The sequence below is a fragment of the Sodiomyces alcalophilus genome (assembly GCF_042370955.1).
Source record: "Sodiomyces alcalophilus JCM 7366 unplaced genomic scaffold ACRALscaffold_9, whole genome shotgun sequence".
In the NCBI taxonomy this organism is placed as follows: domain Eukaryota; kingdom Fungi; phylum Ascomycota; class Sordariomycetes; order Glomerellales; family Plectosphaerellaceae; genus Sodiomyces; species Sodiomyces alcalophilus.
This window is the reverse complement of record NW_027263540.1, coordinates 941,798-1,013,886: the sequence shown is the minus strand read 5'-3', so window position 1 is coordinate 1,013,886 and position 72,089 is coordinate 941,798. Positions and strand designations below refer to the sequence as shown.

The following is a 72,089-nucleotide window of genomic DNA, read 5'->3' as shown; positions in this document are numbered from 1 at the left end:
TTCCGGATATGCTTATTTATACCTAGCCAGAAAACAATTAGGCTATTATAATAATTATATTCTGGTCATCCGGTCAGCCGCTAATAATAAAGTCGGGGATCGCTTATACTAAGCGTCCTCTTAGCGGCGTGTTATCTTTATAGCCCGGGACCTTAAGGCGGTCATGGAAGGTTATATATCCTGCTAGGTTTAGAGAATACTCCGCGATCTATAACTTTAGTCTAAGAGACGGGTCGAAGCTATAAGCTCTTATAGTGATTATAGTAAGGACCCCTTAATACTAAGGGTTAATCGCTATAGTCTTATCCTAGAGTCGTTAAAGGTTTTTATTAGCTTTAAACACACGCTTAACGGATACTCTCTGTATAGCCTGCTTAAGGATAGTTATAGGTTTTGATAAATTAGGCTATAAATAGTAGGCTGTACGCGCGGAAGAGAGGAAAATCAAGCAAAAAGCTGTTGAATTCGTAGATCCGTAGGATTACTGCTTGTTGCGCGAGCGTATGATATGATGTGTGTAAAGAGCTGACTTCTGGGATTCCTTCCTGGATCCGGGGTTGGCAAAAGACCCTGCAGGATTGGGCGGCGACTGTTATGTTAATAGTCTATCCGACGGTTATCACGCCACGTTATTAGCTTAGGTAATAACCAAGATATCGTATTTACAATACCTAGTATATTTATATAATATCTATCTTGAGTCAAGTATACATATACGCATAATACGTATAGTATTATAGTATAGGTTGAGGTAGTTATAAAGCAGACGTCTAGTTCTATAGCTATAACTATATACTGTTTATTTTAACTTAGATATTATACTTATGATTATTATAATTATTACTTATGATAACTATAATATTAACGTATAATATTAATAATAGGGATCGCGGAGTCGGGGATTAGTTACATTATATATCCTTACTCCCGATTATCCGAATTATCCTTCGGGGCATTCTATTCGTGATAGGATAACATATCTATTACGAAGTTGTTAGTACCTCGCCGGTACTCTTATATAAAGTTAAACTAAGCTAATTCGCTAGCCTAGCGACTTTATCTTGTAGTAAAGGACTATTTAGTTACAAAGTACTTAAGTACTTTATGGTCCGATAATATCGTGAATTATTCGTAGCTGGTTAGTTCCGCCTTTTAGGCGAGTATATAACTTATAATAGCTAATATCTCCTTATTATAAATAGGGTAGCTATACTCTACTAGGGTAGGCTTACGCGAGTGGTACGCGACTACGTATTAACGTTCCTTTTTGTTTACCTAGGATAAGATACTACCTAACGCGTAGTCTAAGCAGTTAGTCTCTAGTATAGTCTTACGGTCTAGGTACGATAATTAAAGAACGGGTTCTATCTAGAAGAGTCGTTTTAGCTCCTTAAAGGCAGCAGTTTCTTCGGCCCCCCACCTAAAAAGTCGGTCCTTTTTTATTAGTACAAAGAGGGGCGCCGTGATACCTATAAAGTTATAGATAAATATTCGGTAATAATTCGCGAACCCTAAGAAACTTCGCACCCCCTTTATAAAGGTAGGAGCTTTCTAGTCGAGGATAGCCTTTAACTTCTTAGGGTTATAAGATACTCCCTTATTTATAGTAATAATAAATCCTAGATACTTTATTATTATTATACTAAACTCGTAATTAGCCGGGTCTAAGTTAAAGCTAGTATCCGCGAGTCTATATAGTATCAGCCGGACATTCGTTTCGTGGTCCGTATATAATCCACTTAAATATTTTAGGATATTATCTATATATACTATAATAAAGTCGTTAAGGAACCTTCATAACATTTAGTTAATATAATACTAGAAGGTAGCGGGTATGTCGCTTAGTCCGAAGGGGTATACTAGCTACTCGAAGAGTCCGAAGCGCGTCGTAAAGGCTATTTTACTCTTATATCCGGGAGCTATACGAATCTGATAAAAGGCTACGATTACGTTAAGCTTTATAAACCACTTTATACTAGCTAGGTTATATAGGGTCTTAGTGACTACAGGGAGTACGTAGCGATTTTGCTAGGTAATTGTATTTAAGGCTTTATAATTATAGTAGAAGCGTAGTCCGCCCCCTGGCTTTTTTACGAATAAGACTAGCGCGGCGGCCGCTAAGCTATTAGCTTATATAAGTCCCTTATCTATTAGGTTATTAAGCGTCTTCCGGAGTACTAATAACTCTTCTCTTAATATACCGTAGAGGGGCCCTTATAGCAGAGTCGGCCTAAGTCCGTCGGGACCTCGCTTTAAGGTGATTTTATAGTTAATACCTAGTTAGTAAAGGGGTATGCTATTAGCCTTATTAAGCGCGAAAAGGTCGCGAACTCTTATAGTATACTCGCGGGGATATAGTCTTAAGGATCCACTAGCTCCTTCTTATAAAGGGCCTTATTAATATCCCGTATACTAATAGTGCGGATAAAGATATTAAACTCGTCTCTGATATTCCCCTTTAACCCCCTTCTTATTCATTATATTATAGCCATAAACATAGATTCCGAGACTAGCCTTACCTTACGGATAGCTCGTATATCGGCTAGTTCTTCTTCGCATACTAGTTATAGGTTAATATTAGCGACTCTATAGTATAACCCATAATTCTTCGCGTAGTATATAATATCGTTATATTCTAACCACGGCTTTCCTATGAACATATCCTAGTCTAGTTCTTCTACTATATAGACAAATACTCGTTATATATAGCCGCTAATCTTAAGCTTAAACATGGCAATCCCGGGGCTAATAGCAGGCTTAGATATATCTAAGAATCCTTTTAGTAATTGTTTTCTCTTATAGACTAATAGTAACTAAAGTCTTTAGGTGAAACGTTTACTTATAGTAGCATAGTACTTATAACCTTTATCCATAAGAGTATATATATATATCTTTTATTACTCGGGTTAATATTAGGGCTAAGTCGGCGCTAGCTAGGTATTTGAACGCCTCCTACTCCTGCTATACGGCGCCTATCGGCTCTAATACTCGCTTTCGCGCTAAAACTATTCTTTTTCCGACTCTTTATTATCTAAGCTATCTAAGCTCGCGGCGATATCGCTATCCTTAGCCTATACCTGTATTACGCGGGTGCCCTTAGCCTTTAAGCCCGTAACCCGGGACTTATAATTTATACGCATTAATCCCTTCTTCCTATATTCCTAGCACTCTCGGTTATAACGAGGTTAGTCTATAATCGCCTCGGGTCGGATCTAATTAATCCCGCCTAGTATAACGTCTCCGTCGGTATTAGTCTCTTAGTTCCGGGTTCGATTCGGTATATAAGTATTCCAGTTAGTTAGGCGTAGTCCTTTTAGTCTTTAGGCGAGACCCTATACCTTAATAACCTAGCTTAAATAGTTATAGGGTAGCTTTATAATAACTAAGGCACTATACGGCTTCTGGCTTAGGGCTCCCTTAAGGAATATAATTCTCGCTAAGTCGGCCTACTCGTTACCGCTTACTTATATAATCTACTTTTCGAATTTCAGTAAGAACTACGCGAAGGTTTATTCCTTACACTATCTAAAGGAACGTAATACATAGGCCGCGCCGGGTTACTCGTTCTAGTCCTTATATATACGGCCTAGGTAAGCGAGGAACTATTCCGGGTCGCGGGTACCTCCTAGTCCTTTAGCGGCATAATAGACTAACATCACTTATTAAGGACTTCCTTCTAGGCATAAATTAATATAATACTATATATTGGCTTAGTTATCAAATAGGTCTTTATCTAAAAGGAGCTTATCGCGTATTTATTATAACTAAATAGCATATTCCGCTTATCTTTTACTAAACTTCGCGGGGTATAGCAGGGGCTTAGTATATAGCGGACGTAATTCTTATAGGACTTCGATTTAGGGGGGAGTAGGAGTCGCCGGGGTAAAACGACCTGCTACTAACTCCGCGGGTATATTCGTAGGGGCTCCTTTGAAGAGTAGCGCGAGATTAGGGGAGGGTCGCTATAAGGACTAGACGTTTATAAAACTATTCGCTACTTATTAAAGCAGCTCTTATTAATAAGCTATCTACTCCTATAAGGGACTAAGCGTTATATTAATAGCTTCGGTGATGCTTCTATTCGTCTACTTAGCTAGTTTAGCGGGTTTATAGGACCGCCGCCACCTAATAGCGTATTCGTATCTAAGGCTATACTAATATAACGCGTAGGGTTCGCTAAATTCTAGCTATATAAGGGGCTAGTTATAGGTTAATTATACTAAGTAAGGCCGAATAATTATATTAGCTAGAAGTAAGGAAAGGAAAGGGAAAGATCTATATAGAAGTGCAGGATTTACTAGGTTTATACGAATCCGCGGTGAGAGCAGCGCGAGGTCCGAGCATCGGATCTACGCGCTAATTAGCGGTTCCGGCCTTATACTAAAACCATATATTCGAGGGGTTAGCCCGTAATAGTCAGGACCGGTAACAAGCTAGCTATTATAGCTACTCTGGTTACTAAGTCGACTAACCCTCTCCTTTTAGGGCGTAATAAATCGCCGTAGGGTGCTCTAAAGCCCCGCGGTAACCTAGAGAGCGTCCTTAACCACTATTATAGTCATTATTATAAACGGTGGTTTCGATAAAGCCACCGTTTTTAACGATAAGCAAGCTAACTCCAATAGGTTGTTATTATCATAGTTTGCTCTATCTATAAACGGGTTTAGGGATAGACTCTTAGCCTTTAGCGATAGCGGCGGTATCGAAATACTAGTATATCCTATTATTTTAGTTAGGTCGGGCCTAAAGCTTTGTACTCCTTATAGGCGGTGCGACTATATACTAGGTTCCTTAGTACTATATAGCGATAGCGCCACCGGTCCTATCACTATACCGCCCTACCACGGTAATAAGGTATCTAATAAATACTATTACTACTATCATAGTAATAGCCGCGACTAGGAGTTAATATATTTATATAGCTATAGTCCCTTTTATTTGAACCGCTGCTAAGGTTACTAACTAGATAGATAGCTTTTAATATAGGCAGAGTAGGCGGCTAAAGAGCTATAGAAGATATTAATAATAGCCGTATTGGGCGGTAATAGTCTACACGACTAGGCGTTTATAAGTTAGCCTAATATCCTTATAAACAACACCGCTAATATATATAAGCGCCGGGCCTTCCGGACCTAAATGAAGTTATATTAGGCCCTTAAGGCTATAAAGAAGTATACCCCGGATAATAGGAGCTTCGACCCCGTAACGCGTTATCGTTAGGAGGAGAAGGAGGAGGCAGAGAACAAGCGGCGCGATACTCTTATTAAAATAAAGCACCACCTAGCTATTAGTACCCGTTATATAGGCTACTTAGGTAGATAAAATTCGAAGTTAGCCGGTCCTTATAAAAAAGCCGGCTTTAAAAATCAAATACGGATTCCTTATAGTGGTCGTTAGGCCTAGGCTAGGAGGGGTTAGGGGGGGCGGCGTTAGCGTTTTCTTGTTAATTAATTCTTTTTTATTTTATGTTATTTTATTTTCCTTCCCTAGACCTAAATAAAAACAGTCCCTACGGGGCACCGATGACACTATTAACTAGTTTTAATCTTCTAATTATAATCCTCCTCGATAAGCGTGTCGGGGAGGTGTCTTCGCGGCTCCTATATATTATATTTATATCCATAGTCGGTCTACTTAATAAGGTATTTAGGCCGGTTCCTATTATAACGATAGGCCAGGACTTCCTTTACCTTATATCCCTTAGACTCTTATAGCTCGACCTCTATATCCGCGGATATAGGCGACCTGTCGTCCCTAGACTTTTATAGTTCGAGGAGCGAGATTAGGAAAACGTTATGAATCTTTATCGACTCTAGGAGCTATAGCTTATAGGCAAGCCTATACTATCCTATTATAGAAGTGATCATATAGGGGCCAAGGAACTTATCTAATAGTTTCTTATTAGGTCGACGCCACTTAATATTCTTCAAGGATAATAGTATAGAGTCGCTAATCTTAAAGCGCTAAGCCGCCTGGCCGGCGTTATAGTACCGTTTATCCATAGTTTAGGCTTTTATAATAATAAAGAAAGGCGAAGCCGTCACTATGCAGAACGGCTCCGCTAGGGCCAAAACAAACAAAGAAACAACCAACCAATAATAGGCTAGCCGAAGGGATAGTCAGGCTCGTCACGGGTCCGTATCTAGAGCTAAAGAGTCCCGAGGAGACGGTCGCCGGGCCTCTAGAAGGGGCGGCAGTGGTCCGATCAGGGGGGCGAATAGCTAGATAGGTAAGCGGGCCTACGGTCGGCTCTTCTGGATCGTCTAGATAACTAAAAAGGGAAGGATAATATAAATTATAATTATAATAGGTGATAGGTGACGATTATAAAAGATCGTATAAAAAGGCTAGCTAGATATTGTGGGTTTACTCCGAAGAATAGCCGTATATAAGACCAGATCCCTAGGACCGCGTATATAGTCACGTAATATCCATAACGTCCAGACCCGGAACACGGGTCTGCCCCTCTATAATCAGCCCCAAATTATTAAGCCACGCCTTATAGGCTTAATAATTTTAATACAAACATAAACAGCAACCGTCCTAAATATATCTCTATTACCCTAATCAGGGTATCCATAAGTAACCTATCTAGTAACAGCTTCCTTTATTCCTTGCGTATATAGTCCTAAAGACGTCTCTCGAAGACGCGGGCCCGAAGGATAGTGACCCTAAAGATAGAGGTGACCTTATAGGTCCTTCGTATATAAGCTAGGCGGCGGCGGCGGCTTCTTCCTTAGTTCCGTATAAGGAATAAGTAACGCGGCGGCGGTAATAAATAGGCGGCGGCCCTAGCGTATTCTTTAAGAAGACCGTAACGTACCAGACGTGATAACGTAGCGGTGAACGTATATATAGGGCGACGGTAAATAGGCGGCGGCCCTAGTAAAAGATTAACGATATAAAACGCAGAACCAGATAGAAATAGCCGTGAAGATTATGGCAGGAGAGTTAACGGCGTAGCTCGTAAAAGCAGGCGATAGAGTCTCGAGGTCTATAGACTAGTCAGGATTTCGGAACCATATATTCTCGGAGTCTATAGGAAGATTATAAGCGACGGGCCTATACGAAAGTCGGTATCCCACGTCTCTCGCAGAGTATATCTATCTCTTTCTACTACCTGGATTAAGGCAGTCTATTTCGGTTCGTAAGTATAAAGCACGCAGGTCGGATCTTTTTGTGGCGTGGCACGGTATATAGAAAGTAGGTTGATTCGTCGAAGTCAGGAAGGTATCGCGGGCGGCAGGACTCTTCGAGGTAGCAGAATTCGCGGCCGGGCTTAAAGGAACAGGAAGAATAAAAGCAGCAGGATCGACGGGATCAACAGGATTAATCGGATTAACTATAGGTAGGCGGATCAGGCTTAGGCTAATTAGAGGAATAAAGATATCGGGAAAAGAAGAGTAGTAAAAAAGGTAGGAAAAAGAGGAAAAGAGGAAAAGCTTATAGTAACTCTGCTAGCAGAAAATAGCAGGCAGGATGGAAAAGGGTAAGCGGGATTAGTAGTATATAGTCTGCTTCGAATATAATAAAGATATCCAACGCGTACCACTAACTAACTAATAACTTAATAACCAGCGATCTAAATTAATTAAAATCAGAGCCATTTAATTCGGCTTATCCTGATTAGGCTAACGTGGTTATAACTAAAAGAAATAGAGGAGAACTATAAATAATATAGTCTAAGGAAGAGGTAAAAGAAAAGCTAATATGCAGGCGGTTCCTATAGACTTATAGGCTAGGCCCCGGGCCTAGTTATTTATCGGCCCTAAAGCTACACAAAGAAGCTCCTGCGTGTATAGCTTTCTATGTAAAGAATGGGCTAGATTAGGGTATTCGTGTAGAAAAGAAAAGAGGCGGACAGGGTAAAATCGGGGGAAGGGCAGGACTCTATATCCATTGGCCCTAAAGCTATATGAAAAGGTCCCCCTTAAGGGCAGCTTTTAAATAACCCAATAATAATAAACAAAAACAAAAGGTCCTAATCAGGTTAACGGAGCAGCTTCGGGAAAAGAAAAATCCGGCTCCAGGGCGTAATTAAAAGACACGGCCCTAGATATAAGTCTATAAACACGGCCCCCGTTAGGAAATAGAAAAGCAGCTCCTATAGACCCTATAAACGACTTCTATTTCCGAAAACGATTCTATTACCCTAATCAGGTAAAGGAATAGAGGTAAAAGGAAAAAGAGGAAAAGGAAAAAGGGAAAAATAGAAAAGAGGTAGGAGGAGGGAGGAAGATAGTAAGGAAAAATCCCTCGGCCCTAGAGGTAAATCCACTAAAAAAAAGACGTTAACGCCTATTATAAAGACTCTAACTTCGTGCCTTTTTAATCGCCTCTGCTATCTTTTTATTAATCTACGAATACACCTCTTTAAGCGTAGCTTGAAGGGAGTCTCTAAAGATCTCTTTAATCTTTTCCTGGAAGTGCGGATTAAGGTAATACGTATATTATACTGGATAACTAATTCCGAAGTCGGTAGGCAGAAGGCAGAGCAGGTAGGCCTAATCGGTAAGAACAGGAATAGGGGCAGGGCGGTCGGTAGGCGGATTAGGCTAATCGGTAGGAATAGATTTAACTACCTAATATGCTGTTATAAAGCCGATAATGCCGATAGTCCGATCGGCGGGCGGGTTCTTCGGGACCATAGAGCTAATAGGGCTCTCCTTTACCACGAAGTCCACGGGCACGGTAAAGCTAGCACGGGAGCTCTGCGCCGGAATAGCGGGAATAGTGGGGTCCACGGGAGGACTCTAAACCTAAGGAATAGGAGGGGTAGTAGGCTCCTTTATTATAGAGTCTACGGGAGGACTCTTCGGTACCGGTGCCACGGAATCGGCGGAGGCAGGGGGGCTAGCACGGGAGCTCTTCCGGATCATAAAGCTAACGGGGCTCTTCATTTTTAGGTATATACGCCGACGGTAACCTTCCTAACTATAGGAATAGTACCTGATTAGACGAATAGGAATATACCGGGGGGTGGGACTCTCTTCCTGACTCTGCCGTGGAGTCGTACTTCCGCCGCGGCGGGGGCGGCGGCGGCTTTTCCGACTACTACTTCAGCTCGGGCTATAGCTACCTTCGGTAGGATGCCTACGAGTAACGTTACCGTTAGTCTAATTAGATAAACGGGAAGTAAATAACGGTAAAGAGATATTATAACTAGACCTTAGAGCGTAGAGCTTTTCTAAGGCTCCTTTATAGCCACGAACTATAACTCTCGCGAGGACCTTAAAATATAAGGTTAACCCGATTAAAAGGAACAGGAACGTATCCTACGCGCGACTCCGACCACTATAACTACCGGTATATATCCTCCTCTTTCTATAACGTTCTCGTGATATCTTCCTCTTATATTAGGACTATTCTTTCTAAGCAGGCAGTCTCTGCTCTTCCGGATCTATAGTACTCGGTACCGTTAAACCGGATCCGTGGGACTATTAGTGTATAGGTAGTCTCTATATCGGGATAGACTATTAATCTATAGGCAGTCTCTGCGTCGGGATAGCGTGTGGCTGTTATTAAGCAGGCAGCCTCTGCTCTTCCGAAGCACTATCAGGATCGCTCTTCCGGAGACTCGGGCCCCGGGAAACTATTTTTGTTTTTATTATTTTTATCGTTATCGCTATATTATATCCGGAATCAGAACTCGTATCTAAATCCTTTCCTTCTTTTTTAGTACTCACGTAACACGCTATTCTTCCGGGCCTTGACTTAAGCCCTTCGGCCGCTATTAGAGGATAAAAATCTATATCCAAAACTATATCGAAACCGAAGCTATATCGTAACTAAAACTCAAGACTCAAAGACTTAAAAACCGAAGACTTAAGACCGAAGACTTAAAAGGGAAAACCGTGACCGTATCGCTAATTAATAACGTGTTAATAGGCCGTTTGTTTAGGCAGGCCGGAACTACCCTCGTGCATAGGATTATAATCTCCTACGCCGATTATATCCGCCTCCGAGCACTAATTAAAGAAAGGCGAAGCCGTTACTATATAGAACGGCTCCGCTAGGGCCAAAACAAATAACCAACTAATAGGCTAGCCGAAGGGAGGGTTAGGCTCGTCACGGGTCCGTATCTAGAGCTAAGGGTCCTAAGGAGACAGTCGCCGGGCCTCTAGAAGGGTCGGGAGTGGTCCGATCAGGGGGACGAATAGCTAGATAGGCAGGCGGGCCTACGGTCGGCTCTTCTGGATCGTCTAGATAACCAAGAAGGGAAGGATAATGTACATTATAATTATAATAGGTGATAGGTAACGATTATAAAAGATCGGATGAAAAAGCTAGCTAGATATAGTGGGTCTAGTCCGAAGAATAGCCGTATATAAGACCAGATCCCTAGGACCGCGTACGTGGTCACGTGATATACATGACGTCCAGACCCGGAACACGGGTCTGCCCCTCTATAATAAGGACCTTATAGCCCTGTGATTCGATATAAGGTGCTTTACCCTCTACTCGGCTATACCGGCGCGAACCTTACCAGACTTATATATCTATATATTATATAGTCTATACAGGTCAAAATCTATTAGTATAATTAAAAGAGTTTACCGGATAGCTAAGTGCTATACGGTATTATAGGTGAATTACGATAGGGGTGCTTAGGTAACCTGGTTATTTTATTATAGGGCACCGAATACTTATAGGAAATACTCTAAGTTTTGGTTTTATTATTCTATCTATCTATCCGTTTAGGGGTGGAACATGGTCAATAACCGCTTTATAGTACTTAGGAGTCTATATAAAGTAGTCTAGAACTTATTAGTAAATAGGGACCCTTCGTCCGAAGCGATACTATTAGGTGGGCTATAGTTACTAAAAATATACACTTATAGGATATTAGCGAGACCCTTAGCTATTAAAGAGCTGCTATAGGGAATATATATTACGTACTTAGTATATCGATATACTATAACCAGGATCAAGTCCCTTTTCTTTCCTTAGAAGGTTATAGGGGGGAGACCTACCACGAAGTCTATTAAGATCTCTTAGAATAAGCGTTCGGGTACAGGCAGAGGTGTTAGGTACCTAAAGGGCTTATACTATTTTAGCTTAGTCTTTTAATAGATACTATATATAGGCACGAACTTATTAATATCTCGCGAGAGGTACTGTTAGTAATAAGACTTAGAGATTCTTTTAATAGTACGACTTAACCCAAGGTAGCCCGCGGTAAGTATATTATAGAATACCTAAAGGACTTATCGCGTAAACCTAACTAGTTCGACAGGAAGAGACGGTCTCTAAAGTAGACCCTACCTTAACTATTATAGGACTATAGGTCCGTTAAGTTATTCTTTAATACTAAGAACATATAAAAAGAATTCTCCTTTTAGCCAAAGATAACCTTGTCTTTTAGACTAGGCAGGCCTAAGAGCTTAGGTATACCTCGGGCTCTTATAAGACTAATAATAAACTTCCTAGTAAATCTCTTAACGGGCTTCTACCACTCCGCTTTAAGATCAGCCTAATCTATAGCGAGCCAAAGCTTCCATAAAGGTCTATCCACCAGGTTCCAAACGTCCGGGTAATAACGAATATTAAGATTAAAGCTTAGTAGCTCCTCTAGCTAAGGGGTATATTAAGGTTTAATTCGAGGTTTATTTAGTAGACCGGTAGTTTAAATAGTTAGTTAGTACCTTTATAAGGGTCTAATTATACGCTAAATAATAGCGTTATTATTGGAACGCTTTAATAATCGCTATTAACTCAGTATTCAGATAGTTTAGTTCGGGTCCCCTTAGCTTCCTAAATAGGAACACCACGGGTCGGTTAGTACGGTCCTTATACTAGCTAATTATAGCGCCTAGTATAAAGTTAAACGGGCCGGGTTTTATATAGATAGGCAGGGCTAGGTCGAAATACTATAGCATAGGTATTAACTAGAATAATAACCGTAACTTCTTAACAGCGGCCCTCTCCACGTCCCCTAACTAGAATATACCTAGTCTACCCCCTAGCCTTAATAGGTCCATAAAAGGGGCGGCGACCTTAGAGTAGGCTTTAATAAAATATCGGTAGAAACCTATAAAACCCAGGGAGACCTAAATCCTTTTAACAGAGTTAGGTTCTTCCTAATCTTTTATAGCTTTAACCCTCTTAGGGTCTATAAAGACACCCTCAGGGCTATATATAAAGCCCAAAAACGCGACCTTTTACGTCTTAAACACATACTTCGGAGAGTTTATAAATAGAGACTATTCCCTTAGGCGTATAAGAATCTCCTTAACATATATATCTTAGGTACTAAGGTCTTTATTATAGATTAGAGTATTATCTAGGTATAAAATATAGATAGTATCGATAGCACCCTTTAAGGCTTTATTAATATAATGCTAAAGGTTAGCGGGGGTATTATATACACTAAAGGGTATCACTAAGTACTTAAAGTGTCCGTACTTATTTCCAAAAGCCGTCTTTTATTCGTCCCCTTCTCGAATTCTTAAGCAATAGTACGCGTCCTTAAGGTGTAACTTAGTATAAACCGTGGAGAATATATTAAGGATTTCGTGTATTAAGGGGAGCGGGGTATAATCCTTACAGGTTACCTTATTAAGACTCCGATAGTCTATATATAGGCGTAGCTATCTACTCTGTTTTAATATCAATAGGATTAGGGCGCCTATAAAGCTTATTAATAAGCGAATCTACCCTTTAGCTATAGTCTTCTTAATATATTCTTATAGAACGGCGAGTACTTACTTGGCTAGGGGGTAAATAGAGATAAATAGGAGTAACCTACCTACCTTTATTTCCATTATATAATCCTAACGCTAATAAGGGGCTAAATAGCCGGCCTCTATAATATTAAAAATATCTAAAAACTCTTAATAGTGCTCGGGGATAATATTCCTTAACTCGTCCTTATCTAATAACTCTTAATAGGGCCCGGGATTAAGATATTCTAGGATCTCTTTATGTAATTAGGTCGGGTTAGGGGGTATAGGGAGTATAAGTGAAAATAGATCTAATTAGATAATAGGGATTGAAGGATTATTAAGTAACGTGTTCTCTTTTTCCTTAATAGCATTCTATTTTATACCGATAAGTCGGCTAATAGAGGGAGTGCCGGTCTTTATAAGGCGGATAATAAGCTATATATACTGCCTCACCTTCTTTAACTCTTTTTAACCCGGGACTCCTGGAAGGTCCTCTTACTAGAGTCGATATATCTATTCGCCAGACCAGAAAGAGGTAATAGAGTTATAGTCTACTAACCAGAGTATACCGAGGATAACTTAGGACCTATCGGGTATAACGAAAGGAAAGTCAGTAGACTTTAGTTAAGGAAGAGATATCATAGAAAAGACTTCATAGCTTAGTATTATAGAGCAATCGTAGTATATTCATTAACTAAGCGCTGACTTTAAACTAACACTTTAACTTAAGGCATTAAACTGATCCCTTAACGCAGGTATAGAGATTAGTTCGGATCGGTGGTCCGTGCGCGGCTATTAGTCCGACTATATACCGATAGGTCTGCTATTATCTTATTACACTACCGCCCCCCCCCCCTAGCGAGTCTAGTCCCGTAGACTCGTATTATCGTAATACCTTTAATTACGCGTTTATCGCGATGAAATATCTCTATCTGGTTCTATATAAGCCCTTATTAAAAGCCCGTAGGAAAAAAAAGTGGCCGCCCCTTTATTTACCTACTCGTCGGCATTCTATCGCCGACTATATACCTCGTGATTTATCAGAGTATTACTATAGAAACCCCGCGATGCTTATTATTATTACCTGTAGTTATCTAACCTTTCCCGGATATTATGCCTAGCCTTTAGTAACCGTTCGGTAATAAGTATATAGTTCCTTCGCGTGATTTTCTTTAGAGCTCATAATTCCTCCTATAACTATCTTTAGTTATTATAATCGCCGATTATTTATCGATTATATTACTAGCTGCTTAATTTTAGTTGTTATTGTTATTATTATTATCGCTATTATTTTTGTTATCGACCGTATGCTATTATATTATCCGTTAATCTATAGCTTATTATCGCCCTACGCGATATAAAATTTAATATAGCTAAGGGTTAGGCCTAAGTCCTTAAGGATAAGGCTCCTTATACCTTTTACGTCTCCCGCCTAGATTCGTATATTATTATCGAGTATTTCGATAACATCGGCGACGGCTTAGGAGCTAGTTATTGTATCGTTTATACTTATAGCTATTAGTAATATACCGCTATAAGTTCGCCGCCCCTTCGGCGTTATTTCCTACTAACTAGTTTATTAGATCCCTAACTTCCTTTTAGGTATCGCGTAGTTACTATAGAATAATAGTAAGCGTATCCACGAAGTGGATAATACCCTGATGCTGATAGCTTAACGCCGCATCTATAAGCGTATTTCGAAGGTCTATAAGTGGTTCGGGGTCATTATAAAGTATAGTAAGAAAAGGCTCGCCGTTAAGAATATAAGCTTTCCTTCGTTACCGACCCTTTGGCGTTTTATTAATAGTTAGTAGGCTTAGATATTACTTCTAGACGAGATTTCGTCCCTAAGGTCGTTAATAACGATTAACCTTATATATCGTTTTAGTCGCCTTAATAACGCCGAAGATTCGGCGTTACTTAACTAGACTCGCCCACCCCGTAAGGATAATATCCGCGACGTTAAGTGGCTTATTTTATTCGGTAAGGATTTAGCTATAAATAGTTACCGACTATTCGACGATAAGGGTTATTTAAGGGGCTTAGACGTTTTTCCCGTCCTCGACGGTCTCGACGACCTCTTAGCCGCCATTAATAATCCCCGGTATCCGATTCTAGCACGTTATTTTACCGGCCGCTCGGCGGCCTCTCGCTATAGTTATACCTCTATTAACACCGACGATAACCCCTTTACTAATAGCCCTAATAAGGCTATCGTGCCTACTTCTTATCCTATTATGGTGTATCCCCGCCGGTCTGCTTATCGCCGTGCCCCCGCAGCCTTATCGGCTAGTAATAAGGTTAAGCCCTTTAGCGACACCGACTATACGCTGCCCGGCCTAGCTCACGCCTCCATTAATAAGGAAGATATCCCTTATCGCCGTATTTATACGCCCCGTCGGTATAGGCCTACCGCGGAATCGGCTACTAATAACGACTATACTAGTACGATTAGTAATAAGACTGACTTTTATAGTTTTAGCATCTAAATTCTTTTTTTTACGCCGAGTATTCGCCGGTAATAATCACCTAAAATAGCGTTAAACTTTATTCTAATAGCTTAGAATCTTTTAGGAGTAGTCGGGACTTAAGCCTGTTTATTTAGTTCCCATAAGGAAATAATTATTATAACCTATAATTAAGTTCTTCATTCTATACCCGATAACCCTTCGGCGCCTTATACTATCTCGTAGTCGTCCTACTTTATATATATATATATGTTTTATCCTTTTAGTACCTTTTCCAGATCCCTAGAGCGTGTTCTAGGTGGTCCTTTAGTTCCTAGGCCTTATATTATACCGGCTAACCTACCCACTTTATAAAATAAAGTGTTTTCTCTTATTCTTCTTTATAATTAACGATATCTTCTACCTCCTATTTATCGTACTACTCCTCTAGGAGCGGGAGATCCTTCGCTAACTGCTCTACGGCTACTCGGCCTTTTTGTAGTTCTAATAAGAATACCGGGAATATATCGTGTATGCTTATATACTATATAAAAAAGCGAACCCTATACGCCTACTCGCCGATCCCCTCGGTTACCTATACCCGAATCTATCACGATACTAGCACTCCATGGTACGCGCCTAATAGTCACGGACCTTCCGCTAACCCTCCGCTAACTTCTTAATACGTTCTTAAACACCCTATACCCGGATATCGTCCCTAGGTCGAATATACTCTACTATATATAAATAATACCCGTATAACACTTTATACAGGAGATATTAAGCGAGGAATACTTACTATTATTATAAGCGAACCCTGTTTTTAGTAACTAAACAGGCCATAATTTTATCGTATTACTAGCGATTATTTATAGGTACTTAATTAGAAGCTAATATATTTATTCCGTGTAACTATCTATTTATAGGTAGTATACGGTGGATAGTCGCTAAGCGTTTACCCGCTTATAATACAACTCTTCTCTAAAACTAACTAGTAAATAGCTTATCCTAGTCTATTATTATACCCTGTAGGCTACCGAATTAGCACTTAATCTCCTTATATAATAGTGCTATTAACTAGGGTGCTACTAGGTCCTTCCGTGTAGGGATAAATAGAGCGTTTTTATGTACTAGTTAATAATTACCAGGATAGTATTATATATTTCCTATCGGCCCCTTTTATAGGCGGTAGTCCCGTGATAAAATGTATACTAATGTCTTAGAACGGATACGTAGGTAACTATAGCGTCTATAGCTAACTATATGGCTTATATCACGGCACCTATACCCCTTAATACGCCGAATATACGGTAACGTAATTATGAATATCCGCCGCTAAGTCTACCTAATAGAACTTTCTTAAAATTAGCTTAAGCGTCTTATTCCCTCCTATATGCCTAGCCCTAGGGTTATTATAGTGTTATCGTAGGACCTCCGCCCTTAAGGCGCCCTATACAGGCAGTACTAACTATTCTTTAATAGTAATATATTCTTTTCTTTAAGAGGGTACCCCGTTTTTGTTCTAGTCCCTTAGCGAATATTCTCAACTAAGGATATATAATCCGGGTTAATAGTCTATAGCCCCCTACCCAGATCTTTTAGTTCCTCGCTAATAGTATACTAACCTACTATTTTATTCCTAGCTAGCTCTTAGGCTATATAATATAAGATATACTAATCCGGTATTATAATAACCCTAGCCTTAGTCTTGGGTATTGGCGATATCTTATCGGCGACCCTTTGCTAGGTAATCGCCCTATACCCTATATCTTATATTTAGGAGCGGGTAATAATAGTAATAATAATATACCGGGTATTATCGGGAGGATATAGGGGTTATAGCCATTTTCCATCCTTATCTCTCGAGCTAGGCAGGGCCCCCTCCTATAAAGTTTATGCCCGCTTACGTTTACTAGGCTTATATTCTGGTAGCGTTACCCGAGCAGTTTAAATATATATTATCTTTACCGCGTTATTTATTAGGGTAAAATAGATACTTATACTCCGTTAGTAAATACTTATTAGAAGGTCGCTAAGTAATCCCAATCTTTATAATAGAGTAGGAAGTATATTATCGTATAGAGTTTTATCTATTATATAATCCGGCTATCTTACTAAGCTATTTACGGGATTTATCTTACCTAGGCCGTATTAAACCTTAAAATCAAATAACAATAATTTATATACTTATCTAGTAAGCCTTCCGTGAAGGTCCCGCGCCGGCGCGTTTAGCACGCCCTTAAGCGTCTAATAGTCCGTTAGTACTATAAACGCCTATCCTATATCTTTAAGATATTAGCGCTAATACGTAAGGTTCTTTACTATAGCTAATAGCTCCTGATACCCTATACCTTATTATTACTCCGTCTCGGAAGGTTTCCGCGAGAAGTAAGCGACTAGTCGCTATTTCGTCTTATATTTCTGACTTAGGATGCCGGAAATAGCCTTATTCGAGGCGTTTACCTTAACCCTTATATCTAGCACCGGGTTCTAGTACCGTAGAATAATCGCCGACCCGAAAATAACCCTTAGTAATTTGAACGCCCGCTTAGCATTATCTAGGAACTTGAAAGGTCCTTTCTCTTTACCCGCTTAGCTACCTTTAAATACTATAGTTAACGGCGTTATTACCCTAGAGTATCCCTTAATAAACCTCCTATAGAACTTAGTAAAACGGAGGAAAACTTAGATATCACGGAATAACTTAGGCGCCGGCTACTCGGTAACGGTATATATATATTCCGGATTTATCGCGATACCTTTATAGATTACTATAAAACCTAAGAAGTCTATTTAGTTATACTAAAACTCGTACTTTAGTAGTTTCGTGTATAGCTAAGCCTTATAAACCGGTTCTAAAACCTTTTTTAGGTCTTTTATTTACTATTCCTTTAATATAGAATATATAAGGATATCGTCGAGGTAAGCGATATAATATATATTTAGTAAACCGGCGAGCACTTAGTGAATATACGCCTAAAAGGTAGCCGGAGTATTTATTAGCCTGAATAGTATAATAGTATACTTATTATAGCCGTATCGTGTTCTAAACGCCGTTTCTAGCGGTCCTCTTTCTTAATCCGCATCCTATAATAGGTATCTCGGATATCCATCTTTAAAAAGTACTTTACCCCGGTAAGCCTATCTAATAGCTCGCCGACTCGGGGTAGAGGGTATCTATTCTTAATCGTTATAGCGTTTAACCCTTAATAATTAACGTAGAGTCGTAAGCTATTATTCCTTTTAGGCACGAATAGCACTAGTAAGCCTATAGGGCTTATGGACTATTAGATATAACCGCTCGCTATCCCTTTAGCAATATACTTCTTTAGCTCCTTAAGCTAGGCTTAAGATAAGGGATATAACGGCCCGAATAGCGGTTCCGTCCCGTCTTATAAGTTAATCGTGTATTCGGCGTCCTTTAGTAAAGGTAGCTCCTTCGCGGCCTATTCCGGAAACACGTCCTAATAGTCGGCGATTTCCGGCGATAGTTTAACTACTAGTCCGTATATCACCTTAGCGTTATTTATAAAAAGAATAGTTAAATCCGGCGTCCCCGGTATAATAATAGTAGCGGTAGCGATATATATATAATATGCCTTGACCCGCTTTTTAATAACCTCACGAGCCTATAGCTCGGGGTCTATAATTAAGATCGGCCTATAAATAAATATTTAGCGAGCCCTATTGATTATAATACCTTCTTAACCTATACTATAGTTTAAAAGTAGTAATTATCCGGTACCCTTAAGTGGATCCGTATATAGGAAGACCCTTTTTAATAAGCGTGGCTATCCCTTTATATCTAGTAGATAGAAAGCTAAGCTATACGCTCCGCTAACTCTTACCGGGCTACTATTAAAGCCGTTGATCTTAGGTGTCTCGACCTCGAAGAGCGGTTTTAACCCTAGGCATTCTATTAACACCGGCTTAATAATATCTATTTATATATAGGTATCTAAATCTATATTAAACTTAATCTCCTTCCTATAACGGATTCTATTACTATTAATCTCGTTACCCTATTTATACCGATCGCTAGCCGGTTATCGGGTATAGGCTTAGCCCCCCTATCTACGCCGACTCGTTTCCCGACGAATAGAGTTCTTTAACCCGAATATTATTATTAGGGTCGTTATATATAGCGTGCACGTTATTAACACGGGCACGGCTTTTCGCCGCTCCATTATTAGCTATTATCCGTTATTCGTTATTACTATAATAGTCCTTGGAATAATAGCCCTTTTTACCGTAGTTATAGCAGTCGCCTATTAAGGTATACGTGGTAGGCTACGCTTATAAAGGCTCTAGGCCTAGGCCTAAGGCCTTTTAACCCGTTAAGGGCGCCCTCTTTAAGTTTATAGGCTTACTTAGATTAGCGGGTATACGCCGACCGGTCGCTAAAATACTCCCCCGACTTAAGCGATTATCTAAATACTAGAAGTTTAATAGGGTCCTTTTATAACCGGTATCCGATCGCTTACTACTCGCCTTCTTAATAAGGCTTATATCCTAGAATAGCTATATCTCTTAAGCCAGGTCACGGCCTTATCTAATTCGGTTCTCCGCTCTTATATCTTATCCTTAATATATAAAGGTAACCGACTAAAATAGTCGTAGGCACGCTCTTCGATTCCGCTTATCTCCTAGCCTAATAGCCTCTATAAGTTATCCTATTATTTAGATAGTTTTATTAGCGTTATATCGCCGGTTATTTATAGCTTATAAAGTTTCTTATAATAATAATACCGCTATATATCCCGGGATAAATACTCTTATCGAATAAACGCTATAAAGTCGTTCTAATTCGGGTCTATAATCTTTTAGACATAGTGCCTCTAGGATATCTAGAAGGCGTATTTAAGCTTCGTTAAGGCCTATTCGATTTATAATAGCACTAAGGCACTAGGTCTAAACTAATTCCTAGCCTTAATTGCTACTAACTAATTATTAATTTCTATAACCGTGGAATACTCTTTAAATAGCTTATAATTATATACTAGCGGTTTTTTATAATCGCGCCGGGGCGCCGATTATTTAGTAATTTTCTTTATAATCACGCGATTAATCTCGCTTTATTATCAACGGTGCTATAAGAATATTGTAATTAACGCCTTTTACGTTAATATTAAGGGGCCAGCCACAGATAGCCGATTAACCTATCAACCACTATCTTTAGGACTAAGTATAACTAGCGTATCTATTAACTCTTTATTTTTATCCTGCCCGTGCTCGGGCACCGTTATTATTAGTTTCGGTATAACGGGCGCCTACTCGGCGACCGGCTTACTAGCCCCCCCGGGGGACGCTTATTCCTTAAGTCCTTCTTAGTAGTATCTCTAGCCTAACTACCTTAAAGGTATGGAAGTTAAAGAATTATAATAAAAAGAAAGTCTGTAAACTTTAGTTAAGGAAAAGATATTATAGAAAAGGCTTAATAGCTTAGTATCGTAGAGTAATCGTAGTATATTCGTTAACTTAGTGCTGGCTTTAGACTAAGACTTTAACTTAAGGGATTAAACTCTATCCCCTAACGTGCGTATAAGATAGGTGTAGATTGGTGGTCTATACACGACTATCGGTCCGACTATATACAGACGGGTCTACAATTATCTTATTACATGCTATTATAGCGGCCGCCCTAGGGGTACCTAAACTATAGTATATAAGAGCAGAGGTTTTCGTCCTACCCGGTTTTCCCCCTTTCCAAATCAGTAAAGGTCTACCGCCTATAGGGCTAGCCCATATAATTAGATAAAGATAGTATAATATATAATAATAATAATAATAATAATTCTAAACCTCCTTTTCGGCTAGATGCTTACTAGTATTCGCTATAATAGCGAGGGCTTTCTCAGCTGTCCTTTTAACCAATTAACCTTATTCCTTAGTATTAAAGGCCGGGGGGGGGGTATTATTAGCGGTTAGCGGCGCTTTAACGGTGCCCTCGCGGGCATAATAGGCGCTATAGCGGGGAGCGGATATCTAGATATATACCATAAGCTACTACTTAACCGGATTAACGCGAGGGCTTATTAGAAAGCTTATAATAGTTAACAAGATAAATCAAAAGGTATAGATAATGGAATTTTTGAAAAAAGAAACTACAAGGATAAAACGACTATACTATAAGTTAGTAAGGAATATTAAGACTTTTAGTATAGAATTAACGACGGAGCTTATTATTAAAATAACATTATAGGCTTATAAGAAGAAGAACTAACTGTAAACGAAAATCCGGGCAAAACTACGCTTATACTACAATACTGAGGTATAGAATATAATAAAGGCCTATAAAACTATTTATTATAGTAGCTTATAAATAAAGAAGAAGGAGTAAGCGGGCGTTACTTAATATAATTCGTAAGGGCTTAGCGCAATACGGAGTATTAATAACCTATAGGCGAAGTCGCTACGCGTAATATACAATATAAGCCGGCCTAATATAAGGGAGGAAGTACGCCTCTTTTACGAACTATTAGGATAAAAAAGAAAACCGGCCCCTAATTATCACGCCCCGGGAGGGGGAGGAGGGGGGTAATATTACGAGTTAACCCCTCGAATATATAGTTTCGGTATAAGGCCGAAACGGCTAATTAGTATATAGATCCGACGCCTAAACCTCGCGCTGCCCATACCGCGGATTTATATAAACGTAGTAAATCCTATACTTCTCTATAGACTTTTTCCTTTTCTTTCCTTAAGGGTGGACTTATTCGAACTGTGGCAAACTCTTAATCGGACTGTGGTCTAATTAATAATAGCTCTTAACAGGTTCCGCTACTTATTCTTTTTTTTTTCTTTTTTTTTTTGCCCTCCTAGACACGATCGATCTACTAAGTAAACCGCTAACTAACTATCACGACTATAACAGACACGCATAATCAAAGAGTCGTCGCCTCTACCGCCGTAGAGGATATTATAATAAGATAATCGCAGACCTATTGGTATATAGTCGGACCGATGGCCGCGCACCGACCACTACTCCGAACCTATCTCTATACGCGCGTTAAGGGATTAGTTTAATGCCTACAGTTAAAGTCTTGGTTTAAAGTCAGCGCTTAGTTAACGAATATACTACCATCACTCTACGATACTAAACTATCAAGCCTTTTCTATAATATCTTTTCCTTACTAAAGTCTACGGACTTTCTTTTTATTATAATTCTTTAACTTCTACACCTTTAAGGTAGTTAGGCCGACGATACTACTAAGAAGGACTTAAGGAATAAGCGTCCCCCCGGGGGGAGCTAGCGAAGCGGACGCCGCGCAGGAGGCGCCCGCCGAGCCAAAAGTAATAATAATAGTGCCCGACCAGGGACCGGATAGAAATAAGGGGTTAATAGATACGCCGTTTACGCGCGGTTCTAAAGATAGTAATTTATAGGTCGATTAGCGATCCATTGCCGGCCCTTTAATATTAATATAAAAGATATTAATTACGATATTTTCGTAGTATCTCTAATAATAAAGCGAGATTAATTAAGTGATTATAAAGAAGCTCGCTAAATAACCGGCGCCCCGGCGCGATTATAAAAAATCGCCGGTATATAATTATTAGCTAATTAGAAAGTTCTTTATAGTTATAGAAATTAATAATTAGTTAGTAGTAATTAGGGCTAGGAACTAGTTTAGACCTAGTACCGTAGTGCTATAGCAGATCGAATAGGCTTTAACGAAGCTCGAATATACCTTCTAGATATCCTAGAGGCACTATACTAAGAAGATTATTAACCCGAATTAGGACGACTTTACGGCGTTTAATCGGCAAGAGTATCTATCCCGCGATATATAACGGTACTATTACCGTAAAGAACTTTATAAGTTATGAATAACCGGCGATATAACGCCGATAAAGCTATTTAAATAGTAGGATAACCTATATAGGCTATTAGGCTAGGAGATAAGCGGAAACGAAAAGCGTGACTACGACTATTTTAGCCGGCTGCCTCTATATATTAAGGATAAGATATAAGAGCGGAGAATCGAATTAGATAAGGCCGTGACACTAGCTTAAAAGGCATAGGTACTCTAGAATATAAGCCTTATTAAGAAGGCGAGCAGTAAGCGATTAGGTACCGGTTATAAGAGGACCTTATCGAACTTCTAGCGTTCGGACGGTTACTCGAGTCGGGTAAGCACTCCGGCGACTAGTCGGCGTATACCCGCCGAGCCATATAAAGCAGACTTAAAGGGAGTGCCCCTAATAAGTTAAAAGGCACCGGGCTCGGGCCTAGAGCCTTCGTAAGCATAGCCTAGCACGCGTGCCTTTAAAGGCGAGTGCTATAAATATAGTAAAAGGGGCTACCGTTCTAAGGACTATTATAATAATAAGGAATAGCGGATGACCGATAATAAGGCGGCGAAAGCGCGTGCCTATGTTAGTAACGTATATACTATATATAGCGACCTTAATAATAATATTCGGGTTAAGGAACTTTATTTATAGGGAAATAAGTCGGTATAGGTAATAAGGGGGCCGGACCTATACCTGATAACCGGCTAGTGATTATAGTTAGCGAGGTAGTAAGATTTATAACGATAATAATCCGTTACGGAAAGGAGATTAAGTTTAGCGTGGATTTAGATACCTATATATAAGTGGATATTATTAGCCCGGCGTTAATAGAATGCCTAGGGTTAAAACCGCTTTTAGAGGTTAAGTCGCTAGAAATTAAAGGCTCTAATAGTAGCCTAGTAAGGGTCCGCGGAGTATATAGCTTAGCTTTTTATTTACTAGACGCAGAAGAACGGCCACGCCTATTAAAGAGGGTCTTCCTATATACGGATCGACCTAAGGGTACAGGATAATTATTATTCTTAAATAACGGTATAGGTTAGGAGGGTATTATAATTAATACGGCTTACTAAACGTTTATCTACGGGCCGATCTCTATTATAGACCCTAAGCTATAGGCTCGCGAGGTTATCGAAAAGCGGGCGAACGCGTACGTTATGAATATTACTGCCGCTACTACTATTATACTAGGGACGCCGGATATAACTATTCCGTTTATAAATAACGATAAGGTGATATACAGACTAGTTATCGAGCTGCCGCCGGAAATGGCCGACTATTAGGACGTGTTTTTAGAGCAGGCCACGAAGGAGCCGCCCTTACTAAAAGACACCGAGTATATGATTAACTTATAAAACGGGAAGGAACCGCCGTTTAAGCCGTTATATCTCTTATCTTAAGCCTAGCTAAAGGAGCTAAAAAAGTATATCGCCGAAAGGATAGCGAGTAGTCGTATCTAATAGTCGATAAGCCCTATATGCTTACTGGTGCTATTTATGCCTAAGAAGGATAGTAGCTTACGACTTTATATTAATTATCGAGGGTTAAACGCTATAACAATTAAGAATAGGTACCCTCTACCCCTAGTCGGTAAGCTATTAGATAGGCTCGCCGGGGCAAAGTACTTTTTTAAGGTGGATATCTAAGATACCTATTATAGAATCCGGATTAAGAAAGAGGACCGCTAGAAGATAGCGTTGAGAACGCGATACGGCTACTATAAGTATACGGTTATACTATTCGGGTTAATAAATACTCCGGCTACTTTCTAAGCGTATATTCACTAAGTACTCGCCGGTTTATTAGATATATATTATATCGCTTACCTCGCCGATATCCTTATATATTCCACGTTAGAGGAATAGTATATAAAGGACCTAAAAAAGGGTTTAGATCGGCTTTATAGGGCCTAGCTATACGCGAAGCTATTAAAGTACGAGTTTTACTATAATCGAGTAGACTTCTTAGGGCTTATAGTAACCCGTAAAGGTATCGTGATAGATCCGGGACGCGTGCGTATAGTCGCCGAGTAGCTAGCGCCTAAGTCGTTTCGGGATATCTAAGTTTTCCTCGGTTTTACTAATTTCTATAGGAGGTTTATTAAAGAATACTCTAAAGTTATAACGCCGTTCACTACGCTATTAAAAGGTAGTTAAGCGGGTAAGAAAAAGCGACCTTTTAAGTTCCCGGATAGCGCTAAGCGGGTTATCGAATTACTAAAGGTCGCCTTCGGGTCGGCGACTATTCTACGGTACTAGAATCTAGTACTAAGTACTAGGGTTAAGACGGATACCTTAAATAAGACTATTTCCGGGATTGTAAGTTAGAAATATAAACCTAGATAGCGACCGGTCACTTACTTTTTACGGAAGGTTTTTAGAATAAAGTAATAATAGGGTATAGGGTAGTAGGATTTACTAGCTATAATAAAGAGCCTTAAGTATTAGCGCTATTGTCTTAAAGGCATAGGATAGGCGTTTATGGTATTAACGGACTATTAGGTGCTTAAGGGCATACTAAACACGCTAGCGCGGGACCTTCGCGGAAGGCTTACTAGATAGGTATACCGATTATCGTTATTTAACTTTAGGGTTTAATACCGTCCGGGTAAGATAAGCCCGGTAAACGGCCTATTAAGATAGCCGGATTCTATAGTGGATAAGACGCTATACGATAACGCGCTTCCTACCTTATTATAAAATTACGACTAATAAGCGATCTCCTAAGAAGCGTTCGCTAATAGATCGCTAGTATCCACCTTACCCTAATAAGTAACGCGGTAGAGATCGTATATGTTTAAGCCGTTTAGGTAACGCTGCCCGAATATAGGCCTAGTAAGTATAAACGGGTATAAACTCTATAAAAGGGGGCCCTACCTAGCTTAAGAGATAAGGATAGAAAAGGGCTATAACCCCTATATCCTACTAATAGCATCTAGTATATTATCGTTACTACTATTACCCGCTCTTAAATATAAGATATAGAATATAGGGCGATTACCTAGTAAAGGGTCGCTAATAAGGTATCGCCGATACCCGAGGCTAAGGCTAGGGTTACTATAATACCGGATTAGTATATCTTATATTCTATAGCTAAAAAGCTAGCTAGGAATAAAATAGTTAGTCGGTATATTATTAATAAGGAACTAAAAGATCTAGTTAGAGGGCTATAAACCACTAACCCGGATTATATATCCTTAATTAAGAATATTCGCCGAGGGACCGGAAAAGAAGCGGAGTATTTTCTTAGAGAAAAGGATATGCTACTATTTAAGGGACGATTAGTACTACCTATATAGGGCGCCCTAAGACTAAAGATCCTGTGATAGCACCACGATAACCCTAGAGCTAGGTATATAGGAGCGAATAAGACGCTTAAGCTGATTTTGAGAAAGTTCTACTAGGTAGATATAGCGGCGGATATTCGCGATTATATCGCTGTATATTCGGTATATTAAGGGGTATAGGTGCCACTATATAAGCCGTATAGTTAGCTATAGACGCTACTATTACCTATATATCCGTTGTAAGAGATTAGTATAGATTTTATTATAGGTCTACCGCCTATAAAACTAGCTAATAAGTAAATATACGACGCTGTCCTAGTAATCGTTAACTAGTATATAAAGTATACTCTGTTTATTCCTACACGGAAGGACTTAATAGCACCCTAGCTACGGTTTAATTATTTAAAGAGATTTAATACTAATTCGGTAGCCTAAAGGCTATAGTAATAGACCGGGACAAGCTAATTATTAGTTAGTTTTAGATAGAGTTCTGCCATAAACGGGTAAACGCTTAGCGACTATTTACCGTATACTACCCGTAAACGGATAATTAGACGGCATAAATATATTAGTTCCTGATTAAGTACCTACGAATAATCGCCGGTAACAGGACGACGTAATAGCCTATTTAGTTATTAGAAGCAGGGTTCGCCTATAATAATAGCGAGTATTCCTCGCTTAGTATCTCGCTATATAAAGCGTTATACGGGTATTACCTATATATAGTGGAATATATCCGACCTAGGGACGATACCCGGGTATAGGGCGTTTAAGAACGCATTAAAAAGTTAGCGGAGGTTTAGCGGAAGGTCCGCGACTACTAGGCGCGTGCTATAGAGTACTAGGCTCGGCACTATAGTAAGCGCCACTAACTATAATAGTATAAGGTAGGCGATATTATTAGACTATCCACGAAAAACTTCCGATTCCGGTAAAGCTTAAAGCTAGCGCCGTAGTATATTTGGGTATAAGTAACTAAGAGGATCGGCGAGTAGGCGTATATGGTTTATTTTCCTGCGTAGTATACGAGGATACACGATATAATCCCGGTATTTTTATTAGAACCATAGAAAGACTAAGTAGCTATAGGGCTATTAGCAAAGGATCTCCCGCTTCTAAAGGAGGAGTAAGATAAATAGGAGGTAAAACATATCGTTAATTATAAAGAAGAATAAGGGAAAACGTTTTACTTTATAAAGTAGGCAGGCTAGCCGGTAAAGTATAATACCTAGAAACTAGACCACTATCTAGAGAACGCTCTAGGGATCCGGAAAAGGCATTAAAAGTATAATATATATCTATGTATAAAGTAGGGCGACTATAAGATTATATAAAGCGCCGAACCTTTTCCTTATAGTAACTAAATAAACAGAGTTAAGCCCCGACTAGTTCTAAAAATCCTAAAACTATTAGAATAAAGTTTAACCCTATTTTAGGCGATTATTACTAGCCGCTACTCGGCGAATAAAGAAAAAACTAGTTACTAAAACCGTAAAAATTGGTTTTATTATCGATAATAGCGGCTACGGTATCGTCGTTATTAGCGGGGGCCGACTAGGCGGCGGGTGCACGGCGGCCAGGCGTACGAATATAATAATAAGGAAGGGCTTATCTGGAACGACCGTAAGTCCTACTATTCCGACCGTAATAAGTGGGTCTTAGTGGGTCCACGCAATAACGCAAAGTACTGTATGTACTGAGTTACGTTAGTTCGTACAACTATAACGTACACCTACCTAGGTACCTAGGCACAACGAGTAGGTAGGTAAGCTATTTAATTCGCGTCTTCCACCTCACCTCCCTATTAACACATCCATTTCGCCTTTAAACTCATCTAAAATAAGCCCCAAATCATGATACAGCAAGGAATTCATCTGCCTATGTGCCTGGTTCCTATCCAGTACCTACGGTACCTACGTGATACCTATATACCTATATACCTATGTACCTATGTACCTATGTACCTAGGAAAATTGTGATGGTTGATAAGATAAGGGAAGTAACACGATAGGCAGTACCTACCTATGTATCTATGGTGATTATACGTACCTACTTAACTTCTACATATAAATTGGGTATGATACTTAGGGAGATCGGATATCACGTTATTGGCCCACTAGTTACGGTCGGAATAGTAGGACTTACAGTCGTTCCAGTCAAGCCTATAAGGAATATCTTCTTTATCGGAAAAGGTAAACGCCAGGGGCGTCTATTTAGTATCGCTAAAGGGGGCCGGAGTGTTAGTAGCCGATAAGGCGGTAAAGGCTCGGCGATAAGCAGGATAGCGGGGATAAGCTGTGGCGGGGCGAGTAAAGGGCTTAATAACCTTATTAAAACTATCGGCGAAGGGATTATTATCGCTATCGGCGGAGGCGGTATAGCTATAGCGAGTAGCCGCTAAGTAACCGGTAAAACGGCGAGCCAGAGCAGGGCGTTAAGGATTATTAACGGCCCCTAAGAGGTTAGCAAGTCTATCTAAGGATAGAAACGCCTCGAGGCCTTAAAGGCGGTCCTCGTAGTTAAACGGGTAATAACCGTTTATCGATAAATTCTTAATAAAAAAGATAAGCGACTTAATATCACGGAGGTCGCCCTTATAAGGAGGACGGGTTTAGTCTAATAACGCCGACGCTTCGGCGTTATTAATATAACCAGGACGGTATACAAAGTTAACCGTTGTTATAGAATATAAGGATAAAATCTCGTCTAAAACTAATATCTACGACTACTAATTATTAGGGATATAGGCAAATAATCAACGACCTAATAAAAAACTTATATCCTTAGCGGTAAGCTTCTTCTTACCGCGGTCTATAACTATATAGAACTATTTATAAGCCTTAAATATACGCTTATAATAGCGATATTAGGCTATCGACGTTAAATTATTATCTATTATATAAATACGCTTACTGCTATTCTATAATAACAAAGCAGTACCTAATATAAAATCCAGGATCTAATAACTAATTAGTATAGGAAAATCGCCGAAGGGTCGGCGAACTTATAGCGATATATTATTAATAGCCGCGGGCGTAGGCGATATAACGGCTAGTGCCTATACCGTTACCGGCCTTATCGGAATAATCGACGCTAATATAAGCGTCTAGTCGGGATACACAGAATAAATAGGGAGCTTTATCCCTAATAGCTGATTCCTAGCCCTTATTAGTATTATATTTAAGCTCACGTAGAGTTATAGTAACCTATAGATTAACCGATAATATAATAACGAGTAATCGGCGTTAATAATAGTGATAATAACGATAATGGAAAATAAAATAGGTAACGAATACTCAGAGAATAATCGGCGATTATTATAATAGAAGATAGTTATAGGAGGAAGATCGAGAGCTATAAGGAAAATTACGCGAAGGAACTATATACTTATCGCCGAACGGTTACCTAAGGCTAGGCATAATATCCGCGAAAGATTAGATAACTCTGGGTAATCATAAGCATCGCGGAGTTTCTATAGTAATATTCGAATAAATCATAAGGTATATAGTCGGCAAAAGAACGCCGATAAGCAGGTAAATAAAGGAGCGGCCACTCTTTTTTCCGACGGGTTTTAATAAGGGCTTGCATGGAACTAGATAGAGATAATTAATCGCGATAAACACGTAATTAAAGCTATCACGATAATATAAGTCTATAGGACCAGACTTATTAGGGGGGGGGGGCAGTGTAACGAGATAATCGCAGACCTATCGGTATATAGTCGGACCGATAGCCGCGCACGGACCACCGATCCGAACCTATCTCTGTACGTGCGTTAAGGGATTAGTTTAATCCCTTAAGTTAAAGTCTTAGTTTAAAGTTAGCGCTTAGTTAACGAATATACTGCGATCAGTCTGCTATACTAAGCTATTAGACCTTTTCTATAATATCTTTTCCTTAACTAAAGTCTACGGACTTTCCTTTTATTACAGATATCCCGATAGAGTCTTATCCCTATAAAGTCTTATCCCGATAGCCCTTATTCCACGGATCCGACCATAAAGTCAAGCGACACAAGCTCTAAGCACGTCTAAAAAAACGTCTAAAATGTTAAAGGCGTTAAAAATATTATAGGCGTAGTTTTTGTTATAGCAGGTTATAAATTATATGCTAAAAAGAAAAGAAAAAAACAACAGGTAGCGGAACCTGTTAAGAGCTGTTATAATTAGACTATAGTCCGATTAAGAGTCTATTATAGTCCGAATAAGTCCACCCTTTCTTACTTCTAGCTAATATAATCATTCGGCCTTACTTAGTGCGATTAACCCATAACTAGCCGCTTATAAATATAATACCTTTTATTACTATAAATAGCAGCGTAAATAGTAACGGCTATATTTAAGATAGATATTTTAAATATATAGTATCTTACTAGCTAATTCCACTCTTTTTTCAAAGGCTGTACCTTAGTTAATAAAAGATAGTAGTTTTTGCTTATCTTTAAGCACCGGTGCGAAACATTTAGGGCTAAGATTTAGGTTATGACGCGGTCGCTTTACCTTCCTAACCAGGGTTAAGTGACGATGAATAATCCGCGGCGGGCGTACAAATACCGGTACTAGTACGAAGTAACGGCCAACGTTCCGGTGACGACACATTTCGGTTGCTAGGTCAGGCAAGCCTTCCGTTTATACTTAAATATGCGCCTCACATCCCCACCATTCTGCCCACCCATTCCCTAAACGACATAGCGAAAAGCATCACAACGAAGCACCGAAGCAACGGAGCAACGAACGACGGAGCAACGAACAACGGTGCAACGAAGGAAACGAAAGAAACGAAAGATAGGACAAAAACAAACCATCACTACGAAGAAGACAAAGCAGAAGCAGAGACGGAAGGGAGAGTGGGAATAGGCAACGTCTGTGGCGGGGGAGAGAGAGAGGGAGAGAGAGGGAGAGAGGGGGAGAGAGAGAGAGAGAAAGAGAGAGCAGGGAGCTTCACCGGCGGACCTAGCGAGGTCGCTTCCTTCATTTATGCTTTCTCCCTTCTCCTCCTAAATCTATTCCCTAATCTACGGCAGCAAAGAGGGGGAGTGCTCGGCCCTGCTGCATACGAATGCCTCGATCAGGGCCTACATGAACTCCATGAACTCCCCCTCAGATTCCCTCCTTGGCCTCATAGATAACCTCGCATGTCATTCCACGGCAGTATGCTACTGCATCAGTAGCAGGTACGTACACGTCTTGTCGCAAGCCCCGCTGGTGCATAGACTGGGTTGTCCAGACTCCGATAACCATGGAATGTCGGTCACTTTTCTGGTATGACTGCGGGATTACCAAGTAGTTCACAACGCTATCTCTTACAGCAATGATAGGATGGAGCTAACGTCCTAAGACCCCCAGACCATGCCTCTTAAACTTCCCGACGAGCGAGAGACGGCGGACGATGCTACCCCTTCCATGCTCCGGACGACCAATACTCCCAAGAACCACGGCGATGAAAAGCCGCCAACGACACCCGTCACCCGCAAGGCCGGCGAGACAACTAGCTCGTCTGCGGCGGCCGCCGCTGCTCGCCAACGGCCATCGAGTAATCGCAGGCAACAAGAACCCCCTTCGCTGCTGACCGACTTCCTTTTGGGCCGGCCGTCACCTCGGCGTATGGCTGCGCAGCGACAACGCCGGCAGAGTCTTGATGTCGTGAAGACCGAAATGCGCCAAGCTGCCGTCCGGAAGCTTGAACAGCCTGGAGGTGTACGGGACCGCGTGAAGCAATGGCAGAAGAGGAACGCTGTCGCCATGTCCCAAGGCGACCCAACTTCTACCCCAAGCGAGCCAACCGATGTCGCGAGCTTTCCGGGGGAGACCGAGAGTGTGACAGAGGAAGACCGTGTGCGAATCAAGCTGAGACAAAGAAAAAGGCCTGCAGCCAAGCTAATTGTGCATCAAAAAAGTGAAGCCAGCGATGAGAAGGGAGCGAAACGGCTGAACGAGCCGAACAAGGACGGAAACACCGTTGAGAAGAGAAACGCCACCAGTCCGTCAGATGTATCACCCATATGTCCACGCTCACGCGGACCACCAAAACGGGTTGTCAGTGATACCAACTGGATGGCGAAAAAGAATAAGAGGAACTTGTCGATATCAAAGTCCACTCTCAAGAGCCCCAAGGGTACGAGCACCAGTCCCAAGCCCATACCGAAAGACTTCCTTCAGCGTACCGCAGCCAACCAGCCCGCTTCGAAGAAAGTTCAGGAATGGGCAGCCAAGGTGGAGACACCGGAACCCAGTCGTTCGGCCATGCGCCGCGGGACAAAGTCGAAGGACGTCGGTGATGGCATCAGAGTTAAGCCAATGAATACCCCTCAGGGTGATGACAGTGTCTCGACATCCAGTACATCTTTTGTTCGAGGCTCTCAAGGCGTACATCTTAATCGAGTCTCAAGGAAAGGGCGGGATGAAGACGGCATTCGCGTGAAGCCCATCGATCACCGTTCAGTGAATGACCATACCAGGGCTCGGCTGTGTCCTAGCAGTCCAACCACGACCAATTCCTCCGACGGCGATGACGACCGGAGCGTATTGGCACCGCAGATGGAGCCAAGTCAGGCTGAATCAGACCCACAGCACGCGCGTTGTGAATCTGAATCGATAATCATTATGGAAGATGGTGACTTTGACGGAGATAAAACGGTCAAAGAGACAACATTCCGTCTGGACACGTCAAGGAACCGATGGTCTGGTAAGAAGCTACGGCAACCGAGCAGACGCAAACTGTGCGACGGCAAGGCTCATGCTGATGACGCATCGGAAGACCAATCCTCCGTAAGCTCTGACGAGTCCGCCGTGAGGACCGGCCCCGGCAGGTCCGAGATATCCTCGACCATTCTCACGAGCGCTGTTGGTGCCAAGTCGCTAGCGGACATACCCGTTGGCTACTCGGCCTTTAGCGAACTCGACCTTTCGACTGGTTCAAAGGACGTGAAGCGCTTTAAAGCGCAGCGTAACCCCAGCCTTAGAGCCGTTCCCAAGGTTTTCAAGAAAGTAGTAACAGGAAGTAGAAAAATACTCCAAGATGCTGTCGAGCCCCCGAAGCCTGTGGTCGCCAGCAATCCTCCTAGTATCGAGAATTGGCTCCGCAGTACTATCGATCCATTTGCCGAGACGTCAAATGTCCCCGAACTATCGGCCTCGAAAGAAAATTCGCGGGAGCGTGAGGGAGTCCGGGATGCTGACTCCCGCAAACAGCCCTCGACGGAAAGAGGACACCAGGCGTCTCGGCCTCCTGCCAAGGCGGAGATACTTGGCGATGAGGCTGAAAGTGCTACAGATGTAACGGAAACGACAGTCTTGTCCAAATCCACTGCAGGTTATTCCGAGTCGACAGGGACTGCAACCTCGGAAAAGAAGCCAGCATCGGTAGGACTGAAGAGGAGAGCCGCCACTCGTGCCACCTCATCTCCGCTCAGGTCTGCGACTAAGAAGCCACTAAAAGAAGTTCTCAAGGAAGCCTTTACGGGCGAGTCTGAGGCTGTTAAATTCAGCCCTAAACGATACCCTAGCTACGAAACGAGAGCCGATCCATCTCATGACAGCGACAGTGACGATGATTATTCGGAGACGCGACGTGATCATCCTAGCTCATCTGTGCCCAGCGGGAGCTTGGCTGGCGAACCTCCATTACCACCCCGAGATGAGAGAAGCCCTTATGCAGCGGGATTCCGGAGGCGGCCCCCGACGAACGGAATTTATGAACTCTCGACCATCATCGGCTCTGTCGCAGGTTTTAGCAGCCAAGAATCATCCGATATGGCATCCCATGTATCCGACACTACCGTCACACAATCGACCGCCCTTACGAAGGACTCGGATGCCTCGCGACGGCGGAGCGAAAAGTCAATGTCCGGTCTAACGAGGAAATTGACAAAACATTCCGACTTGGTATCCGTGCTCTCTCTGCCCGACGATGACCATGTGCCTTGGGTGCTCAAGGACGTCAAGTTACGACCCAGCTTCAGAGGGGGTAGATCTCGCTCAAACTCGGTCGGCGTGGATGACCTCCTCCAGGAATTCGTCGATGATGAAAATCTTTATCAAAGAGAGCTGAAGACATTAGTTGATGGTATTCTTCCCGTCTTATTGACAACGGCACTGCGGGGTGACACGCAAGTTTCGGCGGCCCTCTTCTGGCCCTATTCTTCTTCGAGAAAGAAGATCGATTCCTTATGCAAGGCCATGGTAAATATGGCAGTCGCCTTGGAGAAGCTGAAAACCGCCCACAGGAGGGCGCCTCAATCCGATGTGGACCTGCTGGTCAACTGGATGCAGGAAGTGGTTCCGATGTACAACAGCTACCTGGACGCTTGGTGCTTGGGCTTCCAGGACCTCGTAGTCAACCTGCTTCCTGCAGTTGGTCGCCTGGATGATGCAGATTCTCTTATCGGGGCCCTTCCGCGCAACGAGGATGGAGACATTGTGAATGAAAACGGGGAGAGAGTCGACGTGGCGCACCTCTTGAAGCGTCCCTTGCTTCGGATCAAGCTGTTGGCCAGGTGGGCTAAGGTACGCTGCGCTGTTCCGCAAACCCTCAAACCATGATTGTCCGCCAAAACCCTTCCGCGACTGACAATACCAGGGTGTCCACGTTCTCTTGTCATCGTATGAGACGCTCGTCTTGGCGCGAGATTTCGAAATCCTGCAAGAGAAGGCGCGCCGCCGATACAAAGAAGAGACGGCCCGTCTCACCGATGAAGACGCTGCGAGTACCGATACGACGAGAACCCGCGACGTCCGAACTCTAGCCCCTATTGAATCTGTCAAGATTGATCCAACCAGACAGGTCAATGCCAAAGACGTCTTCTCGCTCAACCTGGCTCACTCTACTGGGCAGCGACTGGAGTGTCAGGTTGAGCTGATCCACCGGGATAATCCTGCTACGCCGAATGACAAAGGAGATATCCTCATCCGGGAGATAGGCGACGGCCGTCGGACATGGCTCTTGTTTCCTCCAGCTCCGTGGTCGGCCGTGTCGGCTCGTCGAGGGGTTTCGAAGTTCGAGCTGCTGATCATGATTCAGGGAAGCGACAGTGGCAACCCCTGGTACGAACTCCTCAGCCTCGTTACTGACACCGATGGGCAAGTATTGGACTGGTTGGATATCCTAGCTACCACTCCTGTACCGCCTCAACACCCGGCTCCAACCAGGTTGATGGATCCGTTGCCCTCGGTATCGTCGCCAGTCTCCACAGATGTAGTCGGTCCGGCTGGCGGCCGACTACGAGGAGCTACGCCCGCTTCGCCACGGTCACGTTCACCTGAGCCTAGAGCTGCGACTCCGACCAAGTTACCTACTTCTAATCGTTACCACAGTCGAGCAACCAATTATCCTTCGGGACGATCAAAGTCTTCAACGCCGTCGAGGCCAGAGCCCTGTGATTACGAGCAAAGGCGATGCTTAAGCGGGAGTGTATCTTCTGATGCTTCGCACCCGGAGGCATCCGCATCAAAAACGACGCCCTACCACGACAGTGGCGCACCTCCCCCGCCAATCCACTGCATCCTAGACACCAGAGGAGCCTCATCTCCCGTCGAGCTTCCGAGCCCCTCCATTAAGCGCCGGACTTCTTCGCCGTTGAAGAACGAATACCTCCCGTCCGATCATTCATCTGTAACGGACGCTTCGCCGCCAGCGGACTCTGCCAGCGAATCATCGGAGGACGAACTGGAAAGCACAGGAATCCCCGCAACTGAGCTTGGCATTAGTATTAATGAACCTGGGCCTAATTCTGAGACAGCCCCAGCCAACACGGACTCCCTGCTACCTGAGTCTCAGTGCAGCTTGACCCCTTCAAACTCCGCCTCCCAAGCTGGCCTCCATGCTCGGAAAGGGGATACACTCGAGAGCTGTACGAGATATATTGCCTCTGTGTCTTACTGGTCTGACAAAACAGGGGTCTGGAAGGAGGTATCGCTAGATCCCTGTTCTGTCGTAGTTGGCCCGGGTGTCATCGAGGCCTACGCCCTCCTTGCCGCCAAGCCCGGTGTCAGCGGGGCCACATCTGAGCAATTGAGGCCGCTCATTGCGCTTGATTTAACACCCTTGGTGCTTCTACGACAGTCGACCGTGGTCGACCTTGAGATTCGCTCGGCTGTCCAGAAACACTGCCAGTACAAAAGCATCGGAGGCGGAAACTTCCGCTTCCGCTGCCCCTCCAGCACCGAGTGCTACGATCTTTATATGGCCGTGCATCACGCGCGACTTAACAACCGAAAGTTTATTCAGCTAGAGAACGATGCTCGGTTCAGGCAGTTCGGGGAAAGACACGCCGACAATTGGCGGGGGGACGACGATAACAGCAGCCGAAGCCGTGGTTGGTTTGGTCGCAAGAATAGTTATCGCGCCTCGACGCGTGCCCCCTGCCGGTCACAGGAGGGCGGGAGTGCTGCACCATCATCAAGCATCTCCGCCACAAGCCTTCTCAAGCGGCTCACAGGCAACGGTAATATATCCTTCAACATTGCGCGCTCCTCCGTCGGAAAGCGAGGGTTATATGGGGATGGCAGCGGCAGCAACAGCCTATACACTTCCAGGTCTTCTTCGTCTGGCGATGGCCCCTTTCCTCGTTCGCCGTCTATTAGCATGTACTCCTCAGTGCGTACCAGCAACGGACAGCCTCTGTCTTCTGACAACATCCGCATCCGGCTTCACCTGCTCGTGACGCCGACAAAGTGGGAGGACTACGGCAACTGTGTATTGCAAATTCGCCGCCCGCCGCCAGGATGGCGCCAAGAGTTACGTGCTAACCATGGCCTGGAGAAGCGCATCACCATCACTTCCTTGCCGCGGAAAGACCAGGAGAAGCCTCGCGTTGTCCTTGATGCAGTTCTCGGATCAGGATGTTTTGCCCCCATGGGTTCGCGCGGCATAGTCTGTGGCATTTGGGAAGAGCTACGAGGAGACAACGGCGAGGTGGGCATAGTCCCAGCTAGTGGTGGTGCTGGAGGTTCCATCAAGAAATGGTGCTTCCAATGTGCGAGCGTGGCGGAAGCTGCATGGGTCTTGCGACTCGTTCATCAGGAGGTTTACAGGGCGTAAACATACCAGCCAACCCTTGACGAACGAGTTCGGGGCCGTCCTTGAGCCCTGATCGTTCTCATTCTCTCTCTCCGCGCTCTTTTCACAGCCAACACTTGACACTTTTCACTACCGCAACTCCACTTCCGCCTGGTTTACCGCCCCTCCCGCTTCTTCAGCCTTATCCATGCGTTCAGTGAGGGCTAATATACAGTCATTTCTTCTTCCTCTATGACCTTCAGGGATACTCGGGTCAGGCTTTCCCTCATTCAGGTTTCCCTCATTCAGGTAGAGATTTCTTATTTCTTATAAATACACGGAACCTTCTCCCCTTTCTTTTTTTTTTTCTTTTTTTTCTTCTTAGTAACTGGCGAGAAGACGATGGTGGAATTAGGCGGGAGAAATTTCGTCAAGGCAGGGCTAGCGTTTGTATTAGCATGTAAAACAAGGACCAAGGGCGCTGGAGGATCGATCTATCTCCGTTGACTTCCCGTAACCGAAATCACCGCCTTCCCTGGTGGGATTTGATAATAATGTTTGTTTGAGGATGTGGTTCAAAAAACGAAAATTTACTTGATATCGACGACAAGCTGAGGAAAGCCGATTCGTGTGTCTGTAGTGGCCCATAAGACTGGCGTAGCATGATAGTATTGCCTTTTTTGGAGCGGACAAGGGGGACGAGCATGCGATGGCTGCCCCCAAGGAATATGGGTATAGCCACATTATTATCCACTACTTCGGTTCCGTTGATTCTTTGCCATATCTCAACACACGGACGCCATGACTAGGCTGAAGCCCGCCCCTCGTCCCTGCTTCGCCGACCAGAGCAAAAGCAGAAACAAATGGTACAAGGCAACTCAGCCCAACATCATTTCATCTCCATCCCCGCTGTCACCGCCAGCGAACCCCATCTTCCTCCGCAACCTCATGGCATTGGCGTCCCTCCCTCTCCGCTCCTGGCCTTCCTGAATCCACGCGTCGTAAGCGTCATCGCCCTGCCGGACCTTCTCCGCCACGACGCCCTTCATGACCTCGCCAGCGAATCCGACAAAGTTGTGCCGCCGCAGCGCATTCTCCCATCTCCATTGCCGACGTTTTTGCTCCTCCCTTGCGAGTGTCTCTTGGTCTCCAAACTCGATGGCCGCGATGCGGGGGTCGCGCACCATCGCCAATACGTTGAACCGTATCTCGCTGCTCGCATATGTCGCGACCCGATCCGCCAGGATGCCCACTACCCGCGAGGGGAACTCCTCGGTGCTGCAGGGGCCGTGCGTGACGGGTGCCGGCTGGAGACCATCGAGCTCGTACAGGGCGCCGTCGATGGAGGAATAGGCGACGAAGTGGAACGCGTCCTCGCCTTCGTTGCCCGTCCGTTGCGTCTCATCCACGAACGGGCTGCTCTTGGCAAAGCTGTTGTGCACCTCGCGGATCAGCTCCGAGTTGCTCAGGGCCTCGCCACGGAGGTCGGGCGGCAGGGCCATGGCGAACTCGCGAAACTCGCTAAGCTTGTCTCCCAGCTCCACCTCGTCGCCCTTGTTCATGATGACTGACAGCAGAGCCTGGGTGCCGCAGGCGTTCTGTATGGTTTGACGTGCGAAGAAGAGCCGCTCGGCCGCGTTTTGATCATATGATTCTTTTGGTCGTGGGGGTAGTCCATCTGAAGGATAGCGGAAGAGAAATATAATGCCGTACACGGGTTGGAGCAGGGCGAGCTCTTCAGGGGAGAGTGTGAGAAGTTCTTCGAACTGGACACCTTTGACGCCGAGACTCTCGAGGAGGTAGGTGAAAACTCCAGCATCCGACTCGACTGCGCGATACACGGTAATCAGTCCGTAAGATCCAAGAGTGAAAGATGAACGGCAGTGTATTCAAATAATAAGGAGAGGGGAGCGGGTTTTCTAACTCGTGTTCCAACCACCGCTCATCTTGCTGGTAGCTAGGTGGATGCGCAAGTCGACAGGAAGAGCCAGGCTTCGATATGATTGTCCCAAAGTTCCCGAGTGGTTGCACTACCTAACCAGGCCGGGGAACGCGGGGGGAGGGGGTCCTGGTTGATGATGATGATGATAATATTTAACGTCTAGGAGATCTCCAAGGGGAGCAAAGGACGCCCTATATCGTACTAACTATATATAAATACCTAAGATAAGTAAGTAGGGAGGTTCGTGTGTATAAGGGGGTATACGGTCTCCCGGAGCGTTAAACGCCCACGGAGATTTATCGCCCTAAGGCAGGTTTTTTAACTAGCCAGAATTCCTGATATCCTCGATATATTCGCGCGCGAGCGCGTGTTTAATCTCCTAGTAGCCAGAGGGTCGTATATAGGGGATACCGCGTTAGGAAAAACCTCTTCCTTCTTATACCAGGAAAAGGGGAAAAACCCGCCGTAGCTGGTTCCGCGGACCGGAAGACGTACGACTGCTTATATGGTTAGCGCCCTCCTATACGCACTCGACTAACTAGTCTATCTTCTTCTAGATATCTAGAGCGGCTCTAGTAGTAGATATTAGTAGCGGATTATTAGTTATCGCCTAAGGGAGCACTTCCTTTCCCTTCGTTTTTTCTACTTCCCTTTCTAGGTCGGTACTGGGTAAGAAAAAGTGCGAAATTAGACCTTTATTAAGGGCCTATTAGGGGGTAGCCCGAAACGCAGGCTCCTTCGGCCACGAAAGCACCTAAGGCCTATTATTACGCTAACAGCTATAAGCCAAGACCTAGTTATAAAGGAGGGAAGTGGAGGGGGTCCTGGACAGTCTAGCCTTATAATAATGAGTTATTTATATAGCCCCTGTTTGCTATTTGCTATCCACTTAACCCGAAATAAGAAGATAACGCGAGCGCGTGTATAAGTAAGATATTAGCTATAAAGCAATAAGTATTATATACCTGTATATATTAGAGTAGGGTATTAGGATTATATAATATATAATAGCCTTATATAACTAGGATATTAAAATTATATAATATATATAAAACCTGACTAGGGAGCCTAGATGGATTAATATTCGGGCTATAAAATGAGGCTAGTAGTGAATTTATATTATATATAGCGTATAACTTAATTACGTAAAATAAGCGATCGATCTATTAATTTAATTAACTCTATATAAAACTCTAATTATAGTGCTAAAGTCCTGCCCTTATTCTTACGGCAGATCCACTCCCACTTTCGGGCCCGGAATAACCCGTTCCGAACCTGCTTTAGGCCAGCCTATACGACACACCCCCCTAACTAAATAACTATTCGGCAGTTACTTAGCTAAAGTGATTTATAGACTTCTTTTATCGATATATCCCCTTCTATAACGTCCACGTAGCTTCTATCGAACTTCTTTTTTAACTCCTTTAAATACCCCAGTAAGATCTCCTCTAGCCTATTTATATAGAGACGGCCCTGTATATCTATTACTCCTACCTGCTTCCTAGAGCTTATAAACGTTTCTCTAGATAGGACCTTCGTTAATCTATTAGCGACTATATTAGCGCTTATAATATAGCTAACTTTAATCCTTCTATACTACTACGCCTCTTATAACCAATAGTTATATATATCTATATATCGTAATCGTGTATTTAATAAAGCGATCTCCGCCGTTAGTAGGCGTATCGTTTAGCTATTATCGTATCGTATCCTTAATCGTGGATCATCGAATATTATACCTATCGCCTCTAATAACCTTTTCGTGAATATCCCTTCCTTCGCACCTTATATACACTAAAGCAGCTCCGCCTTTATTATTAACGTTATAACCGTTACTTATTTATTAGCTCGCTAGGCTACTATACCTCTATATAGGCGTATTATCAGGGGTTTTTCGTATAAAGAGTAAAGAGACGTCGTAAAACAATTAAAAAGGCAATATAAACTAATAGGTCGAATTTAGACTTAAATTATTCGCTAAACCTCTAAGTTAGGAGTTTAGCTTTACCCACCCCTTTTATAGATAACCAGAGCCTCTCCCTTAAGAACCTTATAGAATCCTCTTGAAGTTATCCCCAGGACCACGATCTATACGTCGGTGGTCCTCCCTATCACACTATACCAGACCGACCCGGATAGTACTAGTCCCGGAGCCGACTCGACTACCTATCTCCGAATACCACGCCCTATCTAATCCCCTTTATAACCATTAAGATATATTATTCCCTCCTATTTAGGCTATCCCTAACTTCGATAAATTATATCTATAATATCACGCCCCCTCCTCTAATACTTATATCCCTAGGAGTAATATAGTTAACCGGGTGCCCCCGTAAAGACCCTCTCCCGTCTAACCTATATCCTCCGGATATAGCTCCGAAGAAAAAGACTCGGCCCGGGACGGCACCCGACTATAAATAGCTTTATTATTATTATTATTCTCTTACTCCGCTATCCTAGCTAACTAATCTAGAAGCCCGGCTTAGGCTATACGGTCCTTCTTAGTTGGTTATAGGGGGGAAAAACCTATTCGGGTAGAAAAACCTCTATACTCTCCTTATTAGGATCGGTGCCGTGTCGGGGCCTCGACGGTCCCGGTAATGACTTAATACGTATCTGGATCATACCTCTAGTCTAGTGGCTAACGGGAAGGTAGCAGGCTAGGGGATTCAGGTTAGCCTAGGATACGGCATACTATACAGGGGGCTAAAAGAGGTCCGCGGTGGTCCCGCGCTCTAGGAATCCTCCCTGTATCGGGGTGGCCGGTTTATTTACGCTTTCCTTTTAGGCGGGGTTTTAGCAGGGGCTCCTGCCTTTATTATTATATATACCTACCGAATTTAGTAATCACCTATAGTTATAGCTAGGTTAATAGAAAATCGTAAGGGCCTCCGCCCTTCTTCTTATTTTTCCCTCTTTTAACCCTTTATCGTGATATTATAGGTTTCCCTTTAAGCCGCCCGCCCCCCTACTCCCACCTTTATTCCCGGCTCTATACCGCAGGTACTAATAAAACATCGGATAGTTTATAAATAAATCGGGTCTCTTATTTCACTATTATCTTATAGTATCATTAATTTATAAGTAGTAGCGCGGCGACGCGGGCAGGAAGTCGGCGGTGTTAGGCGGGCTAATAGGATAAGCTATAGTTAATTAAAAATAACTATTAAATAATTAACGACCCTAAGTTATTAATATAAGTTCGATAGGGTGCTACGGGGGGGCGTATTAGTTCTAAGCTCGGTGTTAACGGCCTCCTAGATACCGCCTAAGAAGAAATAGCCTAAGAAGAAGGGTAACTCCCGCTATTATAAGGCTAAAGCGACGCGAGTATTACTATGGGTTCTCCTAGAGGTGCCCTTAGGGTGCCGGAGTAATATCGCTAGGAGGCCGTCTCTGACTTTAAGTAGATATCTTAGATATACTAAGCGCCTCGGGGGCGATAAGCCCGAGGATATAGAAGTATATACTAATACTACCGGGAAGGGCGCGGTATACTATTAGTATACTAATAGTCGTCGGACTTATAAGGATATAAGTCGGTCTCGTAGTAGTGTCTTAGTAGCGCTAGTACGGTAGTAGCGGGAGTCTAATAATCGGTGCAGGTTCCGGCTATAGCCTTAAAGCATTAATAGCGTATCCTTAAACGCTATTAGGAACTTATAACTATTATCGCTAGAGGTAAAGACGGAGCTGTTATAAGTCGTGTCCCTAGGGGTACCGTAACTATACCGCGCTGACTTTATATAGGCTCGGGGTCGGCTTACGGCGGCGGTAGTATCCTTTAAGCGCGCCGCTAGGCGTACTCGCCCCGCCGGCCGCCGCCGCGGTGGTAATGCTACGCTAGCTAGCCTAGAGCGCCGATTAAATCGGCTAGAGGGAATAATCGCTATTCTATTAGAGGTGGCCGTATATATCTTTACGGTCCCTTTACGGTAGAGTAAAGCTAATATCGCGGGATAGGGCCGCGAGTATAATACTAATAGTAATAATACTACCGATAATAAGAGTAGGGAGGGAGGTATAGAGACTAAGGCTAAGTAGAGGGCAGGTACCGCTATAGTATAACCCTTTAGTGCCGCCGGGGGGGTCCCGGCTTATAGGACCCCTAAAATGAATACGAAAGTCTGGATCGGGTGCTATCTCTATTCTGCGTGGTCTATACCGGAGCGTATAAACAGCTTAAGTTAGCCTATACTAGGCTTCTAGCTCGTAAGCCACTATTCGTATCTATATTATAGCTATCCTATCCTAGGGCCTTTTATAAATAACTTATTAAAGCCAGAGCTAAATATAAATATAAAGATTAATCCCCCTAAACCTTTAACTATTATAGTAAAGCCTAAATAAAGCTTTATAGATTCTTTAATACTCCGCCTTTAAACTATTATTAAAGACCTTATAAATAATCCGTAAATAATCGGATCGCCTAGCTAAATATAAAGCCTATAGACTTAAAGGAGTATACGCGACGCTTTATTATTATCTAAATAATAAACTATAGGTACGCTTCTAATATAGCAGGTATACCTAGATTATAGAGTAGGCAGGAGTAACTATATAGGCTTTACTTAAGGTCCGATAACTATTATAGAATATATTCTAGCTAATCCTCCTAGCTTATTATTATTTTCTTCTCTTCTCCTCTTCGCCTATTCGAGTAACTATTACTATAGCCTTATTCTAAAGCCCTATCTATAAGTTATTCCCTATTATCGTATCGTAGTAACTTATAAGGTCTTATCCTAATAGTTCGTCTCGAGTTCTTTAAAGGTCTTCCTATCGCGTTACGCGAGGTTCCCGGCGGTTCTTTAGTTCTAGTAGTTTTAATATCTAGGAATAGCTTATTATAAGGATTCGTTACTTAACTAATAATAATTCTTAATAATAATATACCTTAATCCCTTACGGAATAATAATATAAGTAGCTACTATACGTGTTTTCTGAGTTTAACTAACCCCTATATTCTAGTATAGCTCCTTAGAAACGCTAGTTACGTGCGGCTAATAAGTTAGCTTATCTGCTTAAGTCCGCTAATAAGTCTCCCGCTAAAAAGACCGTTACTCCTTTAAAGGACGGTAAGAAGGCCGGCGGTAGCCTTAATACCGCTACTAATAAGTCTCCTATCGCTAAGAGCGGTATTATTAAAAAGACCACTAAGAAAGGTGGTACTAATAACGGGTTAACTATACCCAGCGCGGCGTCTAAGACGCCCGCTAAAGTAAAGGGGCCGGCCGCGCCTAGTACGGAGGCGCTTATAACTCCTACTAAAGCGCGCTTAAATAATAAAGGGTCCGCTATACCCGGCGTAGTGTCTAAGATACCCGTTAAAATAAAGGGGTTAACCGTACCTAGTACTAAGTCGCTTATAACTCCTACTAAAGTAAGGGGCCTAGCCCTCCCTAATAAAGATACCCTTAATAGGGTCGGCTATAAGGCTAAGGAAGTGCTAGAGAGGTTATTCCTAGCGTTCGACTCAGATAATAGTTCGGCTAGTAGTCTATCCACCGCTAACTAGATAACTCTAGTCGGACGTCTAGTCGACTATAATAGCGATAACGATTATATCGATAATAGTATCGTCGACTACGATAAGGATATAACTATATCGGGTAGCGCCAACGGTATCCTCTATATTAGTAGCGATAAAAGCGATAATAATAACTTCGTCCCTAGTAAAGGTAAGAGCTCTTTAGGTGATAATATCTTTAGTAACGATAACGTTACCGATAAAGGTCCGGGGGCTAATAGGGGTAATAGCGACGCTATACCTTCTAATAACGGCACTCCCTTAGGCCTTTACCCGATTTAGGAGGTGGTTATAGGGGGCGACCTCTATAACCTCCCCTATTAACGGTATTACTCGGGATTTCTTAATATTATCTTAGATAGCTAAGGTCCTATTATTTTTTATTTGTGTCACGACTCCGACTAGTAGTCCTCTAAGTGCTACTATTACTAGCACGACCAGAATAATAAGAAATACGAAAAGGTATAGTTATACTCCCCGCCCGCTATAGACCGCCCCGGTATACTAACTTATTCCTAGATAAATCTTCGCGCTACTTATACCGCTATCGCTATATAAGATACGCTTATAGACGCTATTAGATATAGTGGCTTTACCAATAAGAAGCTTATAAGTTATCTCTCTCCACTTCCTTTAGTATACTCGTGCTAACTTCTCTCTGCCAGCGTGCCCCCTATAAGCTCTAGGGGGAGCTACGCCGGGCGTATACTAATAATCAGTACTATAACTATAATAGTTCCGATACTACTCGGTATAAGTATTCTCGGGCTAACGCAGTTACGGAGGCTTAAATTACCTCTTATAATATTTAGGCCCGGGAGTCCTATAAATAGATAAAGGCCCTTCCTTTAATTCGTGATCTACTAAGAGTTACGAGCGGTGTTAAGACTCACGGCGATAACGACGATAAGGAATACTTCGCTAGTCTATAGGTATATAAAAAGAAATAGATCCGTTAATCTAACTTAGAGGGGTACTATATATATATAGTCCGATTACTACTATTTTCTTTTTTTTTCTTTTTAGCGTTTAGGATATAATATAATGAATTTTAGTGAAGATAAAGATAGTGACGCGACCCCCCGGGGTTATACTAAGATACATTAATAATACTAACGAAGGACCCTATAGGTTTATAATAGTTTCTATACCTTCCGCGCCCTCTCCTCTTATCGATTATAATATTCCTAAAGAAGTTCCTCCGGGATATAGCGCCTTAGCTCCTAGGTATTATCCTTATACCTATAATCCGCCCACTTAACTAAATACTGCCTCCTCTTCCTATTAAACCGATAAGCTAAGATCTCCTCCACCTTATACTCCCCTAACTCCTGCGGCTCTATATCTACCTTTATAGGCTCGGGAGCCTAACTATCGCGAGACCGCTAGGGCTCTAATAAAGAGATCGGGAAAATATTATAAATCTTTATTAACTACGGAAGATCCAGCTTATAGGCGAGACTATAATAACTAATAACTAAGATAATACGGTACGGCCCGAGGTATTTAACCGAGAGTTTCTTACTAGGCCGTTTCTGCTTAATACTTTTCGAGGAGATTAAGATATAGTCCCTTACCTTAAACCGCTATTAAGTCCGCCCGGTATTATAAAACCTCTTATAAGACTCTTAAGCCTTCCGAATAAAAGTTTCTATTACTTAACGATTAGCTATTAGGTATTTTACCCGTTATTTAGCAGATACCGCCCTAATATCTAACGACTTAGGTAACTAGACGTTATTAGGGCTATAAGGGTTATAGCCTATTAATACCATAGAGGGCGTCTACTTAATTACCGAGTACTATACGGTGTTATAAATAAACTACGTAAAGGATAGCTTATCCACCTAGTCGGTCTGCTCCCGCGAGTAATACCTATAAAGGTAGTCCTTAATACTCTAATTCTAACGCTTCGTTTACTTATCGGTTTAAGGGTAGAACGTAGTGGATATCCTATCGTGGATGCCTAAGAGACCGTATAGGGTCCTCTAAAACTTACTTATAAATAAAAAACCCTGATCTAAAACGATACTATCCGGTAACCTATAAACACTAAAGACTCTTAACTATATAATATCGGCTAAACCTTTAGCGGTTAGTGCACTATTATTAGGGATATAAAGGGAATACTTTATATAACGGTAAACCACTATAAGGATTATATCCTTTTTCTTTCCGCCCTAATTAATAGGAGGGAGACCTATAATAAAATTAATTAAGATCTCCTAAAACGGGTAAGATAGAACCGGAAGACTAGCTAATAGGCTATAAGGCTTATACTGCCTCCCCTTAGTCCTTTAATAAACCCTATATATAGGCACGAACTTCTTTACGTCCCGGGATATATACTCCTAATAGAATAAGTCCGAAATCCTCTTAATCGTTTTGCCGGAACTATAATATCTAGCGGTGGGTTTATCGTGGAAGGCCTATAGGATCTTCTTCCTTAACCCCTATATATCTAGGATAAAAAGGCGACCTTTAAAAAGGATTAGGCCCTTTTTATCCCTTAACTATAGGTCGGATAACCGGTTCTTCCTAGATAAAGAAATATAAAAGGGATTATCCCTTTAGGTATTAGCCACCTTTACCTTTAAACTTAGTAATAAGTCCTCGGAAACCCTAGGTAGTCTGCCCGCCTACTCTACCACTCTTAATATAAACTTACGGGTAAACCTCTTAATAGGCTTCTAATACTCCGCGTTTAGGTCCGCCTAATTAGAAATATACTACGGCTTCCGCGATAGACTATTAGCCAGATTCTAAGCTCCTAGTCGATACTTAATCTTAAAGTCGAATACCGATAGCTCCTCTAGCTATCGCGTATACTACGGCTTAATCTTTAGCTTATCTATTAGGTACCGATAATTAAGGTAGTCTATTAGAACTTCTACTAGGGTCTGGCTATAGGCTAGGTAATGCCTTTAATACTAGAATACCTTAATAATAGCTATTAACTCTGTATCCGGAGTCGAATAATTTAACTCTATACCTCTAAGCTTCCTTAAAAAGAACACGATAGGATACTATACCCGATCCACACACTAATTAATCACCGCCCCTAAAGTAAACCCCCATATATCCGGCTTTAGTTAAATAAGTAACTTAGGATCAAAATACCATAAAACCGGAGCCTCCTAAAACCTCTAGCGTAACTTATTAAAAGCCTCCTTCTCCCTTATAGATAATATAACTATATCTTTTACTCCACTCTTCTTTATTAAGTCTAAGAATAGCGCCGTAATCTTTAAGTAGTTCTTAATAAAACGATAATAAAACCTAATAAAACCTAGGAAGATTTAGATAATCTTTATAGAGTTCGGCTTTTATTAATCACGGATAGCCTTAACCCTAGACTAGTCTATACGAACCCTATCTACTCTAATAATAAACCCTAGGAACTCTACCTTTTAAGTCCTAAATATATACTTCTCTGGATTCGCGTATAGCGACTACTCCCTTAACCTCCCTAAAACCTCCTTAAGGTATACTCGATAAACCTTAAGGTCCTTACTATAAAATAAGATATTATCTAAATAAACTATATAAATCGTGTTAACTAACCCGCTTAATACTTAGTTAATATACTATTAGAAACTGGCTAAGGTATTAATAAGCCTAAAAGGCATAACTAAGTACTCGAAATAACTATAGCGAGTCCTAAAAGCTATCTTCTACTTATCGCCGGGTTATATATAAAGTCGATAATAGGCGTCCTTAAGGTCTAGCTTAGTAAAGACCTTTAACGATAAAAGCCGGTCTATAATCTTATATATTAACGGGAGTAGCGTACGGTCTTTACGAGTAACCTTATTTAACCCCCGATAATCTATATATAGTCTTAACTTCCTACCCTTTTTTAGTATAAAAAGAATAGGAGTACCCGTAGGGCTAGTAAAGTAACGAATCTAACCTTTAGCGAGAGCGCCTTAAAGGTACTCCTATAACGCCGCTAACTCCTCCTCCGCTAATAGATAAATCGGCCTAAACGGGGGCGTTTTCCTTTCCTCTAACTCGATTCCGTGGTCCTATTAATAGTAACTAGGTAGCTTACCGGCCTCCTCTATATTAAATATATCTAAAAACTTATAATACTGCTCCGGTATAGCTACTAATAACTCCTCTTAACCCACGGGTAAAGGGTCCTCCGGGGGTTCGGGTAATAGTTTAGATAAGGGAGTAGGCGTGGTCGTATCCTCTAAGATATAAGCTTAGACACGGCTAACCCGCGCTACCTAAGACCTAATAAGTCTAATAGTCACCTTCGCCCTATTCGTAGCCCTCTTTAACTCCTTCCGTAAACCTATAAACTTTAACTCCTCTTTCTAAATCCAAAACGTCTAACTCTTCTCTGCCTAGTTAACTATTAGTTTATACTTAGTTAACTAGGGGATCCCGAGGATAGCCTTTAACCTATTTTTACCTAAATCCATAATATATAACTCTATATACTATATCCGCGTACGATTCTAACTATCTATAATCCGAACTATAAATAAGATCGATCCGAGTATCTAGGTTATATATTCCTTATTTAACTACCTAACCTCCTTAGGGGGTCTAGTAATTATTTTACTAGGGGGCACTACGCGTTTATTAATAATATTAAAGTTAGTAGCGCTATCTAGAATTATAACTTAATAATCCTATCTACTATTTAGTCGTATATTAAGCTTTACCCTTATTAGACTAGGGGGAGGGTCCGACTCTAAGGGCGTGTTATCCTAGGCCTAACCCTATAGGGCTTAAGGTATAGCCTGCACCTAACCTAAAGTGGATCGACTAGGGGCCATGGCCTCCTAATTAGGGTTAGTAGCTAAGGTAGAACTTTAGCCGGCCCGCCTATTCCGTAGGCGAGGGTAAAAAGGTCGAATATAGCCCTTATCTCCGTATTTATAATATTTCCGAGGGCCTAAGAATTCTAAGGTTCCGCTAAGGTTATCCCGCGGTTAGGCAGGGGTAATAGTAATAGCCGCGGCTATAGTAATAGGGGGCGTAGGCGAGTCTTTATAACAGCCACTAGCTTAGGATACCGAGGGTTTACCGTTAATCCGGCGCTTCCTTTTATAACCCTAATTACGGGGTATATAATAGCCACGGTCCTAATCGGATAGTTTACCCTTATAAGGTAACGTGACTTTAGCCTAGTAAGCCGCGATATTTAGCTCCTAGAAGGTCTTAGGTAGAATCCTAATAATAATTTAATTATATAGAGGTCTATTTAGTTTAGATATAATAAACTATATACGCTATTTATCGGGAAGGGGGGTAGATACTTTATTAAATAAGGAATCTAACTTATTAAGAAATTAATTATAGGTCTAACCGGGTTACTAAGAGGTCTGTTTTAAAAAGATCTATTCCGTAACTAATAACTCGCGAGTCTTATTATTAACTAATTACTCGGTTAAGAAGGTCTTTAGCTCGGCCTATATCGCCTTTATCGAAGAACCGTAGGTCCTCCTTTAGTAGGCTCGCTAATAGGACTTCGTATTTCTTTTAAAGCAGCTAGCGGTAAAATAAACCTTCTTCGCCTTTATTATAAAGCTAGCGGGGTTAAGGTAAAAGCATTCCTTAATCTCTTTTATAAAGGTTCTAAACTAGTTATACGACTTACTATCCTACTTTAGGTTTAAGAGGTTTACCTTAAATAGATCGCCGCGACCTCCTCGGGGATAATAATAGTTCGCCGAGGGTCCGTAAAGGGGTAAGGTAATATCCGGATCCTCGCTACGACGGATAGCTTCTAGACGTTTTAACTTACGCTCTCGCTGCTTATATTCTTTATAGTGGTTTAGGAGGAAGTCTAGCTCCTCGGGAAGCAGTTAATCTAGAGAATAGTTCTTTAGTTCCTTAATATTAAAACGCGTATCCGACTAAGGCTAAGACGGTGGTCTTATAGTATTAACCGGGGGAGCCACGGGTATTTCACGCTAAGGGACTATAGGAGGCTTACGCTAAGGTGCTAGGGACGGTTCTAACTACGGCTCTAGAGGGCCCTGCGGGATAATAGTCCCCTATTTACTAGGCAGAGGCGTAGTGGTGTCGCTTCCAGGACTAGGAGATAGCGTATGCTTACGAACCGATTCATAATCTCTATCCTCGGGAGGAGTAATACTAAAGCGTGTACGAGGAGGTATAGTTATTTATTAGCTAACTAATAAAAGTGAATTATACTTATAACTCTTAATAGTCGTTATACCTATTAGAATAGTAAAGCGAATAATATATTAAGGGCTTTTTATATAAAGAGTAAAAAGACGTTATAAAATAATTAAAAAGGTAATATAAACTAATAGGTCGAATTTAGAGTTAAATTATTCGCTAAACCTCTAAGTCAGGAGTTTAGCTTTACCCACCTATCTTATAGATAACTAAAGCCTCTCCCCTAAGAAACTTATAGAATCCTCTTAAAGTTATCCCTAGGACCACGATCTATATATCGGTGGTCCTCCCTATTATACTATACCAGACCGACCCGGATAATACTAGTCCCGGAGCCGACTCGACTACTTATCTCCGAATACCACGCCCTATCTAATCCCCTTTATAACCATCAAGATATATTATTCCCTCCTGTTTAGGCTATCCCTGACTTCGATGAATTATATCCGTGACACGTATTATAAATACCTTACTGCTTTTTCGATTAATTAAATTATCCGTAAAAGACGCGTTAGTAAATACCTTAATAGAGTCGCCTCTACCTAGTTCTAAGGCGTAGGTTTATATAGGGTAGCAGATATTAGATTAAATAGTCGGCTACTTTATAATACTAACGGCTTAGGTTTATATTAAATCTATAGAGTCGAGATACTATAAAGGCGATATCGGGGCGTGTAATTACTACGGCGTATAGAACGGATCCTATCTTATATTAATAGGTCTTAACGGTAGTGGACTTCCCTGCATACGGTAGTAGCTCTACTGGCTTTATAGGGCTTATAGGCTTATAGTTAGATACCGTTAATAGCAGATATCCTACCTTCACGATATAATCGCGTTATAATAACTATATCTGCCTTAAGGGACGGTTCCGAATAACCTTAATCCTAAGGAATCATTATAGTAGCTGCCCGCCTTATAGAGCATAGTGCTTTCGGAGGCTCGCGATAGCTTATTCTATCTCTTCCTTAAAGTCTTCCTTAAAGCCGATCACGATCTCGTCTATATAGAAGAACAGGATCAGCCTATAGCATATAAAGCAGCAGGGCTCTTACGGCACTATCTAAAACCCGTCTCTTTTTAACACTTTTATAATATACTTTTACGATAGTAGTAGAGACTCCCGTAGCCCGTATAACGCCTTCTTTAGTAATAATAATTAACGCGGCACCGCGGTCCTAGGCGGGAACCGTATATATATATTATATAGTAAGGGGCGTGTATGAACGCGTTAACGACGTCGTGCTATATTAAGGATAGGTCGAAGCGGGCCGCGATCGCTATTAACGATCTAAAGGAATAATTAGCTAGCATAGCTATATATATATCTGCTAATAAGTCTTAATACTATTAATCTCCGCGGACCACTAATCTAGCCTACCACCTCTATAAAAAGCCGAGCTTATTAAACCTATAGGTTATTACCTATATACAGCCAAGCACCTAATACCCCTTCGCCCTATCCTTTAGCACCGTGATCCACAAGCCTATCTCTTTATAACTTTTTAGGTAATGCCTTTAAGCTTATCGGAACAGGATCTTATATAGGTGGTTTTCAAGGTCTCGTTAATTTCTTAAAGGGGCCGGCAGTTACTTACGGTATATTTTACGGGGTTTTCTAAGTGCGTTGTTAATTTTTAACTTTATTAGCGGCTTACTATTTAAGTTACGGACTAATAGAGTATATCTTCCTGCGTTAAACGCAGAGATCTAGACTCGGTTACTGCTATAGCTTCGAAATTTAGCTTCCCCCTGCTCTATAGGCATATAGCCCATAAAAGCAGCCGCCGTGAGCCCTGTCTAAGGAGGGGTTTCTAGTAGAGTTAGAAGGTGACTATTATCTAGGCGTTAGTAATTAATCGCGGCATTAGAGAAGTCTTTTTTTAGCTCCGGCCTAGTAGACTCTATAAGCTCCTCCTACCGTTCCTGTCTCTCGGGCTCTATAAACAGTTCCACCCCCCGAGCCTTAAGGCTAGCAGGCGTAGCCCTTAGGAGAGGTCCGTTAACCTCGCTACCCGACTAAAGGATAGGCTCGAAGTATGCTATTATAAACGTATCGGCTACTTTATCTTACGGTTCGCCTTATTCAGTTACGTGTATATCTAGTAGGCGGATCTAATTAATAATATCCACTAGCTCTGCTTCTATTAATTAACGTAAATCGTCCTTTAGTGCTTTATGACTACCGTTACTATACTCCTATTTATTAAAGATAACGTTATATATACGAATAATCCCGTTGCTTCTAAGGCCAGAAACCTAAATATAGTAAATATTCGTTAAATTGTATCCTATAAGGTAGCCGATATAGGCCCGCAGCGCTAGTCGATTATAAAGCTTTCTAGACCTTATCAGAGCTGCTCGGGTTATAGGAAAGGCTTTATAACCAAAGGCCCGAAGGTGGCCTAGCTACGGCTTACGTTAATAAAGGACCTTAAACGGGGTCTTCTAGCTAAGGCGTTATTTTAGCGTTATGTTTTATATATAAGCGGTAAAAGGAAGGACTTTAACCTATAAAAACTTAGGTAATCGGGTATGGATTCGTAAAGCTTATGCCTTTAATATAATAACGGCCCTAGATCTTTTGGCATCGCTATTCTAAGCGGGGATCTCTGCTCAAGAGGACTCTAATTAGATACTAAAACCCTTAGCTAGGCCCTGTATCTTAAGCAATTATATTAGTTTATTATTATACTTAAAGACCTATACCTACCGGTTAAATTAACTTTAAACCTATTAGATATATTAGTTTATAACTATATAGATATCGGAGGCCCTCTTTAACGTTATAACGTAGCAGGTAACGAATCTGCCATATCGATCCGTAAAGAATATAATCCGTATATAGCCCTTAGTGGTTAGTTAGAAATCCATAAAGTCGATCGCCTACCTCTCGCCGGCATAGCTTAGAGCTATACAGGTCCGCCGGCTAATCTAACGACTTATCTTCGATTAAGCGTAGGCGTTAGACTCTACTATTCGTGGCACCTTTAGTTTAACGCACTATAACTGCTCTTCCAGTTACTTTATTATATCAGGGCCAGCGTGCCCTAAACGGAGATACCATAGATTACTATGGCCTAACTGGTTTTTCTCTTAATCGGTTTTCAAAGGGGCTTCTTACTAGTCCATAAATAGACTAGTAAGATAGAACACTATTAACCTAGAAGAGCAGCAGTAGCTAGGGCGTTAGTGACTAACAAGAGCTTTATAACAGTTTAATCGTAGTGGACACTTAGCTTATAAAGGATTAATCGATCACGGCGGCGTATATAATCGTTTAGCGGCTCCTAATCCTACTAGTAACCGTTCTAACGTATCTTCTCATTAGAGACTAAGTTATAGACAAACTCTTTCTAGTGGGCTATATCTTTTAACCGGAACTTTATCGGGCCGGCCGTTCCTTTTTGTATAATAATAACGTCTCTATAATCTTAAATCGGCACCGTTATAATATCGCCGATTATAACGTTACTAGAGTGGGCCGGTCTATAATCCGTAAATCTGCTTCTATTATAGAAAGCATAGGAGGTGGCACCTAAGTCTAATATAGCGGACTACCGTAAAGCATCTACGGTCGCCGAGAGGGCGGCCGCCGGGGCTTCTAACTGGCGTGGCTCTATTCCGTTATTAGCGCTACCACCGTCTTCGTTATTAGTATCGGTTACTTTACCGCCGCCACCGACTTTATTATTATTATCGGTGGCTTTAGCTCTTCTAGCCGTATATAGTCACGCCTCCTTAAAGACTTTATTAGTATTATCGCCATTACCGCCGCCGCCACCGACTTTATTATTATGATCTATGACTTTAATATTACTATAGACTTTATAGTCGGTAACGGCGGTTCTTTTCTTTTTATTTCGGGACCTAATCTTCTCCACGGCGCCTTATAGGTCCCGGTCTATCCTAAGGGACTTCTCCACGAGCCTCCGAATAGAGTCGTTAGCTTAAAAGCCCTCCGGTGCTAACTCTAGGAATAGTATATAGCACCCCTATAGATTATGGCCGCGACGGTAGTATACCGGGTACTCGTCCTTACTAAAAAGGGATTATCTGCGCTTAGAGCTTATACGGTTAGTCGACTTACTTTTAGGGTAGGCTATACTGCCCCGCTAGGCTCCGTTCCGGTTAGCCCTCCCGGCCCGTTATAGCCTATTATTATCGTTACCTTTCAGGTTTAGGGCTAGGAAGGCTATAGTTCTATGGCTTCGAGTAGGCAGCACGTTAAGTTATTCCGCCGCCTTCTTCCCTTCCGCGATAAGGGTTATCACTAATACTATTTTAAGGTCTAGCGTTACTTCCTTTATATCCACCTAGTTACCTAGGGCAGGTCGTATAGCGTTAAAGAAATCGTTAATCTAAATCTCCCGGGGTTTATTATATATCCCGACGTTATTATAGTCTTAAAGCCGGTCCTGCTAATCGCCTAGCTAGGCGGCCACGTTCCTTAGGTTGGTGGGCGGCTTATTCTTATAGAGATCGTAGTTCTTTTAAGAGTCTTTTATACGGGTTACGATATAAGGTGCGGCGTCAGCTTATACTGCTATAAGGATCTTTTCCGGGGTCGTGCCCTTTATTAGGGCCTTCCGTCTTTTCGCTATAATAGACTCTTTTATCCACTTAAGTATGCTGTTAATACCCTTCTAATAGGTCGTATAGTCCTTACGATCTTCCTTATATCGATAGTAGTCTTTAGTATAGGCGGAGTTGCCTATAACTGTTAGCTCGGAGATATTAGTAGGTTACCCGTTAACGTTAGCGATAGAGGCGTAGAAGGTAAATTCGGGACGGGTGGCTCGCTATAGGCGAGGGATTAGATTATTAGGGCGTAGGAAGTGCGAGACTCCGTTATTACGGGCCCTGACTTTATAAAGGCATTGCTATAGCTCCTAATCTTCGTGGCTTATATAGATAGTCGTATTTAAGGTTATAGTGGTTATAGCTATAGGCAGCTCGGCGTAAATAGCTTTAATGGGTTATTAAGCAAATAAAACTCTTAATTATTACACACAGCGTCTAACTTAAGTACGTAAAATAAGCGATCGATCTATTAATTTAAGTAACTCTATATAAAACTCTAATCGTAGTGCTAAAGTCCTGCCCTTATTCCTACCATAGATCCACTCCTACTTTTGGGCCCAGAATAACCCGTTCCGGACCTGCTTTAGGCCAGCCTATACGACAATTCATGGCTATACGGCCGAAAGCTCTAAGTACCATAGCCAATTTATATATACTGTTCGAGTCGCAACGTACGTCGTATTATAAGTACCTAGACATACTATATAAGTTTATTTATAAAGATATACCTAGGTACCCTTGTTATTATAAGCCCGTAGAGTTCAATGGAGCTAGGATAAAGGCGGAGGGTTTAAACCTAAGTTGGCTAAATGGAGATATATGTGTTTTGATGATAGGTGGAATTTGCTACTTAAGATGTATATACAAATTGGCTGTGGTACTTAGGGAGATAAGGGGTGGCGTTATTAACCTATATCTAGCCATATTCTATAGCCCGGATATCAATCCGTCTAGGCTCCCTAGTCGGGCCCTATATATAATAGATATTATTATACTAGAGTCATTAGTATAAGGATATTATATATTCTTAATACCTAAGGGTTAATAAATAAAGATAGGATATTCTAACTATTCTATTTAGATATTCCGACTATAGTTCTAATATACCGTAAAAACTTATTATATCCGTATCTTACCTAAATTGTTTTTAGCCATGGGTCTACTTCCCTGCTATAGCGTATAATAACTTTCCGCGACGTCGCGTTTAGTCTTCTATGAGTCCCGGCGTGGATAACCAGAGCATTAAAGAAAAAATTACAAATTACAAATTACATTATAAATTACATATAATATAATGTAATTTATCCGGATAAAATTACATTACATTATATGTAATTTGTAATATAATTTTGTAATGTTAGGGAAAGATTACACTTTTTCTATATATAGATTAAGAGAGTATTTTAGGATATATAGTATATATCGTTATAACACTTAATATATTAATATATATCTTATTTAATATACTTTAAGAGAATATTATAAGCTTAATAAGAATATAAGACTAATATATTCATTATAGTCTTACGCTTCAGGGGTTTATCTTCTTACTAACTTTAATCATTAATATTACATCGTCTTTAAGTTTTAAAGTACTGATATCATAGTTCCAACTTCTATATATAAGTAGTTAACTAAAGTCCGGCTTTCGTATAGTAGGTCTATACTATTTAAAGAAAGAAACTATTTTAATAAAGTGTAATTAGCTATTATATAGTATATATATTACAACTAACTGACTATGGTAATACACTCTATATAATATTATAACAAGCTACTATTAGAGTAACTTTACTTCGAGACTACTAAAATAGGCTTATATAAGCCTAGGTCTAAGGAAAGGCTAGATTCTATAATCATAGTATAGTATATTAGAGTTAAGATAAAATCTATAGGGGTAATATAAAACTGTAGATTAAGGAGTAAGTATAATAGGTACTAAAGTGATTAGAAGTGGCGTTAATTAAGTCGATTAGTATTCGATAGTATTTAATACTAAATATGGAATATAATAGCTAACTAGGAAAAGAAGCAAGATTGAAAGAGAGAGAGACGTAGTGGATATATATATATGTATATATATATAAAAGACATAAAGAGATAGCTATATCAAAGCAGTAGCAGTAACCTGCTACGTATTAGATAGTATACTTAGTAAAGTATTCTTCATATTATATAGTAGGCTCTTTATTATGCAATACCCTCTTTATTACCTTACAGATTATTATATTATAAAATATACCTTTATCTCTTCTTATATCCTATATCTTTATATTATTCACTACATATATTAATACTTAAGGCATAGCTACGTGATTAATTTTGGATAACTAACTTAGTATAAGGATATATATATCTTCATACTCCCTATTCTTCTATCTCTAGCTATATAATAGTTATCAATGGCAGGTATTACTATAGTATATAGTATGTATACAGTTTAGGTATAATTAAGTATAACTATAAATATATAATATAGTATATATACAACGTCTAGTAATATAGTTATATTAAACATTGAAAAGTAAATACTTAATATCTTAAATGTAAAAGCATTTACTAAGCTATTATACTTCTAAATATTATAGCCTCGCTATATAAAATATCATTGCTACTTAGAAACTAATAGTCTAAGTATATAAGATACTATTTTCCAAACCTCGGTAGACTGACTATATAGTAAAGGTCTTTATAGCTAGCTAGAGACAGAAACCTATTATTAGTAATAGAGTGTAGTTAATTCTAGGACTCTCTAGAGAGACCTCACATTTCCATAAAGAGACCTTACACGTGACTTTTTATATAGCAATAACAAAGCTGTCAAGATCCCCGAGGTATATATATAATTTATATATATTCCTATATAAATTTCCTAAATTATATATATACCTTAGGGAGGTACTTTTAATTAATATTCTAGCCTCTATATAACCTTATAATCTGCCTAACCACTAAAAAACTCATAATACTATAATATAGTCCGTGATAGTTATAACCTATAAAATAACTAATGATTAACTCTATAGGTCTATATTAGGTGCCGGACCTCCGGTACCCAAGTACCGGATAGCCCCGAGTCACGATAAGGTTCTAGACCGGTACGGATTTCGGATAACTATAGAGCATCCGGTCCGGGACCTAACTCAACGCTGGCTATAACGTGGTCGGCACCAGGGCATAAGTCGAGTTATCGCCACGAGCTTAGGGATAGTAATCGATTAGGCAGAATAGGCTCTTAGACTAGACTAAGAGTAGCTAGTATATATAAAAAAAAGGATCGATCCGTCCTTAGGATAAGAAGGCTAGCGATTAATATAACTCCTTAGCACCCCCTACCTTTTAGCTTAACTATAATCACGTCCTAACCACTAAATACGTTTATCTTAATTATCTCTTTACTCTTCGCGATTACCCACTTAATATATTAATCGCTTTTCCCCTTTAAGAGCGCGAGGACCGTTAAGAAGTTAAGATAAGATAGCTAACCTAATTAACGATTAATAGATACTCGATACTATTAAGTAGCCGGAATAAGTCTAGCCGGATACTAGTTCACCTATACCTATTACTAAGTTACCGCCGGGTTAGGAGTAAGGACCTACGCTTATAATAAAACCTAGTATACCCGAACTTTAATAGGAACCTAACCCTGTTTAAGCTAAGTATAAACTACCTATAAAAGGGCGTCCGATTATTTTTTATTCGACGCCTATCACTTTAATATCCTCGGGCCCTTTAGCCTATAAGCCGCTTCCTCCTAGGCCCCTTTACGAGCAGGTCCTAAAGGAGTAGCCGATATACTAGTAATTAGAAGAACGCCTATACTACCTAGAATAAGACAGGGAGCGTAGACTCGAGCGCTAGTTAGAGCTCGAGGAACTGGCCACGTATTAACTTAGTCTTGATTAGGACTAGTAATAGGATTTAGGCGGTATAGTAGTTAAATGTTTTGTTAGCGGATAAGCGGTTCCGGTCCCCGTTAATTAGTATACGACTATAAAAGGTCCCGGTATCTAAACTAATTAGGCTAAGGTTAACTACCCTTTTCCTAAGTAGGATAGGATATCCTAGGCTAAGTACCGGACCTTTATCTAGGAGATAAAGGAACGGTTTATAATTAACCCCTATAGCTTTCTAACTAACGCTACTAAGAGCTACTTTATTATCTCCTACTTACCTATCACGGGTATAATTCATCGAAGACAGGGATAGCCGAATAAGAGGGAATAATGCGTCTTGGCGGTCACGAAGGGGATTAGATGGGGTGTGGTGTCCGGAGATAGGTAGTCGAGTCGGTTCCGAGACTAGTACTATCCGGGCCGGTCTAGTATAGTATAATAGGGAGGACCACCGGCGGATAGATCGTGGTCCTAGGAATACTTTCGGGGGGATTCTATAAGGTTCTTAGGGAGGAGGCCTTAGTTATCTATAAAAGGGATAGGTAAAGCTAAACTCCTGACTTAGAGGTTTAGTGAATAATTTAACTCTTAATTCGACCTATTAGTTTATATCTGCCTTTCTTAATTATCTTATAATATCTCTTTACTCTTTACACGAAAGACCCTAATATATTATTCGCTTAACCGTTTTAACGGGTATAACGACCGTTAAGAGTTATAAGTATAATTCACCTCTACTAGTCAGCTAATAAATAACTATACCTCCTTATACGCGCTTTAGTACTACTCCTCCTAAGGACGGAGATCACGAATCGGTTTATAAGCACACGCTATCTCCTAGTCCTAGAAGCGATACCACCGCGCCTCTGCTTAGCGAATAGGAGACTATTATCCCGTAGGGCCCTCTAGAGCTATAGCCAGAACCGTCTTTAGCACCTTAGCGTAAGCCTCCTATAGTCCCTTAGCGCGAGATACCCGTGGTTTAATCGTCTAACATTATAAAGCCACTATCTTACCCTTAATCGGATATACGTTTTAATATTAAGGAACTAAAGAACTATCCTCCGGATTAACTACTTCCCGAGGAACTAGACTTCCTCCTAAACCATTACGAGGAACGTAAGCAGCGAGAGCGTAAGTTAGAGCGTCTAGAAGCTATTTATCGTGGCGAGGACCTAGATATTACCCTACCCCCTTACTTGTCGAACCACTACTATCCTCGAGGTAGTCGCGGCGATCTGTTTAAGGTAAACCTTCCTACCCCGAAATAGGATAGTAAGTCGTATAATTAGTTTAGAACCTTTATAGAGGAGATTAAGGAACGCTTTTACCTTAATCTAGCTAGTTTTATAACGGAGGCGAAGAAGGTCTATTTTACCGCTAGTTATTTTAAGAGGAATACGAAGTCCTGTTAGCGAGCCTACTAGAGGAGGATCTATGGTTTTTTAATAAAGGCGATATAGGCCGAGCTAAAGACCTTCTTAACCGAGTAATTAGTCGATAATAAGACCTATAAGTTATTAGTTACGGAATAGATCTTTTCGGAACGGACCTTTTAGTAACCCGGTTAGACCTATAATTAATTTCTTAATAAATTAGATTCCTTATTTAATAAGGTATCTATCCCCTTTCCCGATAAATAGCGTATATAGTTTATTATATCTAAACTAAATAGACCTCTACGCGATTAAATTATTACTAGGATTTTACCTAAGACCTTCTAGGAGTTAAATATCGCGGCTTATTAGGCTAAGGTTATATTATCTTATAAAGGTAAACCGTCCGATTAGGATCGCGGCTATTATATACCCCGTAATCAGGGCTATAAAAGGAAGCGCGGAACTAATAGTAAATCCTTATTAACTTAAGCTAGCGGTTCTTATAAAAGCTCGCCTATACCCCCTGCTATTATAGCCGCGGCTATTACTATTACTCCTGCCTAACCACGGGATAACCTTAGCGGAACCTCGGAACTCTCGGGCCCTCGGAAATATTACGAATACGGAGATAAGGGCTATATTCGACCTTTTTACCCTTACCTACGGAATAAGCGGGCCGGCTAAAGTTCTACCTCGGCTACTAACCCTAATTAAGAGGCCGTGACCTCTAGTCGACCCACTTTAGGTTAGGTATAAGCCCTACCCTAAGCCCCTTAGGGTTAGGCCTAGGATAACGCGCTATTAGAGTCGGACCCTCCCCTTAGTCTAGTAAGGGTAAAGCTTAATATACGACTAAACGGTGGACAGGACTATCGAGTTACGATTCTAAATAGCGCTACCGACTTTAATATTATCGATAAACGCGTAGTGCCCCCTAGTAAAATAATTACCGGACCTCCTAAGGAAGTTAGGTGGTTAAATAAAGAATATATAACCTAGATACTCGGATCGATCTTATTTATAGTTTAGATTATAGATAATTAGAATCGTACGCGGATATAGTGTATAGAGTTATATATTATAGATTTAGGTAAAGATAGGTTAGAGGTTATCCTCGGGATCCCCTAGTTAACTAAGCATAACCTAATAGTTAACTAGGTAAAGAAGAGTTAGACGTTTCGGATTTAGAAGGAGGAGTTAAAGTTTATAGGTTTATAGAAGGAGTTAAAGAGGGCTACGAATAGGGCGAAGGTGACTATTAGACTCGTTAAGTCTTAGGTAACGCGGGTTAGCCGTGTTTAAGCTTATATCTTAGAGGATACGACTACGCCTACTCCCCTACCTAAACTACTACCCGAACCCCCGGAGGACCCCTTACCCGCGGGTTAAGAAGAGTTATTAATAGCCGTGCCGGAGTAGTATTATAAGTTCTTAGATATATTTAATATAAAGGAGGCCGGTAAGCTACCTAGTTATTATTAGTAGGACCACGGGATTAAGTTAGAGGAAAGGAAAACGCCCCTGTTTAGGCCGATTTATCCGTTAGCGGAGGAGGAGTTAGCGGCGTTACGGGAGTACCTCTAGGGCGCCCTCGCTAAAGGTTAGATTCGCTATTTTATTAGCCTTACGGGTACTCCTATTCTTTTTATACTAAAGAAGGGTAGGAAGTTAAGACTATATATAGATTATCGGGGGTTAAATAAGGGTACTTATAAAGACCGCACGCCGCTCCTATTAATATATAAGATTATAGACCGGCTTTCCTTATCTAAGGTCTTTACTAAGCTAGACCTTAAGGATACCCATTATCGACTTTATATACAACCCGGCGATAAGTAGAAGATAGCTTTTAGGACTCGTTATAGTCACTTTAAGTACTTAGTTATACCTTTTAGACTTACTAATACCCTAGCTAGCTTTTAACGGTATATTAACTAGGTATTAAGTAGGTTAGTCGACACGATTTATATAGTCTATCTAGACGATATCTTAATTTATAGTAAGGACCTTAAGGTCTACCGAGTACACGTTAAGGAGGTTTTAGGGAGGTTAAGGGAGTGGTCGTTATACGCGAATCTAGAGAAGTATATATTTAAGACTTAAGAGGTAGAGTTCCTGGGGTTTATTATTAGAGTGGATAGGGTGCGTATAGATTAGTTTAGGGTCGAGGCTATCCGCGATTAGTAAAAGCCGAACTCGGTAAAGACTATCTAAATCTTCCTGGGTTTTACTAGGTTCTACTAGCGTTTTATTAAGAACTACTTAAAGATTACGGCGCCGCTCTTAGACTTAATAAAGAAGAGTGGAGTTAAGGGGGTGTTTATATTATCTATAAGGGAGAAGGAGGCTTTCGATAAGTTACGCTAAAGGTTTTAGGAGGCTCCGGTTCTATAGTATTTTAATCCTAAGTTACCTATTCGATTAAAGCCGGACGTATCGGGGTTTACTTTAGGGGCGGTGATTAGTTAGTATATAGATCGGGTATAGTATCCTATTATATTCTTTTCGAGGAAGCTTAAGGGTGCGGAGTTAAACTATTCGACTCTAGACACGGAGTTAATAGCTATCGTTAAGGCATTCCGGTATTAAAGGCACTACCTAGCCTATAGCTAGACCCTAGTAGAAGTTCTAACGGACTACCTTAATTATTAGTACCTAATAGATAAGCTAAAGATTAAGCCGTAGTATACACGATAACTAGAGGAGCTATCAGTATTTAACTTTAAGATTAAGTATTAACCAGGAGCTTAGAACCCGGCTAATAGTCTATCACGGAAGCCGTAGTATATTTCTAATTAGGCGGACCTGGACGCGGAGTATTAGAAGCCTATTAAGAGGTTTACCCGTAAGTTTATATTAAGAGTAATAAAGAAGGCGGGCAGAGCACCTAGTATCTCCGAGGACTTATTACTAAGTTTAAAGGAGGAGGTGGCCGATACCTAAAGGGATAATCCCTTTTATATCTCTTTATCTAGGAAAGACCGGTTATCCGACCCGTGGTTAAAGGATAAAAAGGGTCTAATCCTTTTTAAAGGTCGCCTCTTTATCCTAGATATATAGGGGTTAAGGAAGAAGATCCTATAGACCTTCTATAATAAACCTACTGCTAGATATTATAGTTCCGGCAGAACGATTAAGAGGATTTTAGACTCGTTCTATTAGGAGTATATATCCCGGGATATAAAGAAGTTCGTGCCTACGTGTAGGGTTTATTAGAGGACTAAGGGGAGGCAGTATAAGCCTTATAGCCTATTAGCTAGCCTTCTAGTTCCGTCTTATCCGTTCTAGGAGATCTCGATTAATTTTATTACGGGTCTCCCTCCTATTAATTAGGGCGGAAAGAAGAAGGATATAATCCTTATAATGGTTTACCGTTACACGAAGTATTCCCTTTATATCCCTTATAGTAATACACTAACCGCTAAAGGTTTAGCCGATATCCTATAGTTAAGAGTTTTTAGTGTTTACGGGTTACCGGATAGTATTATTTCGGATCAGGGTTCTTTATTCACGAGTAAGTTTTAAAGGACCCTATATAGTCTTTTAGGCGTCCACCGCCGGATATCCACTATATTTTATCCTTAAACCGATAGCTAGACTAAACGTTAGAATTAGAGTATCGAGTACTACCTTCATAGCTATTACTCGCGGGAGTAGACCGACTAGGTAGATAAGCTATCCCTTATATAGTTTACTTATAACACCGTATAGTACTCGGTAATTAAGTAGACGCCCTCCGTGGCGTTAATAGGCTATAACCCTTATAGCCTTAATAACGTCCGGTTACCTAAGTTATTAGATATTAGGGCGGTATCCGCTAAATAGCGGGTAAAGCACCTAATCGCTAATCGTTAAGTAATAGAAACTTTTATTCGGAAGGCTTAAGAGTTTTATAAAAGATTCTATAACACCGGGCGGACTTAATAGCGGTTTAAGGTAGGGGACTACGTCTTAGTCTCCTCGAAAAATATTAAGCAGAAACGGCCTAGTAAGAAACTCTCGGATAAGTACCTTAGGCCGTACCGTATTACCTTAGCTATTAGTTATTATAGTCTCGCCTATAAGCTAGATCTTCCGTAGTCGATAAAGATTTATAATGTCTTCCCGATCTCTTTATTAGAGCCCTGACGGTCTCGCGATAGTTAGGCTCCCGAGCCTATAGAGGTAGACGTGGAGCCGTAGGAGTCGGAGGAGTATAAGGTAGAGGAGATCTTGGCTTATCGGTTTAATAGGAAGAGGAGGCAGTATTTGGTTAAGTGGGCGGATTATAGGTATAAGGATAATACCTGGGAACCGAGGCGTTATATCCCGGAGGAACTTCTTTAGGAATATTATAATCGGTAAGAGGAGAGGGCTCGGAAAGTGTAAAGACTATTATAACCCTATAGGGTCCTTCGTCGTTATTATTAATTCACTATATTATAGCCTTAGAGGGCCCCGTCGTTATTAAAACTTAGTTATATATCCTAAACGCCCTAAAACGAAAAAACTGTGTCTATAGATTAACTGGCGTATCGATAGCGCCCCCCGGCTAAACTCTCGTACTACCTTACTTATCCTGCTGGCTATTAGCGGCCCGACCTCCTTGGCGACGACGAAGTCTATTATTATCTATATCCCTAGTCTTAAGGAAGTTATGGAACCCCTCTAGGAACTTATTGGCCCTCTTTATCTCCCTTACTATAGACTACTCGTACTATATACGGTGATCCGCTAGCTCGGCGCGGATACGATAATCGTATTCCTCTTTATTAAAACCGTCGATATAATAACGTTGGTTGCCGGCTAGGGCTCGGCGTAGGCGTCCCTGTAGGTACCGCGTATACTATAGCTCGTTATCCCTTATTCCGCCGAACTTAATGGCGTTAAGCAGGAATTTCTGGAAGGTACGGGCGGCTTTTATAGCGGCCCAGTTTAACTACGGTTTTATTAGTGACCCGGGGCGGTTTATAGTAGGGAGGGGGCATAACTTATAGTCTTGTAATTAGCACTATTACGAATAGCCTAATAGTAAAAGCACTTAGTAGACGCTATGGACTTACTTAAGTCCCGGCACGAATAAAAGATAGTAGGACCCTCGCTATCCAGGATAATATCGAGGAATCTATAATAACACCGCTAGCAGGGATTATCGCGGAGGTCGCCCCCCTTAATAACCACTATTACCGGGTATAGGTTAGCGGGATTATCGCTATTAGGAGGTATAGTATCGCTATTACCCCTATTAGCCCCCGGACCGATATCGGTAACGTTTTTATTACCGAAGATATCGTTACCCTAGGAGCTTTTACCTTTACTAGGGACGAAGTTATTATTATCGTCTTCGTTACTACTAATATAGATAACACCGTCGGCGTTACCCGATATAGTTATATCCCTATTATAGTTAATAACACCACCCTTATCGCCGATACTATTATCGTTATCGTAGTTAACTAGACGTCCGGCCGGAGTCTTCTAGTTAGTAGTGGACAGGCTATTAGCCGAACTATTATCCGAGCCGAACGCTAGGAATAGCTTCTTTAGCGCTTCTTTAGCCTTACGGCCGACCCTATTAAGGGTATCTTTATTAGGGAGGGCAGAGCCCCTCGCTTTAGTAGGAGTTATAAGTAACTCCGTACTAGGTACGGCTAACCCCTTTACTTTAGTAGGCGTTTTAATAACCGTACCGGGTATAGTTAACCTATTATTATTATAGCGCGCTTTAGTGGGCGTAGTAAGGCCCCTCGCTTTAGTAGGAGTCGCGGATAACTCCGTACCGGGTACGGCTAACCTATTATTATTATTACCACCTTTATTAGTGGTCTTCTTAATAATACCGTCCCGAATAATAACGGACTTCTTCTTAGTGGTATTAAGGCCACCACCGGCCTTACTAGGACTCTCTTAGGCTATAACCGCCTTTTTCTAGGGGCTCCTGTTAGGAGAGGCGTTAATAACACTAACTAAGTTAACCCGTTTAGCTAACTTCTTAGCTATATATAACCGTTTCTTCTAGGAGACTATAATACTATAGAACTTAGGGATTAGTAAGGGTCTAGGAACCAGCACGAGGTCACTTATATTATTATTCTATAAAGAAACGAGGTATATTATTATTAGGGGTTATTATTAATCGACTAATAAAGGCTTATAATAAGCTGCTCCTAGATATCAGAACCACTAGAACTAAAGAACCGCCGGGGACCTCGCGTAACGCGATGAGAAGACCTCTAAAGAACTCGAGACGAACCGCTAGGCTAATACCTTTATAATAGCCGAGGTGCGATAATAAGAATAGACTTATAGATAGAGCTTTAGGATAAGGCTATAATAATAGTTACTCGAATAGGTAAGGAAGAGAAAAGGAAAAAATAATAATAAGCTAGGAGGACTAGCTAGGATATATTCTATAATAGTTACCGGACCTTAAGTAGAGCCTACGTAGTTACTCCTGCCTACTCTATGATCTGGGTATGCCTGCTATTTTAGGAGCGCACCTATAGTTTATTATTTAGATAATAATAAAGCGTCGCGTGCACTCCTTTAAGTCTATAGGCTTTATATTTAGCTAGACGATACGATTATTTATAGATTATTTACGAGGCCTTTAATAATAGTTTAAAGGCGGAGTATTAAAGGATCTACGAAGCTTTATTTAGGCTTTATTACGATATTTAGGAGTTTATAGGAATTAGTCTTTATGTTTATATTTAGCTCTGGCTTTAATAAGTTATTTATAAAAGGCCCTATAGTGGGATAGCTACGACCTAGATACGGATAGAGGCTTACGAGCTAGAAGCCTAGTATAGGCTGACTTAAGTTATTCGTGGTCGGGTACCGTCCCGGGCCGAGTCGTTTTTTTCGGAGCTATGTCCGGGGAATATGGGTTAAACGGGAGAGGGTCCTTATAAGGGCACCCGGTTAACTATGTTGCTCCTAGGGATATAAGCATTAAAGGAGGGGGCGTGATATCACGGGTATAATTTGTCGAAGACAGGGATAGCCGAATAAGAGGGAATAATGCGTCTTAGCGGTTATAAAGGGGATTAGATAGGGTATAGTGTCTAGAGATAGGTAGTCGAGTCGGTTCTAAGACTAGTACTATCCGGGCCGGTCTAGTATAGTATAATAGGGAGGACCACCGGCGGATAGATCGTGGTCCTAGGAATGCTTTTGGGGGGATTCTATAAGGTTCTCGGGGAGGAGGCCTTAGTTATCTATAAAAGGGATAGGTAAAGCTAAACTCCTGACTTAGAGGTTCAGCGAATAATTTAACTCTTAATTCGACCTATTAGTTTATATCTGCCTTTCTTAATTATCTTATAACGTCTCTTCACTCTTTACACGAAAGACCCTGATATTACCCTACTATTTTAAGGAATGTTAGCAGAATAAAGTCCGCTATAAGTATAACGGTTAGTCTACGCGGGTCTTATAGCTAGTACTCGAGGCCTAGCTCGGCTAATAGGTGGATAACGGGGATACCCGCCTTAAGGAAGTCGCTATTTAGATTATATCTAAGCAGGAGTCCTCTTAGAAATATAATAATACTTTTTAATAATTTATCCGGAAATAAGAGATCCTAGAGTCCGAAGTACCACAGGAACTACCCGAGTTCTAGCGTATTTAGATAGTCCTAACTAGAGTCCACCTAGTAACCCGCGACTATATTATTGCTTAAGGAGTTCTATGAGTATTCGGATAGCTTACCCCCTTATACCGAAAAGCGGAGGCCTTAACGTAGCTTTTAAAAAGCCGTTTTAGGAGTAGGCTATAGTCACGATATAGCTAGCGTAACTAGCATAACGACTAAGGTAATCGATAAGGATACCGGGATTAAACGGCGGCTCTAGCTACTTAAGCCTAGACTATAGGCTAGTCCTAGAGTTCTTCTAATCTAGTACCCGGACACGGTAAAGTATCCTTCTCTTCCTCTCGTCCACCTATTAAGAATATTACTTATTATAACTACTAATAGCGAGGCCACTATATAAGCACCTATAATAACCCTTATATTAAGCGATAAAACCTAAGGCAGAATCCGAATAACTAGCCTATAGCCGGGATAAGGCTAGCCTTAGGCCGTGTTATAGTCGAGGACCGATAGGAACCTTCCCTGCCTAAGGATAGAAAGGCCCCTATTAAACCCGTAGAGGCCTATATTAGTATCCGAAAAGGCGGGGGTTAAGTTATAACTCTAGCGCGTCTAGATAGCGGCGCTAATAATAATATAGTGGATCGGTCCCTTATAGGCCTGGATTAGGTTATTATAGGACCCCGATTATAGGTAGGATAGTTATTTGATAGCGTGATAATAATAACCTACGGAATAGTATCTAGAATTATTAAGATAAAAGACTATTAGAGCCGTATAAAGATCTAACAGGACGAGTTCTAAATTATAGACCTCGACCCGTCTAGCCCTAAGATTATCCTAGGTCTACCCTAGCTAGGATAAGTTAACCCTAACGTCGATTAGGCCCGAAAGACTTAGACTTACCCTATTATAAGAGGTAACCTAGAACTAGTTATATCCCGAAGAAATATAAGAAAGGCGAGGGAAGACGTATCGTAAGTATTAATACTAGAGTTACCTAAAGAAGTCTCCCTTCGGTTAGGCTAGATAAGCCTATAGCAGGATCTAGATAAAGCAAAAACGGAACTATCGGATAAAGAACCGGATAAAGATTATCCCGAGGCTCCCTTTACCCTACCTAACTAATATAAGGACTTTATTAACGTGTTTAATATTAAGGACACGGGCCAACTCCCCGTTTATTAATGCTAGGACCACGGTATTAATATAAAGGAGGGGAAAACACCGCTATTTAGGCCTATCTACCCTTTAGCGATATAAGAACTTAAAGTACTCCGATAATATATTAAGGATATACTCGTAAAGGGTTAGATTAGACTATTAAGCAGTTTAGCAGGAGCCCTTATCCTATTTATCCCCAAAAAGGGCGGAAAGCTACGACTCTATATTAACTACCACGGGCTTAATAAGGTAACGGTTATAAGATTCTGGATAGGCTATCTGCCGCTAATTACTATACTAAGCTAGACCTTAAGGATACCTACCACCGGCTCTATATCCGGGGGGGAGATAAATAGAAAACGGCTTTCCGGATAAAGTACGGGCACTTTAAATACCTCGTAATACTATTCGGACTCACAAACGCCCCGGCGAGTTCCAAACGATATATTAACCAGGCCCAGGCCGGTCTTATAGACACTATCTATATAATATACCTTAATAATATTTTAATTTATAGTCAGGACCTAGATAAGCACCGGGTATATATACGTTAGGTACTATAATAACTCCGCGATTAGGAGGAGCCTAATACTGTTAAGAAGATTTAAGTTTTTACCGGCTTTACCGGGTTTTATAGGAGATTTATTAAGAACTACTTAAAGGTGGCCGTACCGTTAATAGATCTAACCAAGGGGAGGAACCCCGGGATTATTTATTTTGGACTAGAGGCTAAGGCAGTATTTACCGAAGTAAAGAGGCTTTTCGTAGAGGCACTTATCCTTTAGCACTTTAACCCTATATTACCTATATGTATTAAGCCCGACGTATCGGCGTTTATAAGTAGCGTAGTTATTAGCTAGCTAAAGGATAGAATATAGCGTCCTATCGCGTTTATATCTCGGAAACTATATGGACCCGAACTTAACTATAATATACTCGATTCGGGGCTAATAGTAATTATTAAATTATTCCGCACCTAAAGGCACTACGTGGCTTATAGCCAGACTCCTATATTAGTCCTTACCGACCACCTAAATCACCGATATTGAATAGATAAGCTAAAGTGAAAAGCATAGTATGTACGCTAGTTCGAAGAGATTATAGCCTATGATTTTAAGGTTAAGCATTAGCCGGGCTTATTAAACCTAGCTCATAGCCTCTCGCGGAAGCCGTAGTATACCCCGAATAACTCCGAAGTTACCTGTAAACGTGCTAGGGCCGCGGAAGTATTTTTAAGAAAGTTTATCCTAGAATTAATTACCCTAGGAGCGGTTACTAATCCTAACTCGCCTACGTTATATAAAGAAATTATTAAGCCTTAGGCTAAAGACCCGTTTTATATAAACTAGTAAGAAGCCGACGATAACCGGTAAAGGGCTAGCCCCTAGTCCCGAGATAAGCAAGCTATCCTACGTTTTCGAGGAAAGGTTTTTATACCCGACTATTCCGGTTTACGTAGAAAGGTTCTATAAATATTCTATAATAGTCTAATAGCTAGTTACTATAGGATTAAGAGAATAGTCCGATAGATCTCTGGCTATTACTTTTAGAATTATATATCTAAGGATATTCGGGAGTTTATCCCTGCCTATCTAGTATACTAGCGTACCCCGTCCAGGCATTATAAGCTATATAGCGAGCTAGCAAGTTTTCCTATTCCCGAACGCCTATTTATAGAGATTTCGATTAATTTTATTACCAGTCTACTGCCTATAACGGGGGCAGGCCGTAAAAAGGATATAATTTTAGTTATAGTCTACTATCTAACTAAGTACGTAATATATATTCCGACTAGTACTGGCTTAATAGTACCCGGACTCGCGGACACGTTATAGATATATATCTTCCGCCGGTTTAGTCTCCTAGATAGTATTATTTTAGATAAGGGGGCCCACTTTACTAGTTATTTTTAGGCAGCTCTTAATTATTACCTAAGTAAAGTTCGCCGCCTATCCACTATATAATACCTATAAACGGACGGATAAACGGAATAATAAAACCAGAATTTAGAATACTATCTACGAGCTTATTATATATCATAGTAAGACGACTAGGTGGATAAGTTAGGACTCGCAAAGTTCACCTATAACATAGCATAGTATTTAGCTATAAAGATAACCCCCGCGGAGGCACTAATAGGTTATAACCCGAGGGGCCCCGATAAAGTAAAGTTATACTAAGCTAGCGAAGTTCGCTGCGTAGAGGCAGACCGGCGCGCCGCCTAACTTATAGCCGATTATAAGACTATAGCTACACTATTTTAGAGGGCTTAGGCTATACATAAACGTTATTATAAATAGGGATATATAGCCTAACGGTTTAAGATAGGTAACTATATCCTACTCTCCACGAAAAATATAAAGTAATACCGGTTATCCCGTAAGTTAAGCGATAAGTATATTAGACCCTATAAGACTACAGGGGTAATAGGTAGCCACGGACTAGCCTATAGGTTAGAGCTACCTGCTAGTATAAAGAAATATAACGTGTTTCCTATCTCTCTGCTTAAGCTATAAAGGTCTCGCGACGGATTACTACCTAAACCGTAGGAGGTCACGGTTAAACTATAAGAAGACGAAGAATATAAGGTAAAGGCTATCGTGGCCCACCGCTACTAGGGAAAACGATATAAATATCTTATTAAGTAGGGAGGATAGT

General features: G+C 41.3%; 3 protein-coding genes across 3 annotated transcripts; 2 read left to right on the top strand and 1 right to left on the bottom strand.

Moving 5' to 3' along the window:
- Positions 1-28,049: 28,049 nt before the first annotated feature.
- ACRALDRAFT_2022976 (uncharacterized protein) lies at positions 28,050-31,510 on the top strand (the record flags this gene model as incomplete). Its single annotated transcript, XM_071020118.1, has 4 exons — positions 28,050-28,113; positions 30,807-31,156; positions 31,233-31,441; positions 31,480-31,510. The coding sequence occupies 4 exons, from the start codon at positions 28,050-28,052 to the stop codon at positions 31,508-31,510; spliced, it is 654 nt and encodes a 217-aa protein (XP_070871309.1).
- Positions 31,511-31,598: 88 nt separating this feature from the next.
- On the top strand, positions 31,599-37,233 carry ACRALDRAFT_2113483 (uncharacterized protein; the record flags this gene model as incomplete). Its single annotated transcript, XM_071023640.1, has 2 exons — positions 31,599-34,700; positions 34,774-37,233. The coding sequence occupies 2 exons, from the start codon at positions 31,599-31,601 to the stop codon at positions 37,231-37,233; spliced, it is 5,562 nt and encodes a 1,853-aa protein (XP_070871308.1).
- Positions 37,234-38,069: 836 nt separating this feature from the next.
- On the bottom strand, positions 38,070-49,097 carry ACRALDRAFT_2022974 (uncharacterized protein; the record flags this gene model as incomplete). The annotated part of the gene is made up of 4 exons (XM_071020117.1): positions 38,070-39,019; positions 39,116-39,183; positions 39,226-39,259; positions 49,088-49,097. The coding sequence occupies 4 exons, from the start codon at positions 49,095-49,097 to the stop codon at positions 38,070-38,072; spliced, it is 1,062 nt and encodes a 353-aa protein (XP_070871307.1).
- Between the last annotated feature and the right edge of the window lie 22,992 nt (positions 49,098-72,089).